Source organism: Limanda limanda, chromosome 2 (genome assembly GCF_963576545.1).
Source record: "Limanda limanda chromosome 2, fLimLim1.1, whole genome shotgun sequence".
Classification (NCBI taxonomy): Eukaryota; Metazoa; Chordata; class Actinopteri; order Pleuronectiformes; family Pleuronectidae; genus Limanda; species Limanda limanda.
In genome coordinates this window covers 13348820-13419051 of record NC_083637.1, presented here as the reverse complement: position 1 = coordinate 13419051, position 70232 = coordinate 13348820, and the positions used below count along the sequence as shown (strand labels likewise).

Genomic DNA, 70232 nt, shown 5'->3' with positions numbered 1-70232 from the left:
TTCACAAACATAGAACTTGGAATTACATTCATATTGATTAGTTGTGCAAAAACAGAAACATAAGACATGAAATGATTGAGTTGTATATTAAGAAACAGGTGACAGTGCGAATGCAAATGTTGTGGTGCATAAGTTTTGGTCGATAATTGCGGCAAAGAGTCGATGGTGCAGTGAATGAAACTATTGGTCAAGAGGCTGAGTCATGATGAAAAACACTGTGTGGCAGACTTCAGCGATGAGGCTGAGAATTGGGTATTATAGGCTCAGCACTCATCCCTTTCTTAATCTGTCTTGATCCAGGGATGCTGATGTGTGGGCTCGCTGAATGCATATTACAGCAGCGTGTCGTCAGCATCCGCCCACAGGTCTCCAACGCCAGCCTCCAGCAAAACTCATAATTACACCCTGACTAAACACACATCTCTACTTCGTGTGCAGATCCTCAGTTCACAAATATCCCTGCATTCTTTCTATTTTTATATGGAATGAGGATTGATATGAAATGAAAGATGTTTCGACAGGATATCGTGCTGATTATAAAATGGGAAAAGTGATAAGTATGAAACCAGTGAACAGAGTGACACATGAGAACGTGGAGAAGTTACTTAGGAAATACTGAAATGTAAAAATGTGCCAACAGGTTCATTTGTATGTCTGTATAAATCAATAAAATCATATTGAAACACGCATGGCATTGAAATCACAATGTATCAAAATCATATGAAAATGCAAAGACCAAACATACAAGGCATGAATATGATATGTTTATACATCTCAGGATGAATTTTAACCACTGTCCCCTCGTGAAGGCGTTGTGGGGGGAACAGCAGTGGACTTGGGGGTCTGCTTTGTTGTGGTCGTGGTTGGGTTTGTCTTCGGTGTTGGGGGTGGGGGTGGGGGAGGAGGTGGGATGATGACGGGTGGCGGCTTTGGCCTCAGACCAGGAAACAGATGCCAAAAAGGGAAGGAAGGCCAGGGAGGAAGTGGAATGGGCCGAAAGGGATTGCCCCTCTGCAGCAAGACAAAAAAAATATGTAAAAAATACTTTTAGAAATCATTTATAACCGAGATCGTCTTGTTGTAATCACATGAATCATTAATAGATGATAAGATGAAATCAATTCTTACCTCATCACTGTCAGACTCACTGCTAGAGTCATCCGAATTCATGCTGCTCTCATCACTGTCAGACTCACTGCTGCTACAATTCTGCAACAACAACAAACAAATCAAATTCAAACGTTTTTTTTTTAAAGATCATTCTTAAATCTCCAAGGATGAAAAGAGTATTGATTGTTTTGTACTTACAGCAGCAGGGGAATTGATCAAGACGAAAATCATCAGTAGAAACAACAACATCTCGCCCTTCGAACCTCGATTAAAATCCCATGAAAAGTTAGAGCCGCCTTAGCACCGCTGTCCAGCAACAGCTTATTAATGAATTGGGTATCGAGCCTGCACCCTCTACCTTCTCTCTGATCCCTTTGGAAAACCCCATTAGCTTCTAAACAGCCTTTTTAAACAGCCTCCATGCGCCCACGCTGGTCTTGCGCTGCAGAGGTGTGGAACTTCGCCTCAGATGTGGTCGCTCTCATGGCAGCCTCCGCAGACAAAAGCAAATAGGCGTGAACAGCGTTTCATTACCTAAGTTGACTGTGTTTGTGTAACACTGAAGTCCGCATCCAGTTTTTAATCCTAACGGACTTAGAGTATGTTCGGACACATGCTGGGCTTAATGAAACACGCAGCCCGCTCATACTTCACTCCCTTTGAGTTTTAAGTATTCCAACCCTGAGCAGGATTTCGACATGATACAACACAACGATATTTAAAAGACAATTTCAAATATTTCCTGTTAAATTCAGGGTACACCGATGTTTTCTTTTTAGCTCTGGATAGTTGCGAAACAGTCGCCCCGGGGCTGTATTTCCATCTGCAAAACAATACTTGCTCAATCCTTTCGAAATACTGTAATCATCTTGTTTGCTCAAGGTGGACCTCATTTATGTCCTCGCCGGCATCAGTCATTACATTTTTATGACATGATGCAAGTATCCTGAGATCTCTTTCCTCTGTGGATGTAGAGATTTAAAAAGCTCTTCCTTCCCACTGATGGGTGTGGAGTGAGACGACCACTGGTGGGAAAGCAGAGGAGGGAGAGTTCAGTGTTTTCACAGCGCAAAGTCAATGTTATCTTATTGTATTTTGATACTGAATGCTCTCAAACCTTATGAAGCAAATTAGCACAAAGACTAGAAATAGAGAGCAGCCACCCCCCTTTCTGTCCAAAGTTCTTATTCAGTTCAGTAGTAGTTATGTTCAATTTCTTTGTTCAACGCAAAAAAGTCTAAAAGTGTAAAAACAAAAGTTTGTAACTTTCTTGCAACCTTGTCATGACAAAAATGCCCCAAATTACTGCACCTCGCAAAGAAATAGACGAGGCTAGCTGTTTTCCAAACTTCTCAATTATCTCTCGGCAAGAAAGTTAAATGTTTCCTAACTAAAAACATTTTTGTTCCTTGAACCTGACCAGAAATACGTCAAGTGGTTCCTCACTTCTTATATTATACCAAAGAAGTTGTGTGCAAGATGAAGCATGACAAGGTGAAGCAAAGTGTCCCATAAACAACAACATTTATAACAGCATTTGGTTTTCTGTTGGAACAGAACTGCAACCTAACCACAGGATCCAACAACTACACTCAGGCTCTAAATACTATACATAAAACATGAAAGCTGTGCCCTCAGGGACTAAGAAAGGAATCAGATAAAAAATGTGATCCGCACAGCTCTGACAAGCAGCTCTTAAAAAGACCTTCTTGGCAACAGGTTTTATGATTTGTCTTAGCCTGACATGCTCTCAATAATGCAGGAGGCCCACCATGTTCGACTTATGAACCATAAAACACAGCAAGCTTGGCAGAAACTCACAAAACTTGATTTTAACTGTGGAAAGCCACAAAAATGGAGGAGTGATTTGTATTAAATCATTTTTATGACTTATGCACTTTTCCATTTTGAGTGATTTTGCTTTTATGTGATTCACAATTCAAGAACATTGTTTGTCGTTCCAAAACATGAGGTACATGAGAGGAAATAAAACTAAGCACTGAGGTTCAAATTCAACACCTAAATTGCACACAAAAATAACTCGACATTTATAAACAATGCACAATTTATCCAAGAAATCAAAGAGAAATGTCTGGAGGACGACGAATTCAACAGAACCACGTGTTCCTTTGTGCATTTCAGTGGTGTTCTCCTCTCTGAGTGTCCAGAGAGATTCTCACAGGGACAGAAACACACCAGATGTTTTCCTGTGATGTGGCACCTTTGTAATTTCTATCTTTTCCCACAGTGGGGTTGCCATGGCAATTGTTGTCTGGGCCTGAACCCTGTGTTGTGCCAACTGATTGAACAGTTCCTGTGTCATAGAAGAATACATCTATCTATTGTCTTTTTCTCTCAACAGCAATGAAAGAAAGTACACTCTCAAAAAACAGTTTATTAGTATTGATCTGATATGGGATGTTGTTATAAAATGATTTGATTTCACAACAGAGAATACGTCTTCTGAGACTAGATATGATCCAAGCATATCTGAGACCCTCAGCAAGTCAAGACCATGACGAAAGGAATTCCATTTGAAATGTTCTTTATTGCTTTAATTCACATCAAACCAATCGGTTATTCAATCACAGGATGAACACATTATTGAGCTGGAATGAGAGCTCTGAGGGCCTGCAATAACTGGAGCAGCTGAGTCAGCTGAAGGAGAGTTTGGGTGTTGGTGTTGGTGGTGGTAGTTCGCCGATTCTGTTGGGAAAATGAAAAAAGAAGAAAAAAGTAAGCTATTTATGCAGTTTATTCTCATATGTTTTTGCATGTATTTCTCTGTTGTGAATAAAGTTGTTGCAAAGTTATATGTATGATTCTAAATGAACAAATTGCTTACCTCTTCACTTGAGCGCTTTTCAATCACATGGGCAGGTTTAGCCTTGAAAATCAAGAGAACATTTTGGTGAGTTAACGCCGCGATCATAGAGTTAAGCTCCCAAAGGACAAAGAGCGTTTCTTACCATAGAGCTGGAGATCAGCATCATGATGACTGCAAGAGCCACAATCTTCATTCCAAATGTCTGCATCTAAAAAAATATAAATATATTTGGCACGTGAAATGCAAAGATCCTATGTATCACCAATCATTGAAATGATCCTTACCTTTCTGAATGTTGGGTTCTCACAGTTATTGAAAACAAGCAGTTCTGCGATGTTTGCTGACGGTGCAGAAGCAATATTTCATAGTGGCCTATATAGTGTCCGTCAGCCAATCACAGATAATGTGACAACAGGCCATTTGTTTTGCAATTTGATGAAGCAGCCAAACCAAAAAGTTTCCTCACATTTCCCTGAAACACGTGGTGTCATCATTTCAAAATGACTTAAAGATTTAACCTGTGTTAGTCTGCTCTTCTGGTTACATGCAACAACTAATGAATCATTCAAACAGCTGCAACCAAAGGAAGTCCAGTGTTTCCAGTTCTCAAGTGATTGAATGATGCACAAACAGATATGATATCCATCATAGGTATAATAGTGACCCTAACTCTGGGCTATGAAACAGACCCTACAAATACTACTACTATTACTACCACAACAACTATTCTCATTCTAATAGCTTCCTTCTATTGCCATTAGAGATCTTGGCTACCTGTTTCTTCTGGGTGTTTTCTCAAGACCGAGCCATGGTCTAAAGCAGGGGTGTCCAAACTATGGCCCGCGGGCCATCTGCGGCCCGCCATCCATTTTAAATTGGCCCGCCTCAAAAAAAGGAACAATTTAAAATTAAAAAAAATAAAAAATAAAAACATAAAAAATGTTTTAACAAAAAATGTAGTACCATTTAAATAGCACTTACTTATGGCACTTTGTAGTTTTGCTCTATTTTTGAAGAAATTGTACTTTCTTGATTCTTGTTGTTCTGGGTTTGTACCCTCGGGTAGCCTTGAATGCACTTGTTGTAAGTCGCTCTGGATAAAAGCGTCAGCTAAATGAAATGTAATGTAATGGATTATGGCCCACTATATTGTACTTCTCAGTTTAGACACTAGGTGGCGCCCAACTCAGCCCTGACCTGCCAGCTGTCCCTCAGAACGCCCTCAGGATCAGAAGTTTGGACACCCCTGGTCTAAAGGCTTGATGACGCTTCTAACACGTGACAGACGCAAAAATGAGCAAACCAAAAGAAAACAAATAACAAAGCTTTGGCGTAACATGTCGAAGACACCGACGGAAATGTCAAGAGAGTTTGTGCTAATAAGAAAAGACAACGATCTCCGCTGCTCCACCTCTTGCCTGAATCATGCAGAGAACTTGTTGCTTTTGTGTGCAGAGAACCTCCTGCTGTGTTCTGCATATGTGAAAGCCAAACTCTTGATTAACTCTGTAGCAAATTTTCCCCGGTCATGTCTGGAAACGGCTTATGATATACGTCCAGTTGTCATCATTTGCGTGGGCTGAATCTTTGACTGGTTTGTAGACGGGTGTGTGTCTGTGGCAAGGTGTTGACAGTTCCGCTATTGTTTTGTTTTGTTATTGCTTGTATTGTTTGACCTTTACTGATATATACAACACCTCTAATACCTATGTCTCTGAAATGTAGGCTTAATTTTAGATTTATTCTCATAACATTTAAAAGAATAGTTCACCCAAAAAATTGTATTAACTCATCATTTATTCGAATTCACTCATTATCTATTCAACATCTGCTAAACAGCGTTGCAGCCAAATTAAATTGAAGTAGATGTGAATGATGACAGATTCATTAAATGTAAATAAGAAATTGTTATTCTCTTCTTGTTTACGTTTGAAGAAGCGGTCACCAGTTACTTCAATGGTATTTAATTTGGCTGCAACACTGTTTACCCCTGAAATTCCTAAAGGGTTTGGTGGAGTCGAACCACCTCAATCTACATAGTAATGAGTAGATAATAAGGGAATATTCCTTTTTGGGTGAACTATCGCTTTGAGGAACGTTCAGTAAACTGCTGTTCCCTTAAAAGTCAACAAGGATTCTCATATTAACAGGACATCCTGTTGGTGCCCCACCAACAGTCCAAATTTTTCCACTTTAAATAAAAATAAATTATATTCAGTTACTTTTGGTTACTTACCGTGACTTGGAATATCGTGTTAAATCCCTGAAGGAGTTTTGCAAACTGGTGTACCCAGATGTCATAAGAGGCTTTTTGTATCAAAGAGTTTTACCTCTTCCCAGTTGCTCTTGCAACAGCATGAGTGGCTTGAAAACCAAGCAATTCCTTCCTCATATCAAACTCAGCAGTAATCCCACAAACTAAAACTGAGCTGTGCAGAACTTGTCCGTTGTTTCGTTGCAACAGAGAAAGACGGGGGTTTTCAACCTATGTTGGTGTTTTTTTGGTATAATCATGTTTGTGACATATCAATAATCTACTCTGCGACTGTTGAGACAAACTGACACATTGAAACTATTTTACTCTTTCTGGTGCTAACAGGTCTGCAGCAACAACAGGGCACCATGTTAATGACTCTTGAGACTGGTCTATTCGATCGCTGGGTCTGTCTCTGCTTTGCTTCAACAACAGAGTAATCATTTGTCCATTTCTCTTGTAAAGCATGACACAACAGGTCATCTTCTCTTGACAGCTGGTCAACAATGACACTTAAGAGTAACTGTGAGGTTTAAAGGTTAAAATCACAAATCATCTGTGACAAGCATCAAGCAACTGTTACAACAAGAAAAGGAGATTTGCTGTATTGCCTTCCAAAAGAAATGTACCAATTACTATTTTGTTGAAGTAAAATTCTGCAGATGGAAACATGCTGCTGAATTGGATGAAATGCAAACTGTGAGTATAAGAATCAGAGAAAATGAAATAGTCCTGAACTTTTATCTCAAAGAACTGTTGCAAAGAATGAAGTGCACAGCAAACAATTGTTTACCTGTGAAACAACAGACTCAACAAAACAACAACAACAACCAGCTGTAGTTGTGAGGGATCACTGTTTCAAATGAGGGAAGAATTTCTGTCTTCAAGTCAATGCTGCAGCAAGAGCAACTGGAAAAGGGCTTACATTGAACAAAATGACCTCTGAATATTAGTTTTCAAAACTCCTGCAGGCATGGACAAGATGTTTGGAACATTAAAATTGAATATTTGAATAGGAGCATATTTGCTTGTTGTTTGATGTTGAACCACAATGTGACCTAATTAAGATCCAAAACAGGGACAAGATCGAACCCAAGTCCAACCTCCCTCTCCTTTAAAAGGCTCCCAAAGCTCAGTTCTGACACCGACCCCAACCTGAAGAACTCCTCGTCATTTCCAACCATCGCATCAGAGAGGTTAGTGTGATGTGTGTTCAGGAGTTTTGTATTGTGTTACTTTTACCACTTGAGAATGTTACTAGTGATGAATCATAAATGTACGACGGGAAAAATGATCAAACACAACGTTTGAATCTAATAATTTGATCTCTTATGACTTTTTTAAAATTTCACTTCCATTTTTTTTTCAGCCATTTGTGTGCTTGTTTTTTATTTTATTACCTGTTTGTACCTATTTATACTTTTCTTCACGTCCACCCCTCATTGTAGCCTGCACTTGTTAATGAGTTCCCACAGACACAAATCGTACTTTGAAAGTCAAGAGTTGTCACAATGGTCCAAAGCAGTTGCCAGTTTCTAATCTGATTTGAAATACTTTGAGTACTATTTTTAGGAACAATTCTTCTTCTAGATGTCCAATGTTTGCTGTTTTTGATTTAGTCTGAAAACTCATGTGTTGATTTACAGACTTAATTTTTTCCTCAGCTCCTTCCTCCGACTGCAGCCTTCAGCAAAAGGTGGAGAAATAAAAATAAAAAGACTTTCAAGTGAAATAGCTGCCTGCAACAATATTCTAACTATGACTTCACCATTTTCGTGCTGTAACTTATAATTAAGTGTTAAGTTACCACATTTTTTAATGTTCAAAATGTTCAGAAGTTTCCTTAATGTTTCCAAAACTGGATTTTCAGAAAAACAAAACACATTAAGTCATAAATCGTTTCCATGTATGAACTTTATTCAGCAGATTCTACACAGAAAACAGTGATATTTGGATCCAGTTGTTTTCTTGAGCTCAGTGTGGAAACACATCAGACATCATTGGACTCTCTTCACTGATCGATCTCTGCTGATCAGATCTATGTGGTGGGAGCAGCACCTGTAGTTTTAGCTGTAGTGGTTGTTGGAGTTGTAGTAGTGGTGGTGGCTGCAGTCGTAGTTGCAGCTGTAGTTTGCTGCTGGAGGATGGCGAGGAGGATCTGGGCCCACTGGGCTGAAGTTATAGTGGAGCCGCCTCCATTCGTATTCCGCTTGAGGAAAACGAGAAACATTCATGATCAGTAATGAAGCAGGGGATTTTCCAAAGACTTTTACATGAACGGTCCATAGGACGGAGTGGACACTCACCTCGTTGGACTCTGAGGAAGAGGACGAATCAGAGCGGGCAACTCGCACGTGGTTCTGTAAAAATTCAACAGTTAATCGTTGGATAGTAGCATAAAAATAGGAATAATTGATATTTAAATATAAGATTGTTCTCGAACCGGTCTTGCCAGAGTGAGACTCAGGAGGCAGCTGAGAACAAGCACGACCTTCAGCATGGTTCCAGTGATCATATCTGTAGAAAAGCAAGAAATGCACTCAGACTTTCATTAGCATTCCAACGAGTTAACACAGAGAATAAAGGAAAATCGTATTATCAACTTAATTAATACTAAATTTCTTACTGTCAAGTCTTCTGAACTTCAGTGGACTGTTGCTCAGTTGGTTGAGGAGGTTGTGGTAGTGATGTTGGACTGTGGAGCTTCTCTTATATACGAACACAGGAGCGGATGTTTTGTCATTTTCACAAACAGAAACATTGTTGGGAAATTGCAATTATTTAGAAATCTTCATCCACCACATTTCAAGGTGAGGCCAGTCTGGAACCACACCTGCACCATGACACGTGCAGCATAAATAGCTCACATCACTAATACATATTAATGTGAGTTGCATGGATCAAATTAAATGATGATATATCACTTACAGTACATCTTTGATTATGGACCCCTTTCTCCCACTAACCCAGAGGTTGGTAGTTTGATCCCCAGCTCCTCCATTCAGAATGCCAAAGTGTCCTTCAGCAAGCACTGAACCTTAACTTGCCACTCATGGCTTTGTTATGTCAGTGATGTGTGTGGAGAAAGGGCTGCATGTAGATGTATGGCATTAATGTGTGTGTGAATGGGTGAATACCAAAACTGTACTTTAAAGCACTATATATATATATATATATATATTAACTTTAATTGTTCATTTTATTACTATTTCTGAAACTGGATTTTAAGAAATACAAAACATTTAGTCAAAATTCTTTCCATGTATCAACTTTATTCAGCAGATTTCACACAGAAAACAATGATTTTGATCCATTTGTTAAGTTGAACAAGTTGAAACATATCAGATATCACTGGACTTCCTTCACTACTTTTTAACAGTAGTTGTAGTGGTTGTTGGAGTCGTAGTAGTGGCTGCAGTTGTAGGGAAGAGGGCTTGGATGAGCTGGAGCCACTGAGCTGCAGTCAGGGTGGGCAGACCTCCGCCCACATTGGCCTTGAGGAAAATGAAAAACATTCATTGTCATTTTTGACGCAGAGGATTTTACAAAGACTTTTAAATTAACAGTTGCGAGGAGAGAGAGGACACTCACCTCGCTGGAGTTTGAATCAGAATCAGAATCAGAGCGGGCAACTCGTCGGTGGGCCTTGTGCAACTGAAAAAATCCAAAAGTTAAAAGTTGGATAGTTCCTGCATCATACCATTAAAACTGGGAGTAATTCATATTGAAAGTAAGACAGCTTCTCATACCGGTTTAAGCCAGAGTGAGACTCAGGAGGCATCCGAGCACAAGCACGACCTTCAGCATGGTTCCAGTGATCATATCTGTGCAAAAACAAGAGATACACTCAGTCTGCCACAGTTTAAACATTTTAATAATAATATTATTACCGTCAAGTCTTCTGAACTTCAGTGGACTGTTGCTTAGTTGGTTGAGGAGATTGTGGTAGTGAGTGGGACTGTGGAGCTTCTCTTATATACAGATGCAGGAGCTGATGTTTTGTCATTTACACAAACATAAACATTGTTGGGAAATTGTCGTTATTATGAAATCTTTTGCCGGTTGACATATCAAGGTGTATTGACAGTTCTGAGCATGTGACCACACCTGCACCTTGTTAGATAACGTACATGGGTGAACAGATGCAGCACGTGGAATCACCTGGTCTCATGGTAACAAATGGAGGGGATCAGTCAGGGGACAGACAAAACCCAGTCAACTGGCTTTTCTGTCTGCTCACTCTTGTTCTCGGGCCAGTCGGCGGATTAAGTAACTCATATATGCACATAATTCACATAATGATCCGAGGCAATGTACATTTTTTATTTCTTTGTAATTAATTCCTGCTGCTGCTGCTGGTCACATCATCGTCATTTCTTTCTGTTGCTAAGTAAAGGAATCAAAGTAAATTAGGGGATTAAAAAAACAACAAGTGAAGTACGCTACTATTTTGCAAATCCTCGAAGAGGACTATAAGTTTCTCAACATTGGACGTCTGATCTGCATTAATGCCTCGTACTTGCACAATGCAGTTGAGTGGACACGTAGATGCTATACTGGAGGTGACTCATGCTTGATGAAATGTCTCGTCTGTTTCAGGGAAAAATACATTTACGTTGATGATGTTCGATCTAAATAATCTTTTTTTTGCAGGTTCATCAGACGCCATGAAGCTCTTCATTATCACAGTTTTACTTGTGTTTGCAGTAGTGACTGCTCGTGTGAGTAGATGGATATATCATTCATCATTTGTTTGTTTGTAAACTAGATTACACATTGATAATTTAATTGATTTCCACAGACCTTGGTCCAGGGACGAACTTCAAAGTTAGTGGGGAATCAAGGATTTATTTTTGTCACTGTTTTCCCAGGGACTAATTCATGGATCTTGATGGTACAAATATATATTTAGGAGTGTGCAATCTGTGAGTGTGTAATATATGGTGCACCTTGTTTGGATTTAAATCAACTGTTGGGCCTTGGCAGTGATGTGCACTCTTCTTAGTGTCATTCTAGTTTGTCACTCTGTATTAAAACAACAACATTTTGTTTAGCAGCAATGCCTGCTTAGCAGCTTGTAAATTCAAATGAACAATTGATTCTGTACAGTTACTCATAATGTTTGTGTGTGTGTGTGTGTGTGTGTGTGTGTGTGTGTGTGTGTGTGTGTGCACAGCCACGTGCACAAGCGGGGCCACGTGCAGAAATGCGACCACGTGCAGAAATGAGGCCACGTGCAGAAATGGATTATGGAAGCATCCCTGAATATGGACCCCAGAAAAAAGTATGTGTTTCAAGTCTTACAGTCGTTAGTTGTTTGGGAGATTCTTTAGAGATGCAAGTGTCTAGATAAGGTGAAGACAATGAAGCAGAATGTAAACATGCCTTGCTCCACTGCCAGTAAATGAAAGGCAACAGGCCCAGTTTACTTAGTTAAAGTTAGCAGCATTGAAAACCCCTTTACAAGTGACAGGAAACTGAAATATGTTCAGGTGAGGACAGGTCTTGATATGGGGGGGGGGGGGACTGATGAGAAACAGTGAAACATTATTTGAGTATTTTAGCTCTATGCTACTTCTGTTAACGACTTTGACTGATTAGTTGTATGAGTGAGTGGCATCTTACTACTGATTTATTAAATCTGACTAAATTTTCATACTTACAGAGTTGTATCACAACTAGAACACCTAGTAGGTTATTTCCCATAAAATGCTGCTTTAAATGTTGTGCAATATATCGAGATTATCAAGACCTGCTGCCAGACAGTGTTGTACCAGCACATGACTACAGATTAGTAATTTACTGTACTCATCCCATTCTCTGTGCTTTAGCTTAAGAGTCCAGTGTTCATTAACAAACCACAAGGGAAAGATTTGTCCTGGGCCAGACCGCGTTAAGAAGGGAACTGGTAAGTCAACAATTAAACACGATGACGTGAATATGTTTAATAGGACTCAATAAGAGGAGATAAGTCTATATGGGGGCATATCTTTTGGAGGGAACGCTTTGAATTGGGATACAATTAAAATCAGCTCACATCTGTAGATGGCTATTCACCTGTTCTTTTATTTCTTAAAATTATATTTATTTATATTATAGCATGTAACACCATATACATATATATATATATGAATACATTCTCTAAAAATAATCATTAAAATGTCACATTCAGGCTCCCCATCCACACTCTCCTGCATCACTAACTGAGCCGTCTGACACTTCAAAGATGTCAATTATCGTGTTCAAGATGAACGTCAGTGAGCTTGTTTGAGAAGATGATTCATAAAAAGTTATATTGGATGACTAACATGTGTTTTCCTGCCTCCCTCTTTACCCAGGAAGAAACTAAAAGATCCAAGTTTGATTCTCCAATTTCAGGACGTATTGGACATCGTGGTTCAAACTTTTCATCTAAACTTCATTTAAATCATTCATGGAATTCCTAATTTGTGCTTTGGAAGCCAAATATGTGTGTACCACAATAAAACTCTTAAGCATTTATCTGTGATTAATGTCTTTATTTATATATATGTTACGAAAGAGGAGCAAATTCCTGAAACAAAATTGATGTTTCAGTTTATGATACAAACACAAATAAATTGCATTTGGAAGACAGAGACAATATTTCCTGAATCACGTGTTGTTATTTCCGCGGTGACTTTGTCTAAGGCTCAAACAGGAAGGGGAAGTTGGAGTGACCCTGGGGAAACAACCAGAGAAGCAATTGCTTTATATATCACATCATTAAAAGTCAGATTCTGTGCAGTAAAGTCAGATTCTGTGCAGTAAATGATGTTTTCCTGTGATGTGGCACCTTTGTAATTTCTATCTTTTCCCACAGTGGGGTTGCCATGGCAATTGTTGTCTGGGCCTGAACCCTGTGTTGTGCCAACTAATTGAACAGTTCCTGTGTCATAGAAGAATACATCTATCTATTGTCTTTTTCTCTCAACAGCAATGAAAGAAAGTACACTCTCAAAAAACAGTTTATTAGTATTGATCTGATATGGGATGTTGTTATAAAATGATTTGATTTCACAACAGAGAATATGTCTTCTGAGACTAGATATGATCCAAGCATATCTGAGACCCTCAGCAAGTCAAGACCATGACGAAAGGAATTACATTTGAAATGTTCTTTATTGCTTAATTCACATCAAACCAATCGGTTATTCAATCACAGGATGAACACATCATTGAGCTGGAATGAGAGCTCTGAGGGCCTGCAATAACTGGAGCAGCTGAGTCAGCTGAAGGAGAGTTTGGGTGTTGGTGTTGGTGGTGGTAGTTTGCCGATTCTGTTGGGAAAATGAAAAAAGAAGAAAAAAGTAAGCTATTTATGCAGTTTATTCTCATATGTTTTTGCATGTATTTCTCTGTTGTGAATAAAGTTGTTGCAAAGTTATATGTATGATTCTAAATGAACGAATGACTTACCTCTTCACTTGAGCGCTTTTCAATCACATGGGCAGGTTTAGCCTTGAAAATCAAGAGAACAACATTTTGGTGAGTTAACGCCGCGATCAAAGAGTTAAGCTCTCAAAGGACAAAGAGCGTTTCTTACCATAGAGCTGGAGACCAGCATCATGATGACTGCAAGAGCCACAATCTTCATTCCCAATGTCTGCATCTAAAAAAATATAAATATATTTGGCACGTGAAATGCAAAGATCCTATGTATCACCAATCATTGAAATGATCCTTACCTTTCTGAATGTTGGGTTCTCACAGTTATTGAAAACAAGCAGTTCTGCGATGTTTGCTGACGGTGCAGAAGCAATATTTCATATTGGCCTATATAGTGTCCGTCAGCCAATCACAGATAATGTGACAACAGGCCATTTGTTTTGCAATTTGATGAAGCAGACAAACCAAAAAGTGTCCTCACATTTCCCTGAAACACGTGGTGTCGTCATTTCAAAATGACTTACAGATTTAACCTGTGTTAGTCTGCTCTTCTGGTAACATGCAACAACTAATGAATCATTCAAACACCTGCAACCAAAAGAAGTCCAGTGTTTCCAGTTCTCAAGTGATTGAATGATGCACAAACAGATATGATATCCATCATAGGTATAATATTGACCCTAACTCTGGGCTATGAAACATACCCTACAAATACTTCTACTATTACTACCACAACTACTATTCTCATTCTAATAGCTTCCTTCTATTGCTATTAGAGATCTGGGCTACCTGTTTCTTCTGAGTGTTTTCTCAAGACCGAGCCATGGTCTAAAGCAGGGATGTCCAAACTACGGCCCGCGGGCCATCTGCGGCCCGCCATCCATTTTAAATTGGCCCGCCTCAAAAAAGGTACAATTTAAAATTAAAAAAAAAAAAAAAAAAACTAAAAAATGTTTTAACAAAAAATGTAGTACCATTTAAATGGCACTTACTCATGGCACTTTGTAGTTTTGCTCTATTTTTGAAGAAATTGTACTTTCTTGATTCTTGTTGTTCTGGGTTTGTACCCTCGGGTAGCCTTGAATGCACTTATTGTAAGTCGCTCTGGATAAAAGCGTCAGCTAAATGAAATGTAATGTAATGGATTATGGCCCACTATATTGTACATCTCAGTTTAGACACTAGGTGGCGCCCAACTCACCCCTGACCTGCCAGCTGTCTCTCAGAACGCCCTCAGGATCAGAAGTTTGGACACCCCTGGTCTAAAGGGTTGATGACGCTTCTAACATGTGACAGACGCAAAAATGAGCAAACCAAAAGAAAACAAATAACAAAGCTTTGGCGAACATGTCGAAGACACCGACGGAAATGTCAAGAGAGTTTGTGCTAATAAGAAAAGACAACGATCTCCGCTGCTACATCTCTTGCCTGAATCATGCAGAGAACTTGTTGCTTTTGTGTGCAGAGAACCTCCTGCTGTGTTCTGCATATGTGAAAGCCAAACTCTTGATTAACTCTGTAGCAAATTTTCCCCGGTCATGTCTGGAAACGGCTTATGACATACGTCCAGTTGTCATCATTTGCGTGGTCTGAATCTCTGACTGGTTTGTAAACGGGTGTGTGTCTGATGTCGAGGTGTTGACAGTTCCGCTATTGTTTTGTTTTGTTATTGCTTGTATTGTTTGACCTTTACTGATATATACAACACCTCTAATACCTATGTCTCTGAAATGTAGGCTTAATTTTAGATTTATTCTCATAACATTTAAAAGAATAGTTCACCCAAAAAATTGTATTAACTCATCATCTATTCGAATTTACTCATTATCTATTCAACATCTGCTAAACAGCGTTGCAGCCAAATTAAATTGAAGTAGATGTGAATGATGACAGATTCATTAAACGTAAATAAAAAGTTGTTATTCTCTTCTTATTTACGTTTGAAGAAGCAGTCACCAGTTACTTCAATGGTATTTAATTTGGCTGCAACACTGTTTACCCCTGAAACTCCTAAAGGGTTTGGTGGAGTCGAACCACCTCAATCTACATAGTAATGAGTAGATAATAAGGGAATATTCCTTTTTGGGTGAACTATCGCTTTGAGGAACGTTCAGTAAACTGCTGTTCCCTTAAAAGTCAACAAGGATTCTCGTATTAACAGGACATCCTGTTGGTGCCCCACCAACAGTCCAAAATTTTCCACTTTAAATAACAATAAATTATATTCTGTTACATTTGGTTACTTACCGTGACTTGGAATATCGTGTTAAATCCCTGAAGGAGTTTTGCAAACTGGTGTACTCAGATGTCATAAGAGGCTTTTTGTATCAAAGAGTTTTACCTCTTCCCAGTTGCTCTTGCAACAGCATGAGTGGCTTGAAAACTAAGCAATTCCTTCCTCATATCAAACTCAGCAGTAATCCCACAAACTAAAACTGAGCTGTGCAGAACTTGTCCGTTGTTTCGTGCAACAGAGAAACACGGGGATTTTCAACCTATGTTGGTGTTTTTTCGGTATAATCATGTTTGTGACATATCAATAATCTACTCTGCGACTGTTTGTTGAGACAAACTGACACATTGAAACAATTTGACTGTGTCTGGTGCTAACAGCTCTGCAGCAACAACAGGGCACCATGTTAATGACTCTTGAGACTGGTCTATTCGATCGCTGGGTTTGTCTCTGCTTTGCTTCAACAACAGAGTAATCATTTGTCCATTTCTCTTGTAAAGCATGACACAACAGGTCCTCTTCTCTTGACAGCTGGTCAACAATTACACTTAAGAGTAACTGTGAGGTTTAAAGGTTAAAATCACAAATCATCTGTGACAAGCATCAAGCAACTATTACAAAAAGAAAAAGAGATTTGCTGTTTTGCCTTCCAAAAGAAATGGACCAATGACTATTTTGTTGAAGTAAAATCCAGGCAGTGTGACTTGTTTAAGGGTTAGAATCACAGGAATGAAACTGGCCAATATCACAGTGTCATTGCAGATGGAAACATGCTGCTGAATTGGATGAAATGCAAACTGTGAGTATAAGAAGCAGAGAAAATGAAATAGTCCTGAACTTTTATCTAAAAGACCCATTGCAAAGAATGAAGTGCACAGCAAACAATTGTTTACCTGTGGAACAACAGACCCAACAAAACAACAACAACAACCAGCTGTAGTTGTGAGGGATCACTGTTTCACATGAGGGAAGAAATTCTGTCTTCAAGTCAATGCTGCAGCAAGAGCAACTGGAAAAAGGCTTACATTGAATAAAATGACTTCTGAATATTAGTTTTCAAAACTCCTGCAGGCATGAGGCAAGATGTTTGAAACATTAAAATTGAACATTAGAATAGTAACATATTTGCATGTTGTTTAATGTTGAACCACAACGTGACCTAATTAAGATCCAAATCAGGGACAAGTGAAATAGCTGCTTGCAACAATATTCAAACTATGACTTTACTGTTTTAGTACTGTATCTTAACATTAAGTGTTAAGTTACCCATTTTTGTTAATGTTCAAAATGTTCAGAGGTTTACTTAATGTTTCTAAAACTGTTATTTCAGAAAAATAAAATACATTAAGTCATAAATCGTTTTCATGTATGAACTTTATCCAGCAGATTCTACACAGAAAACAGTTATATTTTGATCCTGTAGTTTTCTGCTGGAGGATGGCGAGGAGGATCTGGGCCCACTGGGCTGAAGTTATAGTGGAGCCGCATCCTTTCGTATTCCGCTTCAGGAAAATGAGAAACATTCATGGTCAGTTATGAAGCAGGGGATTTTCCAAAGACTTTTACATGAACGGTGCAGAGGACGGAGAGGACACTCACCTTGTTGGACTCTGAAAAAGAGGACGAATCAGAGCGGGAACTCGCATGTGGTTCTGTAAAAATTCAACAGTTAAACGTTGGATCGTAGTATAAAAATAGGAATAATTGGTATTTAATATAAGATCGTTCTCTCACCGGTCTAGCCAGAGTGAGACTCAGGAGGCAGCTGAGAACAAGCACGACCTTCAGCATGGTTCCAGTGATCATATCTGTGGAAGAACAAGAAATGCACTCAGACTTTCCTCAGCATTCCACCGAGCTAACGCAGAGAATAAAGTAAAATCATATTATCAACTTAATAAATAAGAAAGTTAATACCGTCAAGTCTTCTGAACTTCAGTGGACTGTTGCTCAGTTGGTTGAGGAGGTTGTGGTAGTGGTATTGGACTGTGAACTCTTGCAGGCATGAGGCAAGATGTTAAACATGAACAGTAAACATTAGAATTGGAACATATTGGCATGTAGTTTAATGTTTAACCAAATTGTGACCTAATTAAGATCCAAAACAGGGACAAGATCAAACCCAAGTCCAACCTCCCTCTCCCTTAAAATGCTCCCAAAGCTCAGTTCTGACACCGACTCCAACCTGAAGAAGTCCTCATCACTTCCAGCCATCGCATCAGAGAGGCTAGTGTGATGTGTGTTCAGGAGTTTTGTATTGTGTTACTTTTCCCACTTGAGACTGTTACTAGTGATGAATGCTAAATGTCCGACGGGAAAAATGCTCAAACACAACGTTTGAATCAAATCATTTATGACTTTTTTAGATTTCACTTCCATTTTTATTGAGCCATTTGTGTGATTGTTTTTGTATTTATAACTTATTTGTACCTATTTATACTTTTCTTCACGTCCACCCCTCATAGTACTTGAAAAATAGTACTTTGAAAGTCATGAGTTGTCACAATGGTCCAATGCAGGTGCCAGTTTCTAAATCTGGTTTGAAATACTTGCATATACATGAGTACTTTTTAAAGAAGAATTCTGCTTCTAGGTGTCCAATGTTTTCTGTTTTGGATTTAGTCTGAAAACTCATGTGTTGATTTGCCAACTTAATTTTTCTTCAGCTCCTTCCTGCGACTGAGGCCTTCAGCTAAAGTTGGTGAAAACTCGTCACAGACATACTTATGGGTGGAGATAAAATTAAAAAGACTCTCAAGTGAAATAGCTGCCTGCAACAATAATCAAACTATGACTTCACCATTTTCGTGCTGTTACTTAAAATTAAGTTGTAAGTTACCACTTTTTTTAATGTTCAGAGGTTTCCTTAATGTTTCCAAAACTGGATTTTCAGAAAAACAAAACACATTAAGTCATTAGCTTTTCCATGTATGAACTTTATTCAGCAGATTCTACACAGAAAACAGTGATATTTGGATCCAGTGGTTTTCTTGAGCTCAGTGTGGAAACACATCAGACATCATTGGACTCTCTTCACTGATCGATCTCTGCTGATCAGATCTATGTGGTGGGAGCAGCACCTGTAGTTTTAGCTGTAGTAGTTGTTGGAGTTGTTGTAGTGGTGGTTGCTGCAGTCGTAGTTGCAGCTGTAGTTTGCTGCTGGAGGATGGCGAGGAGGATCTGGACCCACTGGGCTGAAGTTATGGAGCCACCTCCATTCGTATTCCGCTTCAGGAAAATTAGAAACATTCATGATCAGTAATGAAGCAGGGGATTTTCTAAAGATTTTCACATGAACGGTCCAGAGGACGGAGAGGACACTCACCTCGTTGGACTCTGAGGAAGAGGACGAATCAGAGCGGGCAACTCTCACATGGTTCTGTAAAAATTCAACAGTTAAACGTTGGATTGTAGCATAAAAATAGGAATAATTGGTATTAAATATAAGATTAATCTCTCACCGGTCTAGCCAGAGTGAGACTCAGGAGGCAGCTGAGAACAAGCAAGACCTTCATCATGGTTCCAGTGATCATTTCTGTGGAAGAACAAGAAATGCACTCAGACTTTCATCAGCATTCCACAGAGTCAACACAGAGAATAAAGTAAAATCATATTATCAACTTAATGAATAATAAAGTTAATACCGTCAAGTCGTCTGAACTTCAGTGGACTGTTGCTCAGTTGGTTGAGGAGGTTGTGGTAGTGATGTTGGACTGTGGAGCTTCTCTTATATACAAACACAGGAGCGGATGTTTTGTCATTTTCACAAACAGAAACATTGTTGGGAAATTGCAATTATTTAGAAATCTTCATCCACCACATTTCAAGGTGAGGCCAGTCTGGAACCACACCTGCACTATGACACATGCAACACTAGTTAAGTAGCTCACATTAGAAATGAACATTAATGTAAATTGCATGGATCAAATTAAATGATGATATATCACTTACAGAACATCTTTGATTATCGACCCATTTTTTAATTCGTATGTTCTTTCATCAATCCCATTTTTAGGTAGTTCCACACTCATATAATTCCCATAGATACAAATCTGAAGTTGTCAAAAGTATATTGATTTTGTCTTTGTCTAAAAAATATAATGAAATAAATTATTTCTGGGATAATCTTTAAAACTGGTCCTATTGCTTGTTCTAGACTTTGAGCTGATCTCAGTACAAGTTCGACAACAGAGCTCCTGACTATAGTGTTCATTTTAAAACTAATAATTTATCAACAACTGGAAGCTCATGCTGACATTTTGCTCCTCAGCTCCTTCTTATATCCCCCGTCAGCTTCACAGTCACAGTAATGGGTCAAAATCTTTAAAGTGAAAAACAAAACACATAGAAGTCGATCACTCAACCACACATTTCATCATTGATCATTTATCACAGTTGGACAATGTTTATAGTAAATGTTAAAAAAAATTTTTTATAGTAAATGTTTTTACGGTAAAGCTGCAGGTTTCCCTAATTCAGTCAGGTGCTTGTCTCATTTCTCCAGTGGGGGCAGCTGGGGGACGAGTGGTGGAGGGAAAGGTGGGACTGGGAGTGGCACTGGAATGGGGAAAGGAAAAGGCTGGAACTGAGCCTGCATGTAGTTCTGGTTCATCTGAAAAACAAAGTGATAAAAGCAAAAGCTGAAGACATATGGAGGAGTATTAAGTCACATTCCCGCGGTTGTCCAGACTCTGGGTTACTGCACACGTCCCGATACTGACCTCATCGGAGACCTTCGGACAAACGATTACACAACAGAAACTCTTTGAACTAAGCTCAGTTGAATTGACAGAAAAACCCCAACACCACCGCCGCGATTACAAAGCATGTGACTTTTAGGCGGATCTGATGATTCATGTTGTTAGATACTCAGGGCGACGGAGGAGCTCAACACGATGAAGCACAGAATTAACAGTTTCCTTGATGAGCACATCTTTGAATCCTTTGTTGAGCAACAGAAAATGACAAGATCAGCTTTTAATTGCACAGTGAGGATTATTTCAGAAAATAAACATAATCCTGAGAGGAAAGAAATCCTTACCTCGAACCAGAGAATTTAAAGACGGACTAAAACTTTTATTATTAGCCACATGATGTGTCTTATGCTGAAGTTTATTTTAGTGATTCTTCATCTCTCCTAGTCCACTTTTGAAAGATATTCGCCCCCGTCACGCATGTTATCAGCTGTAAGAATTGACTGTGATTCTGTAGTTCTGTTATTGGCGAGAAATGTGATCTGCGGTGTGTCCATGACCACAGACCACACACAGAAATGTTGGGAAACAATAAAAGTACTGAGCCTGGATATGTGGTGTGATACAATCAATACAAGTAATAATAACTTAGAGAACCGTTTAAAGTTTCCTCCTTTTCAGAATTTACAATATGTGCACATTTAATGTTAAATTCAATATGATGCAACTTTTCAAACGTATTCACTTCAAAATAGCTCCTCACAATAAAACCATTTATCACTACAGCTACACAATGGAACTTAATTAACACCTTTTTTCAGGTTCAGAGAGACAAGAGGTTTCAATAATGTTTCTCAAAATGGATTTTAATAACATTGACTCAACGTCTTTTCCATTGATGAACTTTATTCTGCAGATTCAACAAAGTGGTTTTGATCCATTTGTTAACTTTAACTAACAGGCCACTTAAACTGCCACTTTGTACAGCTGTGGCTCAGGAGGAAGATTGTACAGAATCTTCCACTAACCAGGATGTTAGTAGTTGGGCGGCTTTGGCTGAGGGGTAGAGTGGTCGTCCTCCAACCTGAAGGTCGGCAGTTCAAACCCCAGTCTGACCAATCTGCATGCCAAAGTGTCCTAGGGCAAGATGCTGAACCCATAGATTCTATGGATAGAATAACAAAGTGCTGCGAATAGGTGCACTGTATGAATGTGTGTGTGAATGTAAAACTGTACTGTAAAGCGCTTTGAGGTGTCATCAAGACTAGAAAATTGCTATATAAATATAAAACCATTTACCATTTAGTTTGATCCCCGGCTCCTTCATGTATGTATATATATATATTAACTTTAATTGTTCATTTCATTACTATTTCTAAAACTGTATCTTAAGAAACACAAAACATTTAGTCAAAATTCTTTCCATGAATCAACTTTATTCAGCAGATTTCACACAGAAAACAATGATTTTGATCCATTTGTTAAGTTGAACAAGTTGAAACACATCAGATATCACTGGACTTCCTTCACTACTTTTTAACAGTAGTTGTTGTGGTTGTTGGAGTCGTAGTAGTGGCTGCAGTTGTAGGTAAGAGGGCTTGGATGAGCTGGAGCCACTGAGCTGCAGTCAGGGTGGGCAGACCTCCGCCCACATTGGCCTTGAGGAAAATGAAAAACATTCAGCGTCAGTTTTGAAGCAGAGGATTTTCCAAAGACTTTTAAATGAACAGTCCTGAGGACAGAGAGGACACTCACCTCGCCAGAGTTTGAATCAGAATCAGAATCAGAGCGGGCAACTCGTCGGTGGGCCTTGTGCAACTGAAAAAATCCAAAAGTTAAAAGTTGAATATTTTCTTCATCATACCATTAAAACTGGGAGTAATTTATATTGAAAGTAAGACTGCTGCTCTTACCGGTTCAGCCAGAGTGAGACTCAGGAGGCATCCGAGCACAAGCACGACCTTCAGCATGGTTCCAGTGATCATATCTGTGCAAAAACAAAAAATACACTCAGTCTTCCACAGTTTAAACATTTTAATAATAATGCAATAATAATATTATTACCGTCAAGTCTTCTGAACTTCAGTGGACAGTTGCTCAGTTGGTTGAGGAGGTTGTGGTAGTGAGTGGGACTGTGGATCTTCTCTTATATACAGGTGCAGGAGCTGATGTTTTGTCATTTACACAAACATAAACATTGTTGGGAAATTGTCATTATTATGAAATCTTTTGCCGGTTGACTTATCAAGGTGTGTTGATTCAGTTCTGAGCCTGTGACCACACCTGCACCTTGTTATATAACATAACTCCTTTCAGAAATAAATACACTGTTGTGTTTTGAATAAACCAAATCAGAACGTTTTAAAGTCCTGAGAGACGATCAGTCTCTTTATTGGTGAGTCTTTGGTGTTGGTACGAGGGTCAACAGATGCAACACGTGGAATCACCTGGTCTTATGATTACAAATGGAGAGGATCAAACAGGGGACAGACAACACCCAGTCACCCAGGGCTGAGACTGGATTTATGGTGTGGTACACTCAGAAATCAATTCAAGTAATAATTTCTTTGAGAACCTTTAACGTCAACTCATTTTCAGCATTTACAATCTGTGGACATTTAATATCAAATTCAATATGATGCAATGACGCAACTTTTCGAACGTATTCACTTAAAAATAGCTCCTCACAATAAAACCAGTCATCACTACAGCTACACAATAGAACTTAAATAACACCTTTTTCAGGTTCAGAGGGACAAGAGGTTTCACTAATGATTCTTAAACTGGATTTTAACCCTAGAACACTTACGTTGGGTGTTTTTTACCTGAGCGAGTGTGGTCATGGGATTTTCATTGTGTTGCTGCTCTCTGAGTGGCGTGGGTCCTTGGGTAGCTTCAGTCTGCCCACTGACGTCATAGAAGGATGGCTAGTTACCCTGCTCCCATCCCTGTTTTTTTCAATAGGCACGTGTTCGGGTGATTTTCACCCGACGTCAGTGATAGAGAGTTAAATATATGTTGAATATGATATAAGTTGTAAATGATGCAGGGAGACGGTGCCTTCACAGGACATGTCCTTGGAACAGCTGGACCGAAGAACAAGTTCCCAGCTCTATTATTTTAATTTTTAATAATTTTTCTTTAACGACTCCCTAATTTTCCACAAATTTTTAGAGCCTTTTTATAAGGTCCACCCCAGTTATACCTTATTTTTCGTTTTATGAGATGTTGTATCAGGGAAAATATAGGAAGAGTACTTAAAATTGCCATGTATTGTTGTCCAATAATATATTTTGATGAGAGGAATTTTTTTATCGGGTATATTATATGGTGTAAAATGTACCCGACATCAGTTATGGTGTTACTAATTATACGTCAGTGTTCTAACATTGAGTAAACGTCTTTTCCATTGATGAACTTTATTCTGCAGATTCAACAAAGTGGTTTTGATCCATTTTTTAACTTGAACTAGAAGGCCACTTAAACTGCCTCTTTGGACAGCTGTGGCTCAGGAGGAAGATTGTACAGAATCTTCCACTAACCAGGAAGTTGGTAGTTGGGCGGCTTTGGCTGAGGGGTAGAGTGGTCGTCCTCCAACCTGAAGGTCGGCAGTTCGAACCCCAATCTGCATGCCAAAGTGTCCTAGGGCAAGATGCTGAACCCATAGATTCTATGGATAGAATAACAAAGTGCAGAGAATAGGTGCACTGTATGAATGTGTGTGTGAATGGGTGAATGTAAAACTGTACTGTTAAGCGCTTTGAGGTGTCATCAAGACTAGAAAATTGCTATATAAATACAAAACCATTTACCATTTAGTTTGATCCCCGGCTCCTTCATTATATATATATATATATATATATATATATATATATATATATATATATATATATATATATATATATATATATATATATATATTAACTTTAATTGTTCATTTCATTACTATTTATGAAACTGTATCTTAAGAAACACAAAACATTTAGTCAAAATGGTTTCCATGTATCAACTTTATTCAGCAGATTTCACACAGAAAACAATGATTTTGATCCATTTGTTAAGTTGAACAAGTGGAATCACATCAGATATCACTGGACTTCCTTCACTACTTTTTAACAGTAGTTGTTGTGGTTGTTGGAGTCGTAGTAGTGGCTGCAGTTGTAGGTAAGAGGGCTTGGATGAGCTGGAGCCACTGAGCTGCAGTCAGGCTGGGCAGACCTCCGACCACATTGGCCTTGAGGAAAATGAAAAACATTCATTGTCATATTTGAAGCAGAGGATTTTACAAAGACTTTTAAATTAACAGTCGCGAGGTCAGAGAGGACCCTCACCTCGCCGGAGTTTGAATCAGAATCAGAATCAGAGCGGGCAACTCGTCGGTGGGCCTTGTGCAACTGAAAAAATCCAAAAGTTAAAAGTTGAATATTTTCTTCATCATACCATTAAAACTGGGAGTAATTTATATTGAAAGTAAGACTGCTGCTCTTACCGGTTCAGCCAGAGTGAGACTCAGGAGGCATCCGAGCACAAGCACGACCTTTAGCATGGTTCCAGTGATCATATCTGTGCAAAAACAAGAAATACACTCAGTCTTCCACAGTTTAAACATTTTAATAATAATTCAATACTAATATTATTACCGTCAAGTCTTCTGAACTTCAGTGGACAGTTGCTCAGTTGGTTGAGGAGGTTGTGGTAGTGATGTTGGACTGTGGAGCTTCTCTTATATACAGGTGCAGGAGCTGATGTTTTGTCATTTACACAAACAGAAACATTGTTGGGAAATTGTCGTTATTATGAAATCTTTTGCCGGTTGACATATCAAGGTGTATTGATTCAGTTCTGAGCCTGTGACCACACCTGCTCCATGTTATATAACGTACATGGGTCAACAGGTGCAAACATGGAATCACCTGGTCTCATGGAAACAAATGGAGGGGATCAGACAGGGGACAGACAAAACCCAGTCAACTGGTTTTTCTGTCTGCTCAGTCTTATCCTCGGGCCAGTCGATGGATTAAGTACCTCATTTATGCACGTAATTCACATAATGATCCGAGCTCGCAATGTTATGTAAATTTCTTTGTTATTAATCCCTGCTGCTGCTGCTGCTGGTCACATCATCATCATTTATTTCTGTTGCTAAGTAAAGGAATCAAAGTAAATTAGGGGATTATTAAAAAAACCATGTGTGAAGTACGCTACTGTTTTGCAAATCCTCGAAGAGGACTAAGACGATTAGAAAAGTTTCTCAACATTGGACATCTGATCTGCATTAATGCCTCGTACTTGCACAATGCAGTTGAGTTGACACGCAGATGCTATACTGGAGGTGACTCATGCTTTATGAAGTGTCCCGTCTGTTTCCCGTCTGTTTCAGGGAAAAAAAACGACTGGAGTGTCCTTTGTAGTGAATGAAAATGGTCAACTAAGTACTCGGGCCACCATGTTGATCTGGCCTTTGATTTTCAGTCTTTTATTGATGATGTTTGATCTAAATAATCTTTTTTTTTGCAGGTTCATCAGACGCCATGAAGCTCTTCATTATCACAGTTTTACTTATGTTTGCAGCAGTGACTGCTCGTGTGAGTAGATGGATATCTCCTTCATCATATTGTTTGTTTGTAAACTAGATTACACATTGATAATTTAATGGATTTCCACAGACCTTGGTCCAGGGATGAACTTCAATGTTAGTTTGGAATTTTTCACTGTTTTCCCAGGGACTAATTCATGGATCTTGATGGTACAAATATATATTTAGGAGTGCGCAATTTGTTAGTGTGTAATACATGGGGCACCTTGTTTTGATTTAAATCAACTGTTGGGCCTTGGCAGTGATGTGCACTCTTCTTAGTGTCATTCTAGTTTGTCCCTCTGTATTAAAACAACAACATTTTGTTTAGCAGCAATGCCTGCTTAGCAGCTTGTAAATTCAAATGAACACTTGATTCTGTACAGTAACTTATTATGTGTGTGTGTGTGTGTGTGTGTGTGTGTGTGTGTGTGTGTGTGTGTGTGTGTGTGTGTGTGTGTATGTGTGTGTGTGTGTGTGTGTGTGCGTGTGTGTGTGTGTGTGTGTGTGTGTGTGTGTGTGTTTGTGTGTGTGTGTGTGTGTGTGTGTGTGTGTGTGTGTGTGTGTGCACAGCCACGTGGACACTGATGAGAAACAGTGAAACATTATTTGAAAAACAACATAAGTTTGGGAAGGAGTATTTTAGCTCTATGTTAATTCTGTTAACGACTTTGACTGATTAGTTGTATGAGTGAGTGGCATCTTACTACTGATTAATTAAATCTGACTCAATATTCATACTTACAGAGTTGTATCACAACTAGAACACCTAGTAGGTTATTTCCCATAAAATGCTGCTTTAAATGTTGTGCAATATATCGAGATTATCAAGACCTGCTGCCAGACAGTGTTGTACCAGCACATGACTACAGATTAGTAATTTACTGTACTCATCACATTCTCTGTGCTTTAGCTTAAGAGTCCAGTGTTCATTAACAAACCACAAGGGAAAGATTTGTCTTGGGCCAGACCGCGTTAAGAAGGGAACTGGTAAGTCAACAATTAAACACGATGACGTGAATATGTTTAATAGGAATCAATAAGAGGAGATAAGTCTATATGGGGGCATCTCTTTTGGAGGGAATGCTTTGAATTGGGATACAATTAAAATCAGCTCACGTCTGTAGATTTGCTTTCTGTTTGTTGTTTTATTTCTTAAAATTATATTTATTTATTCTATAGCATGTAACACCATAAATATATATATATATGAATACATTCTCTAAAAATAATCATTAAAATGTCAAATTCACGCTCCTCACCCACACTCTCCTGCATCACTTACTGAGCCGTCTGACTCTTCAAAGATGTAAATTATCGTGTTCAAGATGAACGTCATTGAGCTGGTTTGAGAAGATGATTCATTAAAAGTTATATTTGATGACTTACATTTATTATCCTGCCTCCGTCTTTACCCAGGAAGAAACTAAAAGATCCAAGTTTGATTCTCCAATTTCAGGACGCATTGGACATCGTGGTTCAAACCTTCCATCTCAAATTCATTTAAATCATTCACGGAATTCCCAATTTGTGCTGTAGAAGCCAAATATCTGTGTACCACAATAAAACTCTTAAACAAGTAACTGTGATAAATGTCTTTATTTATATATATATGTTACTAAAGAGGAGCAAATTCCTGAAACAAAATTGTTTCAGTTTATGATACAAACACAAATAAATTGCATTTAGAAGACAGAGACAACACATGGAATTTGTTTGTTTTTTTCCTGAATCACGTGTTGATATTTCCGCGGTGACTTCGTCTAAGGCTCAAACAGGAAAGGGAAGTTGGAGTGACCCTGGGGAAACAACCAGAGAAGCAATAGCTTTATATATCACATCATTAAAAGTCAGATTCTGTGCAGTAAATTATGGTGTTATGTGTGTGTAAAATATTGTAACTGTAAAAACAACAGACCTCATCAATGCCCGGACCAGTAGCGTCTCCACGAGGATTAGGAGGATTTGGAGGATTTGAAGTCGTCTCTTTCTGTGTCCCTTGTGGCCATGTCTGATATAAATATCAAAGTTATGAAAAACACATTGATTAGAACTGATGACTTGTCACTTTCTTTTTGTTTATTGCTAAAATTGTTCATTTCTCAGAGTTTCTGTCGTGCACTCACTCTTTCTGTCTGCACCTTTGGCAGGGACGCTTGCTGAAGTAAGAGGAAGGGAAATAAAATTTAAAAAAAATAAGTACTATGTATGTGCATGTATTTAGCAACAATAAGACATTAATAGAATAAACAAATTAAATGCTATCAGTCGCACTGGGAAATGACACGTGCATGGTTGTGTTTTTAACAGCATCAGTTAACATGCTGAGACTGGCGTGACCTGATTTGTGCCCCAGCTCAGACAGACAGACAGTGTGTGGTCGGTGTAGCAGACAGTTGTCATTGCGCCACAGTTACCACATCCATACAGTCATGACTCAACACCTGCAGCCGTGTTATTATGTCAGTCAAGTCTTCGTCATCGTCCACATACAAGGTCAAAAACTTAATTCAAAGTAAAACAGATCAGACAAAACTTTGGTTATTTGATCCATTTTACTTTTTCTCTGTGAATAGGTATGTTGTAGGACACAAATTGAAAACTCTCATCTAGCCCTCTTGATTTCCTCTCCACTGTGTATATTTTAAAGTGTCTGACCTGCAGAGGGAGCTGTGGCCTCTGTGTGCTTCTCTCCAGGTTCTGCTGAGGGGTGTTCGGCTGCAGCACCACGTTGTTCCTTTGCGGGGGGTATCCGTACGAAGGCATAAAGTACCGGAAGCCCTGAGGATGATGGATTCATCCCATTGATTCAAATCTGAAGCGAGCATCTAAATGGCAAGATTGACAGTTGCAAACAAGACACCATTGTCTGATTCGTACCTGCTGTCTGGGAAGCTGAGGGAATCCATACGCAGGGTACTGGAACTGTGGAAACATCTAAGGGAGATTTAAAAGAATATTTCACATCTTCACACGACTGTGAGGAGGTGTGTAACTATGACAGGGGCCTTGTCGTACCTGCATGGGGTTCTGGGCCTGCTGAGGGACATTAGGAGCGTTGGGGTCCTGTGGTGGCCCGACCTGCTCCTGCTGCCCGTTTGCGACAAGCATGGGAACCAGCTGGTTGCCCTGGTTGGGGAACATCAGCTGAGGCCCCTGGGGACCAAAAGGGCTGCCAAGCTGTGGGTTGAAGTTCACCATCTGAGGAGTGAGCTGCTGCTGCTGCAGCATATACTGGGGAAATAACGAAGACGCCTGGAGGAGAAGAGGATCTTTTTCAATATATATATTATTTTCCAAATCAAATAACACTTTTAATTATTTGGCCAAAGGGGGAAACGTATTCTATAACGAAGGGTAACAAATTGTCAAATGGTTATAAAGTTGCAGCAGCGTATATTTTTGAGAGTCTTCACCTGTGCTTGTCCAAGAGCTGCAAGAGTGAGTGCGTTCAGGATCTGAACACACACAAACATATTGAATTAGATTCATATTATTTCTGACCGTTCCTTAAACAGCCATAAATATTCAAAACAAATATTTCACCTCATTGCTGTTGCTTGCAAGGATTCCAATCTGCAACTGTTAAAGAGAACACGAAGAAATGAAACTTCATCAGGTCATTTCAGAAGCTGCAACTGAGCGATGCATGGCAGAGCAACACGAGTAACTCACTGGCAGAGCACAGCTCGTCTCCAGCAGACCAACCAACAGAAGGGCAATGTGTAGCTTCATGATGTCCGGCGGTGTCTGAAAATATGAGGCATGAGTTTCAAAAACATTGTACCAAGACAGAAGACTGTCAGGGAATCAAGCTCCACAAACTGGTCTCACCGTTTCTCTGGGTGTGCTTTGCCTTTCTGTGCTGCTGCTTCCTCACCTCGTCCATATCCCTTTTAAATTCTCCCCATGTGAGCCGTCAGCGACCCCCCCCCTACCTGTCCAGACACTGTGTGGTCAGTGTGACAGGCGTTTCTCATGGCATCAGGCTCAGACACTTACAACACCGGACAGCTAAGTGTGTTATTAGCTGTAAGTCATGTCTGTAAACGCCATGACACGGTCTGTGTCAAGTCATTAACAAGTCTCTGAAGATCCACAATTTACAAGTGCACTGCACCACACTCTTCACATCAAGTGTTGAGGAAAAACAGCAGCTCTCCTTGAATAGATCGAACCTGAATGTATGTGGCTATATTGATTTATTCAAGGGTGGTGCTTCAGTTTGTATTAACAGATGTAGAACAGGCGTTTCGGCAAATGGGATTCGTAAGCTCAGAGATGAGACTGAGACATCTGTTCAGACCGATGTTGACGTATCACTTGCAAATCATGGGTGTTAATGGATGACTGTTGGGATTCATGTTGTTCATGAGACCAAAACATGAATTTCACTCAGTAGAGCAAACCCTCCGTCAACACTCCCCTCGCTAGATCTGTATTTTTATATGGATCTGCACTAGATTTGCCTACACACGTATAAATCACTCACCAATCATAATACAGTCCACTATATAGAGAGTTTGCTAATTTGTAATGTTGTGCATATGTTTACTGACATTTATTATACCCCATATAGTGCACCCATTGTATCCCATAATGCATCGGGAAAAGTAGTGTGCGACCGATGGTCACCAACCGAGCAATATACACTTCTTTTCTTTTGCAGACAAGCTCACTATATAGTCCTGGATGAAGAAGTCACCATAAAGTGAAGTATAGTGAGTAAGTGATTTTGGACACAGCCCATGATTTAATCTGAGAAGTCAAGGAATGTCGAAAAATAACAACCCCACAATGTTGAAGAAAGTAAAAAAAGCTCTGCACCAAAATGTAATGGGTTCTTTCTTATCCTGTCAACATGTCAAGGAAATTGGCTGAAAATGATTTTGTGTAATCCTTCTGACAAACAAACAAATGAATGCAGACTGTTTGGGGTTTTAGCTGAAAGGACCTAAAGGCACGAAAACATTGGTGTGGAACATGAATTTAATGTGAAAAAGAAACAGACTTACGGTCTCAGGTGGCAGGTTATCAGTGCACATACAGGAGGTAAAAGAATACATCACATTGAAACACAAAGCATGTGTCAACAGACAAACTAAGACAAAGGGAAACACAGAGACTTATATACACAATGGAGGCTGGGATGACACAGGTGAACACATGAGGAACAGGTGCAGACACTCACATGGGCAGGACACTGGACACAGGAAGGCAGGAAGTAAATATAGAGATACACAAGGAGCGAAAATTAAAAAATAAAACAGGAAATGCAGGACACCAAACAAATCCAAACACAAGGGGAAAATAGCCGTAGTATAAGAAGTCCATACAGCAGAAAATGCTTGGGTCCAAAACGAACACAATAGTTCACAGAATTTCCGACATCAGAATCATGACAGACGTAAACATACCCTCCTTGGCGATGTAATGAATTTGGATTCCTCACAGAAAGACTGATCTTAAGCTCCATATAAAGTCATAGGTTTTATTGACTGTTTTGAGTGCATTTGAATGCCTTTGAGTTTTCTGCAATCAGTTGTACATTTGTTTTATTTACATTTGTAATAGAAATGTGACCAAGGGGCCTTTTTGACAGCAGAAATTTTGACTTAGAGAGACAGATCTACTGTTCACAAAGGTGATGACCGCTAGCTTCTGTATCCCTGTTTGGATTTTACCACTGTTGTACTGTTTTCTCTCTCTTCTTAAGACATATCTTCATAAAATAGCTTTCATCGTATGAGGTCGTTGACTTTTTATTTTCTGTATCTTTACTATTATTATTTTTACTCAGATTTTTAAAGCACTTTGTTACTTGTATTGAAAAGTGCTATACAAATAAAGTTATTATTACTTTTATTTTGTGTCCAGGGTTTGTTTGATTTCTATTTCCTAACTCTCTAAAGCTGCCTTGGGTACGTTGAAAGGTGCTAAACAAATCAAATATGACTAATGTTATTATGATTCTTATTATTGGGAGGTATTCAAACCTATAAAAACACTTCTGTTCAAGTGAAACACACAGTCTGTTGTGAACCAAGGATACAAACACTGAGGCATTTAATGGAGTTCAGACATCAACAATTTTGTACATCTGTTCTTTTCCTTCACTGACAGATAATGTCTCAGATTGAAAATGGCCTTTGTCTAACACATTGTCTAGACTTTAGTTCTTTAGTCTACAAGACTGTCTCATAAAAAAGTATTTCTGATGTAACCTAGAAGCCTAGAAACCCTTTTCTCTGTTAAACCCTGCCAAGCTTTTATGCAGACCATTTATGTATAACTGTAGATTTATTATGTATTTATTGAGATATATACATTTTTACATCATGCATATTGTGTACCCACCCATACCTATTATTATTATTATGTGTAGTGGTGGTTTATTGTACAGTTTGTTTTATCATCATTGTCCTTTAGATGGCAGCAGAGATGCACTGTAAATTGCAGATTATTGTTGACTAATGAACTTTTCCTTGTGGTATAATGTGCTGGTGTAAATTCAGAAGCATAACAAACAGGCTTTGATTTGAAGTAGATTTATTGTGCAGTCAGAGATTAATATGAGTGTTTCTGAATAAAACACAATACACACAGGTTCATTATAGTAAAAATCATACAAGTCAAGCTTTTGTTTAACACTACATTCCAGTGCTATCTCAAACATCCTGGTGTTGATCGTGGTGATCACACAGAGCTGCGGCTGCTTCGTCAGTCGGAGCTGGAATCTGTGAAAATAAAGAGCACAAGGTTGGTGAATCGTACAGCGCTGAAAATGAACCTACTTCTTTAGTGAATGATACAATCTTATACCTGAGTATCCATAGTGGTCTTCATGTTGTTGTCCTGTTTCATCATCTGACGCTGAAAATTCAAAGAACAACAATTAGCCTGAGCTGTTTTCTTCAACACAGAGAAGATTAAAACACTGATTATTTATTTATTACCCTGAATCTTCTCAGAGGATCAGGCTGAAGAGGAAACTGCTGTGGCACAGCTCCTCCTGTATTAACCTACAGAAAGACAGCATGGCAGCAATATGTAGTGATGCCTGGTTTGTTATATTTCTACTTATCATCATATAACCTGCTTTCAAAGACAGAGGAGAGTGTTTACCATGAAAGGCTGCTGGGCAGGATTCATCTGGGCCATTTGAGGAACTCCCATGAAAGGCTGCTGAGCAGGATTCATCTGGGCCATTGGAGGTACTCCCATGAAAGGCTGCTGAGCAGGATTCATCTGGGCCATTTGAGGGACTCCCATGAAAGGAAACTGATAGAAGGTTTAAAAAAAAGGACACATGAAACAGTTTATCTGGTTTCTATCTATCTAACAACGTAACACGAGGTTTGATGATGTGTTACTGATGCCACTGACCGCATTGGCTGCAGGGACGGGATACATGTTGGGAACCGGGGCCGGTAAAGCAAAGGCAGGAACTCCAGGAACAAACTTTCACCGGGAAAGAAGAAATGTGAATCTCAGGTTTATTCTAATATTTCTCCAAAATTAATTGAGTATGAAGATCTGATATTTTGTACAATTCACATATTCATATCAGACTACATCTCACTTAAAAACAATCTGAATTCAAACAGTTAAGGATGGCAAATTAAGAAATACACACACACACACACAAACACACGCACACACACACACACACACAGGGAGAACATGCAAATTCCACACATGAAACTGGAATTCAAACGAGCCTTCTTGCTGTGAGGCTACCCACTGAACCTCTGTGACACATTTAACAAAGATCTCTTCAACATTCTCTTCCTACATACAAAAAGGTTTGTTGCTGAAAGTTTTTGTCTAATTCAAAGTGCCTTGAGGCAATGTTTATATTGATTTGGTGCTATATCGACAAATAATTTAATTGGAAACCTGATTGACTGACCTGTGCAAACTGCGGCTGCCTGATGAAGCCCACCCCTCCACCTGCCAGCATGGCCGGGTTCAGGCCTCCAGCCATCATCCCAGGGTTCAATCCATTTACCACTCCTCCATTCAAACCAGGTATCAACCCTGCATTTATGGCTGCAATCAGCTTCTGGGTCTGCAGAGAAAAAGAGAGGGTGTGTTACTAATGACTGATCACTCTTAACTATTAATTATTGGATTGTTGTGCTAATCACGCCTTAATTATTAAAATCAATTACCTTTCCAGCACTGACCTGTAGTAAGCAAGGAGACAAATCGTTAGATAGATAGATAGATAGATAGATAGATAGATAGATAGATAGATAGATAGATAGATAGATAGATAGATAGATAGATAGATAGATAGATAGATAGATAGATAGATAGATAGATAGATAGATAGATAGATAGATAGATAGATAGATAGATAGATAGATAGATAGATAGATAGATAGATAGATAGATAGATAGATAGATAGATAGATAGATAGATAGATAGATAGATGGATAGATGGATAGATGGATAGATAGATAGATAGATAGATAGATAGATAGATAGATAGATAGATAGATAGATAGATAGATAGATAGATAGATAGATAGATAGATAGATAGATAGATAGATAGATAGATAGATAGATAGATAGATAGATAGATAGATAGATAGATAGATAGATAGATAGATAGATAGATACAAAGATAGATACAAAGATAGATACAAAGATAGATACAAAGATAGATAGATAGTAATGTGTAAGCTGGCTCACTGTGTTGGTTTCATGTGCATGCAGTTGTTCAAGTTCCATCAATCTATTTTCTACACCACTTATCCTGTAACAATGGTGTGTGTGTGTGTGTGTGTGTGTGTGTGTGTGTGTGTGTGTGTGTGTGTGTGTGTGTGTGTGTTAGATAGATAGATAGATAGATAGATAGATAGATAGATAGATAGATAGATAGATAGATAGATAGATAGATAGATAGATAGATAGATAGATAGATAGATAGATAGATAGATAGATAGATAGATAGATAGATAGATAGATAGATAGATAGATAGATAGATAGATAGATAGATAGATAGATAGATAGATAGATAGATAGATAGATAGATAGATAGATAGATAGATAGATAGATAGATAGATAGATAGATAGATAGATAGATAGATAGATAGATAGATAGATAGATAGATAGATAGATAGATAGATAGATAGATAGATAGATAGATAGATAGATAGATAGATAGATAGATAGATAGATAGATAGATAGATAGATAGATAGATAGATAGATAGATAGATAGATAGATAGATACTCACATAGCAGATGGTGGCTACAAGTGCGGTTGTGAGGACTAGAAGCTTCATCTCAACCTTTGAAAAAGATCAGAACAGATACAGCGTATTTAAAACTTCTGTAGATGTTTAGTAACACGTGTATATGAAGTTAGATAGAACATGTCTTTTCCATCATTTATATAATGTTAATCTCAGACCTCATACCTTTTGTTTTGGTTCTTCCTTTAAAAGTTATGTGCCGAGAAGGACTACACTGCAGTTGCCCTGTGATCTTTTTATCAGTCCCAGGGATTATTATGAGCCAATTAGAGCGAAGAGAAACGGACTTGTTGACAAACCTGTCACCTGTGTGTCATGGCTGAGCTCCTGATATGACATCTTCTTTCTCTACAATGTGAGATTTAAAGAAATGAAGCACAGTGATCCACCTATGTTCAAACGACTCTTTGACCCCGTTCCGACATTGTCCTCGATGCAGCCGAGTGACCACAAACAATAACAGGGTGACTCAGTGTCTTGTGGAGGGTTTGAGGAGGTTTTCTGGAAGCTGCTAAACTTAAAGCTGGTGAAGGTCGCGGCTTGTGGCCACGAGGCAAACAACTGACATCATTGTGGAGCGTCTTGGTTCACGCGTGTACCCTTAACTTTAACATTTTATTTAATCTGTTGTTTGATCTTCAGTTAATCAGGTCATCTCGTGGAGATTTAGATCTATTTTTCAAGAGACAAAAACAGGACCGCAAACAGGAACGATATAGCAAGGAATTAATACAAAATAAATACAAGAATCTTGGAATGAATCTTTGATGATTTAAAAAGAGGAATGACTTATGGGATGGATTGATGCTCATTTCATTATCATCAATTCATGGTTCGTAATAGCTGAAACCAGATCTGCCAGTGTTTGTGCACACGTGAGGGAAATGCTTGAACATTTATTGGATCATGTTCTGTAGTTACTATTTAAATGAGATTTGAATGAGAAGAGAAATGTGAGGTAGATTGGAAGTTTAATTTTAAAATGTATTACTTATACTTATTTTGACATTTTGACATTTTAACCTTTTAACATTTTAACATTTAACATTTAACATTTAACATTTAACATTTTAACTTTTAACATTTTAACATTTTAACATTTTAACATTTTATCATTTTTACATTTTAACAGTTTAATTGTTTAACTGTTTAACTGTTTCACTGTTTAACTGTTTCACTGATTTAATCAGTTTAATCATTCTACCCCACAAGCAGCATATGGTTGTTGACTGGAGAAAAACAGCTCTTTAAGAATGAAAGTGCACATTTCATGTTTCCTGCTCTTCTGGGAGGAGCAGATGTAATTTAAGATTTGTCTCAAACTGAAATTTACTCGTCTCAGCTCGAAAAATAACTATTTATATCATCCACCCATCTAACCCCTGATGACCCCCAGACCTCTCTGAAATTATAAAACCCTTGTGTGTGTGTGTGTGTGTGTGTGTGTGTGTGTGTGTGTGTGTGTGTGTGTGTGTGTGTGTCTAAAATCTGATGTAAAAAAATAAATCTACATGTAGTTATTAGGAGAGGTCATTTGTCCTGACATAAACTGCAAATAGGAAGAAAATGAGTCTTAATTGAAACAGAATGACAGGGTGTAATTAGCCTTAAACCTCAGGCCAGACTTCCACGGAGGCTGTTTACCTGCTGTGGTCTGTCGAGTCAGCAGCTGCTGCTCCGGCAAAAAAAAAAAGTCATGCCCAGCCAGCCGCAGCAGGACCAATGTAACGGCTCCACACAACTGATGTGCTGATGATATATGACACACACACACACACACACACACACACACACACACACACACACACACACACACACACACACACACACACACACCATTGTTACAGGATAAGTGGTGTAGAAAATAGATTGATGGAACTTGAACAACTGCATGCACATGAAACCAACACAGTGAGCCAGCTTACACATTACTATCTATCTATCTTTGTATCTATCTTTGTATCTATCTTTGTATCTATCTATCTATCTATCTATCTATCTATCTATCTATCTATCTATCTATCTATCTATCTATCTATCTATCTATCTATCTATCTATCTATCTATCTATCTATCTATCTATCTATCTATCTATCTATCTATCTATCTATCTATCTATCTATCTATCTATCTATCTATCTATCTATCTATCTATCTATCTATCTATCTATCTATCTATCTATCTATCTATCTATCTATCTATCTATCTATCTATCTATCTATCTATCTATCTATCTATCTATCTATCTATCTATCTATCTATCTATCTATCTATCTATCTATCTATCTATCTATCTATCTATCTATCTATCTATCTATCTATCTATCTATCTATCTATCTATCTATCTATAGGCTGTATAAAATAAGAAGTGTGCAGTAGGAATTCTGCCATGATGTAAGTGAAGGGATGTTTTTCATATTCAGACCTTAATCACCATGTTGTATCCAATGGGCTGTAAATATAAATTTACACTTTAAACCACACTGGCACACAAAAATAGCATCAGCATCAGAGGAGCCACACCCATAAGGTTTTATGGTTGTTTTGCTGGAGAACACTTGTGACATATCTTGAGCTGCAGGGTGTCAAATATGGGCTGTAACTTTATTTAGAATAAAAACACAACATAGAGTCAACGGTTAATATGGATGATTTATTTATTGTTCATTTGTCAGTGTGACAGTGATTTATAAAGTTAACATTCAGGCTTGAAGAGATAATGAGACAGGGCGTAGACATGAGAATGAATCATTAGATGGATGTGATGTCTGGGTGGTCTCATTTCACTTGTTTCTCCTCCATCCCAGAGCACTCCTCCTCCTCCTCCTCTTCCTCCTCTTCTGCTGTTGCCTTCACCTTCATCGGCGGGGGCTGTGTTCCCCTCAGACGAGCTGCCAGTGAGCGCTGGAACCTCAGTCCGCCGGATGCGTTCCCACCAGCTGGAACCTGCCGCTGCTGGTTGTTCAGGCCGGCCAGCGAGATCAGCTGCACTTGGCCGGGGGTCAACACGGCGCCCTGTGGGTTTCCCCCGGCGTTTCTCTGTGACAGCAGGGTGAACAGTGTGAGTGGGCCGCCCCTCACAGCCTGGGTCAGCACCTGCCCCTGTGGGTTCACATTCACTCCCCCGGTCTGCCCTACAGGAAGTGCTCCACCTTGTTGAAGAGCTCCAGTGGGAATGAGCTGCTGCAGAGGAGCCTGACCTGCTTGGTTCCCGACTGGCTGGATGAAAAACGTCCCGCCAAGTTGGAGTAAACGCAACAGGAGCGGGTCACCGTTCAGCAGGACCCCATTTTGGACCCCGGGGTTGGCATTGTTACCTGCGGCCGCTGCTCCTCCATTATTATTCACCCCCCCGTTAGCCTCAGCACTCCCAGAGGACACCCCCCCATCCACCACAACAGCCCAGGTCTGCAAGAGCACCCACAGTAAACAGAACATGATTTATCTCAGTGGCAGCAGACAGTCGACAGGTGAAACGTTGCCTCTCTGCTGACTTATATAGAGAGCATCCGATTCTGTGAGGAGACATCCAATCAGAGTCCTGCACTTTCTCTCATAACAACAAGTCACTGTAATCCTCATGACCGTGCTCAGGGCTATTTTTTGCTTTGTTTCCCTACAGAGGGGCCATTTTTCAGGATTATGTGGCAAACCCAAACCAGGTATCAGTGACCATCCTTCTCTGAATCATGAGGTCGTATTGTCTTGTCATGGTGGCGTCAGGAAAACAAATGATATTAGAGCGTAAACCGATGTGTCCCCGGGGTCGGCTGCGTTCCACCAATATGATGAATACGGATAACTTTATTTCAGGACTGTAAATAATCGTGAACAAAAAACATCAGGGGAATACTGTGAAGACCTCTGCTGTCCATAAAGCTTTAATCAGAGATACAGTGAAAAAGACAAACACTTACAGATTTTGCGACTAAATTAAGCAACACGGTTATTGATTTACATTTACTAGCACAACACCAAGGTATGGGATTCTACTTAACTTTGAATTAAAGAGTAATTCTGCACTTAGTCATTCGAACGGACAAACCAAAGTTCTTTTGTACTTTAAACTGTACGAGACCTTTTCTACCAGTCAGCTGTTGTAAACTTCTCCCCATGTTCAGGATGCATTAGAAAATAGTTTCTTTATTTAAAAAAAAAAAAGGTTACACAGGACTCTTATACTCTAAAAGGCAGCTTTGTCCAAACCCCAGAACAACTACACAACCTTAACCTGACACAAAATAACAGCACTGAGCAGAACACACACCAACATTTGTCTTCTATATAGCAGGAGGTAAAATGAGTTAATGAAGAAAAGGAGCTGAGTGGTTCACAGAGGCGTCTCTCTCTCTCTCTCTCTCTCTCTCTCTCTCTCTCTCTCTCAGGCTGCTCCGTCAGAGGAGCCTCCCCACGCTCGTGCAGCAGGTGACGTTCAAGACGAAGCTCAGAAAAGCAGGTTGGCATCCATGTCCTCTGTGGAGAGAATACATGGAGTTTAAAGGTACATTAAAACTGAATAAGGCATGAATGGAAAAGAGGTTTTAGGGTTGATGCCAAATGCTGCTTGTTCTTAAAAATCTTGATATATGTGCTCGATAAGGCCATAAATGATTTTCTGTGAGGATTAGTACATAAAAGAAGCCTTATAATATCTTTGAGGTGTCTGTGTGAACCAGTTTTAGACTGATGCTGCTGCTCTCACCGCTCCTGATGCCAAAGCAGGAGGTCCACTCCTTGAAGGAGACCTGCTTGTCCTTGTCAGCGTCACACTCCTGGAAGAAGCGGGAGGTGCAGTGCTCCATGGGCACCAGAGGGACCCTGAGCGGGGCCAGCTCCGAGTGGGACAACACTCTGCACAGAGCAAATCATTATCAGACTTTGATCTTTGATATAAGGCCTTTATGATTTTAACCCAGGGGTTTGTTTAATATTTGACAATAGGTACAATAAGATCTTTTTACAGGTTAAACTTTCTTGGAAATATACTTTATTTGCACAAGGTATGATTTTATTACATTTTTTCACTATATTATTGGGCATATAAAATTCCTTGAAATTATATACCCAAGTATACATATTTTATATGGGTCAATGTGACCTGTGAACGTAATAAGTCAAATCCACCAGCTAAATCCAACATAAGTTTCTTGACTGTTTTGGTGTCTGTTTTGGTGTGTTTTGGATAAAACTTTTCAAAACTCAACACGTCAAGGTTATAAACTTGCAATAAGCGATGTGGTTCTAATCTTTTCATAATTAATAGTAATGTAAGCAATGAGGAGGAATAAGAAGGAGAACCTGTCAGACGGGTGCTGGTCCAGTTGAGCAAACTGCCAGTGCACTGGGTAAATGTACATGTTGTAGTTCTTCTCAAAGTCCTGAGCCAGGAGCTCCACAGAGTGATCGCCAGCATGAAGACGCCTCTCGCTCTCAAAGATTTTCTTCACCTACAGAAAACAGGACAACACAGATTGATTTACCTGAAGTGTTGATTCACTCACTCACACTTCATCTGATACAAAATCTGACAAATTGAAGTTGGATTATAAAGTACAGTTTAAACTAGCGTACTCACAAACATCCTTATCTATATTTCTGTTTGCTACAACATTGCTACATTTTAATTTATTTCCAAGTTCTGATTTTTTTCACTGTTGGGGATATTTATGTTTTGTTGCTTTTTCTTTTGACTGTATGTTTTCTTATAATTGTATGATTTAATTCTGTTGATGTTATCTGATGTGAGGTGACCTTGAGTGTCATAAAATGTGCCATTAACTGAATCTTATTATTTGTATTGTTATTATTATTATTACTATTATTATTATGATATAGAACTGTATCTTAATCCACAACTGCTCAAAAATGTAATGGGTTCTTCCCAGACTCGGGCCCCTTTCCTCCACCACGTTGGGTGGGAATCGATTTGGTATTATTGGTGCAATCCACAAACCAATATACATACATTGGTGAAAAGATAACCTCCTTGGCAGTATACATAATGTTAAGGAGCCTGAGAATCACAGTTGCATGAATTCATTTTCATCACTGAGTCTTACTCTGAAACGCTGTTTTGGCGTGAGGAAGCCAGGGGACACGGAGTCGTGGTCATAGAGCTGCAGCAGCACATTTTTCAGCCAGTCTCTCATCCGTAGAGGAAACTGCACCAGCTCAGTGTCCACACATTGAGGAATCACTGACAGGAAGAGGCATAAAGAGCAGCGTCAAATGATTTATCCTCACACTGTCATGAAATGATCAAACCATCGAGTCTGGGCAGTGGTTATTTCTCACATTTGCATGGTCCGGTGTAGTCCATGTGAAGCTTGTTCCCTCTCTTGGTGCCCTCTAGGTTACATTTGGAAGCAAAGAGCTCACACGACGAAGCGTATGTCTTGTTGTCTGTCCCACAAACCTACGTGGAACATGACCACCACAATCAGATGAAAACAGGGGGAAAAGATTCCAGCTTATACCCAGCAACAGGCTATATATACTCACATGATCAAACTCATTCACACTGGGAGGACACTGTGACGCCTCCTGACACACACAGCCTGGTTTATTGTCGGCATCGAGTTTGCACGTCTTCCCGCGCTTGCATCGGAAATTGCCACATGGATCTAGAGGGAAAGACAAAGGGTGTTACAACAATAAACTTGTACCTTATCTGTATTTAAATCATAAAAGGTCCTTTTTCCTGAATGGCTTATGTGTATTATTTTATAGTGTGAGGACTTTGAGCGTTAACCACCACCCCCCCCCCCCCCCCCCCCCTGCATTCCACAGCTGTTTGGGTTTGTTTTAGGATTCAATTCGAATTGATCTCGCTTATTCACTCCTTAAGCCTGCAGAGCTGTGTTATGGTAGTGAACGTGAAGCTTGGAGCTATTCATGCGGAAGTTTGAGCAAAAATGTTTAGCACTCAGCAGTTTCCTCTGTGAGAGAGTTGGGTTAGTGCATTAGTCAGTATGGCGAACGGTGAATTAGAAACCGACCTGCAGGGGCTTCTGGGTGATGTGCGCCTCCGGTGAGAGAGGGCCTGGAGCTGGGGTAGAGATCCTCCGTGGCTCTGATCTGCACTGGATTCATTCCTACCAACGGACCCTGGAGAAGCAAGTGAAACTTCATTAGCTTTGGAACAGACGACTAATGTTTCAATCACTTATTTATATCAAATTGTAGCTTCACAGGAAAAAGTAAATGACCCATTCCTTCACTTTTTGGGGGTACACACGTTTAGCAAACAATTATAAGATGAGACAAAGTAAGATAAGAAAAGATAGTCAAAACAAGGTCGACAAGAGAAAAATTAAAAAAATGTAATATCATCATAGAGGCAATGAAAATCAAATGAAAGGAAAAGAAAAGAAAATACCTTGGACTAATGCAAAACAACTCTTTCTTTCATTTGCCATGTTTCTGACCACATGTGAAATTAAACTCCATATTTAATTTACTTTTAGCTCTTTTTTTGGTCTCCACCACCTCCTGTCTCCTATCAGCTGGTTAGATATCATGCAGTGTCTTGTGGAGCCTCTCTTCTATAAACAGCTGCCTACAGTGAAGTTCCTGACCACAACAGGAAGTGCGTGTACAGATTATGTATCATTTACCCATTTCCCCGCCCTCCTCCTCTTCGCCTTGTGCACTGTGTTGTCAGGGCTGCTGCTCACGGACTCCTGAGGTTCTTGTTGGCTCAGTTCTTGTCCCGCCTGTGTTTCCTCTCGTTGAGGAGAGTGCTTCCTCGCCCTCTTGTTCTTCTTCTGCTTCCTTGTCTTTCCCTTGCCGTGACCCGTGCTGTCATTCTTGATCCTCTCTTCCTCCTTTCCGGCTGCTCGACTCGACCCCGACTCGAGCTCCCTGCTGCTCTTCGCCTCTTGCGGCTTCACGTCTTGATCCATTTCTTTAGATTTAGCTTCTTTGTCGTCTCGCAGCTTGTCCACGTCGGACGCCTCCTCGTTGTGCGCTGCCTCAGTGTTTTGTACGTCTTGGTCATAGTCCTCGCCAATGGTGGGCAGCTCTTTCTCACTGACCTCTTTCTGAGTGACATCTGGAACACCTGTTTTTGATGGAGCCTGGATGTCATCAGTGTGGGGTTCCATCTTAGCTGATATTATCTGCAGAGGCTGTAAGACGCCACTATCGGCAGCATAGTCGAGATCGACCGGGTTGTCCAGCTCCGTGCTGCCGTCTGCTTCCTCCAACAACTGCTCTACTCTGTCGGCCATTTTGTCTACAGACGCCTCCTTCTCGCCCTTGTGAGGCATCCTCTTCGCCTCCTCCACCACTTCCTCATCCACCTTCTCTTCCTTCACCTTCCCGTCATCTTCCCCTACTTCCAAGTTGTCTTCCAACTTCTCCTCTTCCTTATCCTCACTGGCCTCCACAGCCTCACCAGACTCCACCTTGCCTTTGTCCGACTCCACTTCCTCTTCCTTCAGCTCTCTTTCCTCCACTTCTTCTTCTGCGGTATCTTTCTTCAGGAGGTCCACCAGCTCCTCCTCACTCAACAGGACCGCAGTGCTTTTATCTCGCCTCTCAGTCGCCTCAATCTCTCCATCCTCCTTGTTAGCGTTAGCGTTGCCCTCGGAGCTCAACTCCTCTTCCTCCCGATCCTGGCTCTTGGCCTCCAATGTCACTAAAGTGGGTAAGACCTGTGGCTGGTTGGCCTCCTCTGTGATAGCATCCTTAATCAGAAAGCAGAAGAAAATAAATTAAAAAAGGAAATCATTGAAATTCGCATAAAACTTTGCATCAGATGTCACGTTTTACCTTTTCTTTGGCTGTGTGTGACATCTTGTGCAATCCACGATGTTTTCCATGATGTTTACTTTCAACCTGGACATAACAAGTACAATCAGTGATGGTCAAATAATTCAATATCTAATAATTAATTAAGAAAAATTAATAATAACTTGGTTACTCACAGACAGGGCAAGTGTGGCTGCCAGTAAACAAACGAAAAGTAAGCAGGCCCTCATACCTGAAACATTGAAATGAACAGTTTAAACACTAGACAAAAATATAAAATAGATTATTTGTAAATTACATTAAGGTGAAGCACTTTTTAAACCAATACATAAAAAGCTCATCATATCCAACACATTATATCGTGACTTCTAACTGGTCACAACAAAGACGTGAACTTGGCACATCTTTCAAAGTCAAATCACATGAATGCATCAGTATGCTGCCAACACGCTCATGACGAGCAGGGCCACGGCTATTTGTCTCCACTGTTGTCACGGCAACAGGCCTCTGAGATGCGTCTCTCTCTCAAAAGTCACATTCAGAGCTTGAGTAAACATCAGAAGCTACCAGACTGGAAAAAAGTTGTCTAAGTCCACAAACTTTTTGTCTGTGTGAGCGGAAACAAAACAGACATCGCTGGGCCTGTCTGTGGGAACAATAGCTCTCTGGATCAACCAAATAACTGGCTGCAGGTGTGTGTGGGGGGTGAAAATTCATTGAAACTAATGCTGTTCAATATTATTTAGTCTTATAATAATAAGTAATGCTGCAAAGGACATATGCAGACAATTATTTTTTTATTTCCTCTACAATATAAGTAAGATTGTATATGATTACAAATCACAAAACTCAAAATTATTTTTCTGAAATTCCAAACATACCTCAAAGGGAAAATACAGGTAAATAAACAACATTTCGGTTTGTCTGTACTACATGAAATATTAGTTTCGCTACATTAAAGCAGACAGAATAAAAATACTCACTATTCATACATCATAAAAATAATCAAGGCATTAAAGCAAAAGCAGTCGTTCACAAAGAAGCTACAATGTTGCCAAGCCAGGCATCACTGCATTTAACAAAGAACAAATTCAACTGAAAACCAGTTTGTTAACATGATATCACAGACACACACATATATTAAACTATGTGGGTTCGTTATGACATTCTTAAACATGTGTAAAAGTGTCAGGAATAAGGATTTTACCTGAGGCTGGCAGTTGCAAGAGAAAGTAGAATCCAGCACAAACACCAGAATGTGCCTGTGTTGAACCTGTGAAGATGGCCCCTGTTTTTTCTGGGTCTCGGGCGCTAACATCAACTTTGGGAGGGTCTTTGGCCCACAGAGGGGAGGGGGGGCGGGGATCCCACACTTTGGTTGATGTTCTGCCAGCAGAAAAAAAGAAAAAAAACTTATGGTATTTATTCATGGGAAAAAGGAAAGGGGGGAACCGGAATCTGACAGATTTAACAAATTCAATATCATTTCTGATGATAAACTTGTAGCATAAAAAACATGGTGAATTCATACATGTCGTGTTTTCCTCTTTTTCACGTTGTTTTATTGAACTTTTTTATAAGTGTACTATGTACGTTTATTATGAATGTTTGTTTAAAAAGCTGAAAACACTTGGGTGTCACATGAAAGATGGTTTCGTGACACATGAAATACATAAAATAAACCACTAGATGTCACTGTGTTACAAGTCTGTGTTTCTGAAGCTACAACACACACACTGAGTAGCAACATATGTCAGCAGCATTTAGACCAGATTCAAGTAGTCACGTACATGGCACCTTTTATTTGCCATATTCATTCAAATTCAGATTTCATTGGTTGCCCCCATGTTTTCTCTGTCTTTGCCTCAATAGAGACATAAATGTCCAAACACCAGCTGCTCAACCTGCTGTCCTCTGGAGGGCAGCACAGGTCTATTCAGAGGACAGACAGGCAGACAGTTCAGAACAGTTTTGTTCCTTCGTTTTCATAGTATTTGTTACATCACAAATTCATACACATATGTACTATATTCTATTCTATTTTATTCACATCATCTTCAATTCCATTTTCTGATGAAAATCATGTGATGTGGTCAAAAGCTCCAGGAGGCGCTGAGATTGTTTTGTCAAATGTTTCCACAGTTGAACATAACCTCTGAACCTCATTTACAGAATATTTATATTGTTGGTTTCTGGTCAATATTTTTACGCCCCTGTCTGTTGGTTTGTTTGTTTGTTTCTCTGCAGGATTATGAAAAAACTACAGAACAGATTTCCACAAAACCTGGCGGAAGAAACATGGGCCAAGAAATAACTCAATTTGGTGAGGATACTGACAAATCAAACAACGGATGATTGGACGTTTTTTGACACAGATTTCCCAGAGATTAATTAATGGATCTTGATTTAAAAACTCTGGCATAGTTAAGAAACTGATATCTATGAGTGTGTGTAATTTGATTTAATTTAAGGAGACTGCTGAGCCTTGGCGGATGTTGGGCTGAACTGAACGCCACTCCAGTTATTAAAGAAACTGTTCAGGTTCACTCACACATGTTAAAGAACTTCTAATCCATTCTAATTTCTCATTTCTAATCCATATTTGGCCCATATGGCTCAGACAATTGAAAAATCTGAGGCAGATTTGAAATACCTCTAATCTATCTATTGTCCTGCTGTAAATATCTATTGCCAGTTAACAAAATCAATACCGTAGATGTAACAGATGCCAAACTGAAAGAGTTAATACATTATAAAAACGTAAATAACCTAAAGAGTGAATGTGAGGACATTGCTGACTGCCGGTCTGTTTGCTTCATCAAGCATAAATCATCGTCTCCTCACTCCTCCCATTGGTGAAGCAGGATCTTACAACTGCTGGTAGTTGTGGTTTTGGCAAACAGCTCCAGACGGGTGAACATCCAGTCTAATTACAAGTTTCTTTTGCATGGCTGGAATCCGAAGTGAGGTTAAACTAGGAATTCTCTAATCTTATTTTGGGCCTGACCATGTAAGGACATCCAGGAAGCAGTTACCAGCCTCAGGAGGGAACATGTAGAATTCTTTATATAGGCTTTAAAGCTATTTCCAAGAACAAGTCCTATTTCCAATAACATCGTGTAACAGTGAGGAAGTTAGGTTGCAAACTTGTTTTCAGTTTAAAGTATTGTTCGTGTGTTAAGACTTGATGAGAATGTTTGATACATGAAGTCATCACAAGCCTGTTAAAGATGGCAAAAGGTCAATTTTCTCCATCTATCTGAAGTATCTTGCATCTACCCTTGAGCAAGGCTCTACGTGCCACATACACCTTGTCTCAATAAATAAAAATAGAACTGTTGGGTGACTAGATATTAAATTAAAAACATCCATTTCCACACCGGAAACAGGCAGGTCCCTGTCTCGCCGTCCTTCCCCCTCTGAGTGGGTGAGTTTGTTTTTTCTACAGCCCACAAACCCTATGGTTTCCCATGCTGAACTATATTTCACTAAGGGCTTGAGAGGGCGTGGAGAAAATGTAGTGACTGAATGAAACAGCTCTGTGTGTGTGTGTGTGTGTGTGTTTGCGTGCATTGTGTCATCATGTGTATGTTTTGAGCTCGCTCTCCGGAAACAAACACACCTTTTTGCGTGTCGACGGGAGAAAGAGAGAGAGAGAGAGGGAGAGAGAGAGAGAGAGAGAGAGAGAGACATCCGGAAGGATGTGATGCAACTTAATTGAAGATGCTTGCTTATATACAGAGGAGGTTGAAGTTTCCTGCAGCAGATCCACACATCCAGCTCCTACTGCCTCAACCACCAGCTTCCACACGTGGGACTGAACAGACAGTGGCTTCTCCTCCTGTTTGCTGCTAACGACGAACTTCATCCCTTCACCGCTCTCAATCCAACAGACAGAGAAAGGTAATGTGTTGATTGATTATGACATTTTGATTGTTTTTAACTCTCTGCTTTAGTTCATGACTCATATTTGTTTATGCATGAACTGAATTCTAGCTCTTATATAAACATATCTCTAATCTTGTTTTTCCTTTTCCAGCTTTGAATGTTGCTTTTGTTTTACCATGTTGCTAAGTTTATGTTTTTCTTATCATGTTTGCAGAAACATGAAGATCACCATCATAACATTTTGCCTCATTGGAGCAGTTTTTGCCAACCCAGTAAGTATGAATCTCTCTTTATAAACTTTGGAAAATGACTCTTTTAATATACTCACTATTAATACAGTGGCTCAGTGCTAACATACTCAACACTCAAAACAATACTAGAACAAGTCTGCAGAATAGCATAACAAAATGTAAAATATCATCCTAGTCCTGCACTGTGTCTTGTTTTTAGATTTTTAAGCTTAGTAAAATAATTGATGTGAATTGTAGGTATTTTACAACAGGCCTAATATATATTGTAAAATACCTACAAATCCACACAGATGGATCATTGTGCATCTTACAGATCCACCATCTGTGGAATCATTTCCTAACCTCTTACCTGTGTGTGTTCCATCCAACAGATTACTTTCAATGCCCTCCTGGACACAAGTGAGCTTGATTCGAACTCGGTGAGTGACATCAGATATGAACTCCTCCTGGTGGAGCTGTGCTTTACAAAAACCTCCAGACAGTTTACCCATAAATCATTTGACTGCAGTCGTTTCTGTGACAGTCAGCAGAAAAACAAACAATAGGTGCGGTTATTCTGCGATTCCTCAAACCTCAAGACAATTCCCATGTCTGCACCATTTATGCAGCAACTGCTTTTGGGTCTTAAATGATGGATGAGTCTTGAATGAATGTCATGATTGTTGATGCCGCAGTTAAAGGGTATAATTAAACATACTGGGGTGTGTGCTAACGTTTTTTTCTTCTCTTGTTTTTCCTCAGACTGAAAGTGCGTCTGTTTCACAATCGTCTGAAAATAACACCTCAGAGCAGGTACTGTCTACGTGTATTCCAGTCATGAGTAAATGATTATTTTCGGATGCAGACTTTCAGCATCGTGTGTGACTGTTGAGCTCCACCTTAATGGATTTGTACTCCTCTTTGTTTTGCAGAGCTCTGAAGAAAGTAACTCAAATCAAGTGAGTCCCTCAGATATTTATATTTCCTGTAAAAACTCCAAAGGAAAAAATCTGATTATTCTGATTTAATCAATCAATGAAAACACGTCTGACATTATTTGTGTTTGTTTGCAGAGTTCAGAGTCAGAATCTTTAGAATCCACATCAGAGGACAAGGTGGGTTATATAAACACTTCATCTGCATATAATTAAAGCATAAATTAAGCCTGTTATTGTTGGTTTCATGATCTCAAATCAATCATATGACAAACCCTATAACAAAGAAATGAGAAATATGGAGAGAAGTTTGAAAAGTAAAGTTTCTTTCCTTAAAAAACAGACATCGGAGGAGAGTGACAGTCAGTCAGATGAATCAGATCAGGTAATGTGAAAGAAAATGAAATATTCTACCAAACCTACTTTATTTGCAAAATTGTACCATATAGTGCAATAATATTTCGGGGCTCCACTCATTATTGTCTGTTTTTACACAGAGTGAATCGATGACTGAAACCAGAGATAACAGCATGAGCAGTGAGGAGAACGTCCGAAGGGTGAGTTACACGCTATTATAGCTGTCGCTCTAAGATAAGATACGAAAAAAGATAAGATAAGATGTTTCAAATACTTATTTATGTAATCATATCAAATTGCAGCTTCACAGAAAAATTCATCATCACATTTCTTCAATTTAAACCTGCAAAAACGTTTTTTTGAAGACTTGAGGGCATCGGAAACACCACAACAGGCTCCATTTTAGTTGCTGTAGCGGACTTTTTAGCAAACAATTAGATAAGATGATATGATAAGTTAAAATGAGGTAGAAAAGATAGCATGTGAAAGTATATAATCAATAAATCAATCAAATTAAATTGAATATAGGAAATTTGTACATAATCAGACAGAATATCATGTCTCGAAAAAGACTGAACTGATTTTTATAGTTGAGTAACACTCTGTCCGTCATTTCTTTTTGCATCAGAGTTGGGTCCAAGTCTTTCATGTCATGCAAGACCTGAGCGGCGAGGACAACAGCAGTACCGAGGTCAAAGGTCAAGGGGAGCAGCTGAGCACCCTGGAGCCTACCAAACAGGAGGCCGGCTCCACTGATCTAAACCAGGCCCAGGTGGATAATCCCAGCAGCAGCAGTGAAAGCTCAGACACCAGTGAGGCCACCACTGCTCCCACCACCAGCGAGAGCAGCAGCAGTGAAAGCAACGAGACCAGCGAGAGCACCGAGAGCACCGAGGACAGCGACAGTGCCGAGGTCCAGCAGGTGAAAACCAGTGACTGTGTGAATGGAACCCAGAGCTGTGAAAGCGAAGAGTACTTCTTCCACGATATAGGAGACGACGCCCACTACGGTGGGGACAACCTGATGGTGCCGGACGACGACGAGCGGGAGCTGACTCTGCGCAGATGATCACCTGCACTCGTGCAGCTTTACTTTTCCCACTATGAACTACACAACCATTATAAATGACCTGAATCAAGACTCTCGTGTTTCCTCTTGCCCATCGCTTCTGAATGTTGATTTCCTGCATTGTACTGTCACCTGCAGCTGATTTATTGTGTGTGTGTGTGTGACTGTTGTTATGATGTAGCCAAGTATTTACTTTGTTTTGATAATAATAAACAAATAATATAACCCTGGTGTCGGGGCTTGCATGTCTTAATATATTTAGACATGGCAAGTAGAGGTGAATAACACAATTACTAAGTAACATTACATTTACCCGCTTGAGTATTTTCAATCTGTGCATCTTCATAATTTCACTGTACCTCTTTTGATTTTAACTCACTCTTAGTAACTACTTCATAAATATTAATACAAAACGTGTAATCCGACTCACACAGACAAACAGTAGCAGGGTTCGACTCCACAGGGTTTCAACAAAAACTTACCTGGATGGAATAACAACAAAAAGACGAACCTGGATCTGTCCAAAAAATCAAAAGACTATTCTCCCTACCCTCTCTAGTGCCCCTGAGCAAGGCACCTTACTCCCCCAACATCTGCTCCCCGGGCGCCGTACATGGCTGCTCACTGCTCTGTGAGTCCTGCACCAGATGGGATAAAAGCAGAGGACAAATTTCCCTCAATTGCATGAGTGTGTCTGTGCATCTGGTGCATGTGTGTGGGATAATTAAAAATAAAAAGGTATCGTATGTAAATGTACCTCTGTGTTATTACCAGAACTGCAACTGTAATAATAATAATCCAACAATGTAATATTCTACATACGAAGACAAACAAGTGAATTAACCATACTGCATTACATTGGAGTAAAGGTGGATGCAGTACTTTTACTATTACTTTCAAAGTAAGATACTTACTTTTACTATACTTACTCTTCCGTGTGGTTAGCGATGCTCGCGAGTGAGATTGTTTTAAAAGATCCTAATCCCAACATTACATTTTTTTAGCCAACAATCAGCCAGCAAATAGAACCAGCTACAATATATTTCAATCACAAAGGCTTAAATGTTGGACGTCTTGAGTTCATATTTAGTTTTAAACCAATGCGGAAACATTACCTAAGAATACGTGTCATCTGTCTGCGTATATAAAGAGGAAATTCCCCTCTGCGTCACATGGCCGGTTAGCTCAGTTGGTTAGAGCGTGGTGCTAATAACGCCAAGGTCGCGGGTTCGATCCCCGTACTGGCCACACACGTTTTTCTTTTTCTCCGACATGTCACAGTGGCTCCGGAAATGTTTATCTGTCCAATATGACACGAACTTTCATGTTTGAAACACTTCTTGAAGCCTACCCGCTTCATAATAAAGAGACTGTTGCACTTCCGTTGACTGAATACGTTCATTTGTTTTTTTTAAAGGTTTTTATTGTGAAATACTCGCAGGAGCAGAAGCTGCACGGCGTCATAGTAATGGTATTTATTGAGTACACAGTACACTACAACATGATCGTGATATACCGTCATGATAAAGATACATGTACATCAATATAATTTGTTTATATTGGACTATTTCTTCTTCTCTTTATAACTGTTGCCTGATTTTTGTGAATGTGCCCAAACAACATATATTTGTTCCATTCTTTGTGATGACAATAAAAGTATTCGTAGTTCTATTTCACTGACAGCCATTTCTTATTGTTTAACAGTGATGGAAGAGAGGAAACATATTGAGCCTAATGAAGCAAAATAACATGAACTTTGGTCATGTTTTATGGAGCAAGGTCCTGACTGTCAAAGCTTAATTTGTTTTCGCTGCCCGGATAAAAATGTAACACCAGGTGGCGACAAAGTCCACTTCATGCTGCTGTGTTTGGTTAAAGCCCCTGAAATCCTCCAAGGGAGTTTTTACCGGTAAAGAAAGAACCTCGGCTCAATTTTAAATGAAAGTAACCGGCAGATCTGACAGAAACGCAACACAGAGCACTTTGTGCAGATCACATTTCTGATTCCAGGTTGACAACAAGTACATTTATTTTAAAGTTTAATTCTGTGGTAAGATCTTCTCGTGCTTGTGCCACTTGGAACTTCAGTCTTCTCTTTAAACACTTAAACATGTTTTCAATCTTAATTTCAAGCAAACTAGCATAGTAACAATTTTTGTATTTTACCTTTCAGACGGAGGCTCATAAATACCAAAAGTATAATTTACTGCGGCAGAAAATTCACACTGTGATAAGTCCAACCTTTTATTTTCTTTCTCAAATCTGGACTGAAATGGATCAGAAGTTATACTAAAAAAAATGTCTTCAATTTTTAACAAAAGAAATATTAACAATTCGTTCTTACAAAACGTTTAATAATACATATTTACATGTTTGAAAGTTAAGGAAGAACAGAACGTGTCTAAAGACATCCAGCATGAGAGACATGCATCTTCATTAACAAATGATAAACTGAACTGAAGACATGATCCTGGACATTGTGTTACAGTCACAAATAAACAATATTCAACAAAGCATGTTTTACAAAACTAGAAGCCATAATTAACCAGCAAAAGTTATGGTTTGAACCTTGAACCTGTGAGTGACCGTGTCCTCTTTGTGGAAACACTGTTATCTGGGAAAGTGAGACTTCAGGTGCTCCTTCAGAGCTGGTATAGTGGAGAGCTCTTTGCGACACACGTGACATCGGAGAGGAAGTTTCAACAACTCACTGCTGCCTTCTTTCACTGTGACTCTTCCATTGGTTTCAAGCATCTCAACAACATCTGCAGATAAAGAAAAGTGCAGGTTTGCAGCAAAGTGTCCGACTGAGTGAGGAAGTGAGGAAAGTTCCAAACTGAGTGAAGTTACTCTCACCTTGAGACTCGATGAAGTAGTCCGTGGTGAAAGAGTTCCAGTGTTTTTTGTTCTTTAAACAAGGAGAGTCGAAGTCCTGGCTGATAACATGGAGATGAACATGACTGCAAAAGATGAAGAAATCACAAAATGTGTCAATTTAATTTAAAAGGTAAATTGCCTAAAGAAAAATAACATCACATATTAGACAGATATATATGTAAATACAAGGTGGATAATGATAAGTACTCATTGTTCCCTGGAATCAAAGCTCCTAAACTGTTTGACCTTGGATTATATTGTTACACATACAAATTAAAAAATCTTTCTTAACAGAGTAATTTAAAATCGTTTTGCTGAGAAAAAGACCTGACTTAATTTCATGGTATTTAAAAAAACACCCTAGAGGAATACCTCAAGCAAACATTGAAAAAGAACAATTCAAACTGTACTTTAATTGTATGAAATGGGATAAAGCATCAGTTATTACAGACCTCATACTCGGGATGACATGGTACCCTGTGCGGAAACTTAGTGAGCTGGAATCAGGGCACTGCTGAACCATCTGCTCAGCCACCTGCTGCATGTGCTTCACCAGGTCACAGTGCTCGTCACGCAGCGCCTTCAGGCTGGGGATGGCCTGCCATGGGAGGACCAGCCAGTGGTAGCGAGCTTTGGGGTATTTATCTCTGATTACGACTACTTTATCATCTTTGTACACCTAGAAGAAAAAGAGGGAGGGGCTTGGTGAGTAAACTCAATCCATATGTGTAAGCATCAGCTGTAAATCCGTTTTTTTTTATAATCGCTACCTGCATCTTTGGGTCTTGCATCGACGTCTTCAGACCTTGGCTCCAATGACCAACACTTTCCTACGATAGATTTCAGGCAACATGTTTATTTAGTATTACATACATTCACCAGCTCAGCAACATTAACACACGCACTTGTTTTGCTCTTACACTGGTTTTTGTAGCTTCTCCATGACTGACCGACACAGAGACCTTCTCTGTCTCTTTGGCTGCCTTCATCTTCTGAGCCTCTCTGTGGCCTTCTCTGTCCTCTGGAGCCGACTCCCGAGGTCTTTTGGTGCTCCTGTGGTTACCAGTGATATCCTCCTTGAACTGTACAGTGTATGGATAGAGCTGATTGACAATGTGAAGCCGCTGCCCAGGCTTCATTTTGACCTCCTTTTCTGCACCCACCACTACAGAGTCTACAGAGGTGGGATTCCCACCCAGCTGTGGAATAAAAGATAGAGATGAGTGTCACACAACCTGTGGAGGAACATTCAGTGATCACTGACATGAAAATGTATAATTACTCAGTTATGTGTCCAACATGTTAAGCAAAATAACAGCAATGACTAAAGTTAGTTAATAAAATTCGGAATAGGACTTGATTCGTATTGTTTTCTTGATTTTACAGGAAACAAAATAAATGTTTTCTAATGTGTCTTACCTGCTTAACTTTGACGTAACCTTTGTTGCATTCTGCTTTCAATTCAACTAGTCGGGGAGAGATAAGATTTGAACAGGTTGCGATATGCTTTTAGTCCTTTTAAATTGTATGTACATAAAAGAAATTTAAAAAATAAATATGAGAACCAATTTTAAAGAAAAAAACATTCTATTCCATCTTTAAACAATACCAGAGGGGCATTTGTCTGTAGATTTGAGCCTTTTCTTAAAAAGAAGCAGCACTCAATATGAAAATTAATATAGAATCTTTCACGTCTTTTTTCGCTCAAAATGACTCAAAAGTCGCACCACCACGAGGTTACGAGGGTTACACTGATGTTTATTAATGAATATAATGATTGATGCATCATAATGTAAGTGGCATTATAGAGCTGCACTTTATTGTCATTTGTGATTAATCATTTGTTCAAAACAAACTGTAAAACTTGTGCATCCAGGAAAACCCATTTTGACTTTTGTTAGAAAGATAACTTTGAATGACAAATCATTCTGCTGTAGAATTATTTTGTCAATTGACGAAACAATGACACGTACAGATTGGGATAGTTTGGTTTGTAACAGGGTTTCTTATTGTATGTCATTGTAACATCCTCTGTATTATGGAAGCACCAGTACAAGAAGAAGGGCTGTAGTTTTAAGTTATTTCGTTATTTACCTGTCAGGTTCAAACATCCTCACACAATGTTTAATTCAACTTGACTTCATGGTGTTTTCTGTTTGGTGTATTTGACCTGGACACGTGTAGCTCCATGCTAACCCAGCCAGTGTTACCTTGCTGTCGGGAGCACTTCTGGTCTTTAATGGTGGTTTGTGGCCCTCGACCCAGGACCACAGCCTGCAGGTGGGGCAGCTGGATGGGCTTGTGACTCCTCTCTTCGCTAACGAGCCAACAAACCGGCATTTTAACATCACACGCAACTCCTCTCTTTTATCCACTTATTGTTCAAAACCTGTGTCCGGCGGCGCCACAGGCTTGTTATGGTGATTCCCCCGGTCGCGGGAAATTGACGTCACACTGGAAGAATCTGGAAGCGTCGCATCTGGAGCCGAAGTCTGCTTCTGGAACTTGTGAGGATTCTCGCCACTGACTCGCTCTCAGGTCTGAAAATAACAAACCACCATCACTCGTGTTTGTCATCCTCCTGTCTCGTTCGAGTTGGTTTTGTGTGTTTTGGTGCCAGAATAACCGGCTAGCTAGCGTGTTAGCATGAGCCGGGCTACCGGTGCTAAAGTACGGGGGGCCTGATGGACGTGGAAACCAGTTCTTGTTTTCCGCCTGAGCTCAGAAACAGGCAGCTGCTGATTCATCAATGCTTTCATAAGAAGTATGTGGTCCGTTTTAAAACCAGTTAGCTAAACCAGCAGCTAGCCCCCTGCTTGCTATCCCCCACAGGGTCTGACATCCTGTTATTACACTTTGTATGTGAAGTGTTTGGCCTTTTCACCTTTAAACAGATGTTTAATGTCGGCCTTTCTCTAAACCTTAAAGCTTTGGTTCCTCTCGATGTCTTGACTTATAAAACAAGTGTTTCCATCCTCATTCTTATGCTTAGAGGAACCCCCCCCCCCCCCTTCTAAAAAGCAGCTGGACTTGTAGTTTTCACAAAGACCAGTTCTCCCACTCCTCTAAAGGCCAGTGGTGTTTTTCCTCTTGTTTACACACACATAGTGGAACGTGTAGGGCTGAGGGCCTGCTCCTTTACTTTCTACTGGTTTCAGTTTCAATTCCCTGGAACCAGCGTGTTAATATGTGTTGTTAATTATGTCATTTTATTGCCATCACGTGTTCAGGACTGACCATTTAAATACTGTTTGTGTTTTAACTTTCTTTCAGTATTTGAAGGTTCCACCGTTAAAAAGCAAACATGGTGAAGGAAACCGGTTTCTATGACACGTTGGGCGTGAAACCTAACGCTACTCCCGATGAACTGAAAAGAGCCTATCGCAAACTGGCCTTAAAGTATCACCCTGACAAAAATCCTACAGAAGGAGAGAAGGTAAGCATCTTTCGTTACCGTTAACATAAGCATTTGTATTTTGCTGTTGTGTAATAGTTGCATCAGAGCAAATAGAAACGGCTGTTGTGCAACTTCGAAGTTAACAAGTTATCGGAAGAAGAGAAAAAATATCTCTTGATTTTGACAATTTACAGATAAGCAACCTTTTCTCTATTCCTCGATTTTTTTCTATATAAAATACCAGATGAAGATGTGTATGTTTTTAAATAAGGTTTCTCTTGTACTCCCAAGAAGTGATGGACCAAATGTATCTCTGACACAAAGTTTACCTTGAAATCTAGTTTAAAGTCCATCTGGATTTTATATATTAATTGGGGAATTATGTCGGTTAATGCATCATATAAAACAGGGTACCACTCATTCTTGATAAATATATTGATAAGTACTTTATGGACATTTTCTTGTTGCCTTTGTACGGGGCATGTAAAAGTAATATTTAAAGAACTCACTCATTCTCATTTTTCTGGACACAATAATAACAAGTTCAATCCTGTTGTATAAGCTGTGTGTTGCCAGTAATCTGAAATTTCCATTTCCTTGTCTCTTTTTCTGTCCCAGTTCAAGCAGATCTCACAGGCGTACGAGGTGTTATCAGATGCCAATAAGAGGGAGGTGTATGACCGGGGAGGTGAAAAGGCGATAAAGGAAGGAGGAACCGGTGGGGGGTGTAGTGGTGGTGGGGGGGGCTTTGCATCGCCTATGGACATCTTTGACCTGTTCTTTGGGGGAGGCAGTCGGATGCACCGAGAGCGAAAAGGTACGTAGGTATATCCAAATAATCACTGATCTCTGCAGTTGTACTTTGCCACCATAACAGTGTTTTTCTAACAATTTTTTATTTTATTTATAATTTTGGATTACTAGCCGAAGTTTAGGCTTATTTATTTACAAAATTGAAACCATAATATGTAAAGAAACTGATATTAAAGAATCATTTAACATTTATTTAATATATTATTCTGTTATTTGTCTCATGATATAATGTTTGTGCTCCAACCCAGGGAAGAATATTGTTCATCAGATTTCAGTGACACTGGAAGATCTTCATAATGGAGCGACAAGAAAACTTAACCTGCAGAAGAATACTATCTGTGAGAGATGTGAAGGTATGTCTTGGTACACAAGTCACTTATAAACTCTCATCAACCGACTCGTTTGGTATTCCAGAGGCACACGCAGACCCAGACAGGGCATAAAAAGGCTCTTTGTCCAAAAACAAAAAACATCCGTCTTCCTGACCTTTCTTTCCAGGTCAACACAGTTTAGAGCTTGGAATAAGCTAAGTCCAACACAAATGACCCTGTTTTCTTCTTTGTTTTCTTGTCAGGTCGAGGGAGTCGGAAAGGAGCGGCACAGATGTGCATGACCTGCCACGGCACAGGCATGCAGGTCCGCATGCACCAGCTAATACCTGGGATGGTGCAGCAAGTGTCCACCGTGTGCCACAGCTGCCAGGGCCAAGGACAGAGAATCAGCCACAAGGATCGCTGCAAAACGTGTGCAGGCCGGAAGATCATGCGTGCGAAGAAGATCCTGGAGCTCCACATCGATAAAGGTGTGAGTTCAGCGACGATAATCTAATTGTATTGTATTTCATATATTTATGGCTGATTTGAGATCAAACTAAAACAACACCTGATCATTTCACTCCAACAGGAATGAGAGATGGTCAGAAGATTGTTTTCCACGGAGAGGGGGATCAGGAGCCAGGACTTGAGCCTGGTGATATCGTCATTGTCCTGGACCAGCGGGAACATCCACGTTTCACCAGGTCCAACATGCTCTCTTGTTAAATGTCTGTCACTGATGTTTTCTGTGGTAGCAGATTGAATGATGGGGATTTTATGGCGAGCGTTACAGATACGGGACCAACGTTACAAATACGAAAGAGGAGGCACAAGTTCTGCTATGCAGTTGAGAGAGTGGTTTTAGAAACTATGACTCGAGGCAACATTTGACTTTGCTGCCTGTTTTAATTTGAATTGGAAACTTTACAATCTACATTAAGCACAGCATTACCCTTTTATGAATTATCCAGTTCACCCCGTGAACCTCATTGTTTTTTGTTCTTGCTGTCGTCATCAGGAAGGGAGAGGACCTGACCATGTCCATGGAGTTACAGCTGGTGGAAGCTTTGTGTGGTTTCCAGACACCAGTTCAGACACTGGACAACCGAACTCTCCTCATCACGTCACATCCAGGTGAATCAAATCACTCAGTGACTCATCAGAGCGGATGTCTGACAGTTATTATCATTCCCCTGAATTTGATTCAACACAATGTTTAATTTTGTTAAAATGAGGCTTGTACTTCACTCTCTGTGTTGGCCACCAGGAAATTAAGTAATTTGACTCATGTTTTAATTTGATTTGTTTTCACAGGAGAATTGATCAAGCCTGGAGACACAAAGTGCGTCCCGAATGAAGGAATGCCCACATACCGCCGGCTGTTTGAGAAGGGACGCCTCATTATTCACTTTACAGTAAGATATTTTTTCAGTATCCACGTTAAGAAATAAAGTTATATGTTTATTGTACAAATGTTTCATTTTTGTAAAAGGAAATCATTTTTAAATCGAGTCACGGTGCTGAACTGTTATCGTGGTTGTTTCCATGAGGTGGTGTTCCCAAAAGCCAACTTCCTCCCCGAGAACAAGCTGAAGGAGCTGGAGGGCTACCTCCCTGAGAAAGTGGACGCCGAGCAGCAGGACCGTATGGACGACGACCTCTACATCTACGCCGACCTGGAGGACTGTGACTTGGAGAACAGAAAACGGCAACACCATCAGTACTACTACATGGATGAAGACGAATACTCCAACACGGGCTCAGGTGTTCAGTGTCAGACGTCTTAAACCCGCCGCCGGCTTGTTCTCATTCCAGACACCCAAACCCTCATCTCTGAAGAAAAGCACCTTTTCTGACATTTTCTTTTAAGCTGAATCACGAACACCCTCCTGATTTATTTTCATATGTAGATTTATTGAGTGGAGTGTCAAAGTTCTAGAACTGAACCTGGATGCAGGTGAGTTTGATTCCTCGTCATCTCTGGGACCTTTGTTCAAATTCATATTTTTCCCAATCACACTGTGACCGAGGGCTGGTTTCATAGACGCAGAAGAAGAACCAGGACTGACTGCTTCTTTTACAGTTCCACTCAAACTGATGGCCAATATTCATCTGAAAATAACCTCCACCTTTTATAGTGTTACTAAATCAGTTGTTGTGAATTGCTTGTTGATGACTCGTTCAGTCGGTTGTGTGTGTGTTGACCCAATCTTCAGATGGTGGTGGTGTAGAGGGATTATGCATCGCTACTTTACCCTTTTTAAAGGGCTATTTTCTAAACAATTTTGACAATGTGACAGGTTTGAAATGATTCAGGCAAGAGAGTATTTAGGTTCAAGCCACTTATATGTAGATTATTCCAACTAATATTTAAGTTTAGTTAAATATTTGTACTTTTGAGATGCAGTTAGTTGTCGAATTGTTGTGATGCCACCGTTGTTTTTGTTTTGGCAACATGTACTGAGAGGGGAACATCTCCTACACTCACACACACAGCAGGGTAGGTATTCGGAACAACAATAGAAGTCACTTCATTTTGAAAGAAGGATTCCGGAAACTGCTCATCTAGATAATTTCACTCACATTTTCATTTGGTATTTTAACGTATTCTATTGTACAGATAAAATCAAATGTTCAGGCCCCTAATTCCAAAATCCATATGGAATTTCTCAAGTGCCAAGTTGCACTGAAGCTTAAACTAAAAACGTATGCAAGATGTTTTAGTTGTTTTTTAAGAAGTCGAATGTTGAGGATTTTTTTTCCAGATATGTGATTTCAAAAACTTTACAAGATGTAGATTTAAGTAAATTTTATAATCTTGCTTTCAGACCAAAATCTGGAAATAGGATAACACATTCTATTCAAGTATCTTCTTGAAGGGTTTTTGCTGGTGTCGGCCCACAAGCTATTAAGTGTCTATTTTTTTTTTCACCTTGATTCTAATTTTAATAGTAAACGCCATATTGGACTTGAAGTCGGCCCAGCTGACACCTCTGTGTAGTGTCTGCCTGTTTAAAGCCTTATCAGAACTTAACTTGAAGCGACATGATGATGCAGTTTTTTCATGTGTTTTTTAATTTTGCCTTGGATATTGTAAAACACAACTCTGCTCCCAGAGGCGAGATTCCTCACAGTTGTTTGATTGTTATTCTTCAAAGCAGTTGCAAACTTCTGGTTCGTCACACTGTCGGGGCTATTTAACTCTTTTTAAGTGTTGTCAAGGTCTTAATTTGACTGTTTGCATGTTGGGACCAATGATCCACTTGTTTGTGTTTATGTTTTCTAATTAAATGCAGTTTGATGGTCGTTCTAAATTGTGGTGTTTAGATGTGTCAGAGGGATTTTTTCCCCCCAGAAAATCTACTGATGATAGGAAAATGTGTTTTATTTTAAACCATAAAATTACTGTTTTATAACATTAAAAACTGGAAAAGTATTATTATCATGTAGAGCTTCCAGCTGTGCAACGGGAAGCTTGACATCAGTTGAAGACTAAGTTATTATTTTATCAATACATTAGTAAAAATGCTAATGATTGACATCTGGATTATTAATCAGCCGCCTCTGCCTCTTAATGTTAATCTTTACTGTTTTTATTTTTCTGTAACAATAAATTCAATCTCATTTGATTTGGCACACTACTTATTGTAATTGATAATTTGGCATTATTAATAGTGATGCTCACAATATCAATCAACCACGAAAGCCTTCGTCTAAACTGTCAAATAGAGCCTGGATATTAATGATAACAACGAAACGAGAAACAGTAGCGAACATTGTAAAATTAATCATTTTCAATCCACTGTTACAATATTTATTTATAATAATAATGACGATGTAAAGAGAAGCATTGTTTTGTTGATTTTAAAAGATTAAATGAATTATACACTTCTAATAATTTCTTACAGTGGAAGTGAAGTGTTGTGTGCAATAATGACAAATTAAGTTTTTTATTGACAATCAATTTTCAGTTTGCTGGCAGTGTGATATACACAACAGAGATAATATAGAAAATAAAGTGCAACTACTCAACATTATTGTACAACAATGGCATTAATTACAGTGACAGGTCGAGGCAGCTGCTCCGTTTCCTGCAGGTGTGCATGTCCCACCAGTTATTAACTGTGATGTGATCACGTGAAAACATTTATTACACACACAGGATACAGAATGTGACACTGGAGCTCAGCTGAGGTTCACCACTAGTCGTCATGCATATTTTGAAGTACTAAACGTACTGTAGCGCCACATTCAGACAGTGTAACTGAGGTAGCATGCAAACAAATTATTACATCTGAATCATCAGTGAATCAAAAAATACAAAAGTATAGTTATTACAGAACACTTGACAAATCATTTACCTGAAATTGTTTGTTTATGCCCAAACACGAGGCGGCTTATTGTTATAAATATTTCCATGACAGTTCACCATCATGCATTTTCATGTCCAATAAAGACAGAAGAGATGAAAATGGGGCTTTTGAACTGCGCTGGTGAAGTTGGATCCACAAGGAAGACTGTAAACAGCATGGAGTATCAAAACATGAGAAACGGTGCTTAAAATTATTCATTTTATAAATTATGGCAAATATATTCATTGAGATTCAATCAATTAAAGTTCAATAGATGAGTTTTACAGCTGGATATTATTGATATTATATATTTGTTTCTTATTGTCGGTAAATACAAGGTTAAGACTAAATGAAACAATAACTTGGTTCCACTCTTTTTATGACAATAAGAAAATATTGCATATCAATGATCTTTTGTTTGATTCAACAACATCTTTTTTGACTTAGCCTTTTGTCACATTTAATACGAAACCACTTTCACAAAGATGTGGCTAAAACGTACTTGCGCTTCACATTTTGAAACCAAATAAACTGTATATTATTAAACAATATCAAAAACTCAAACTCCCAAATGTCAAAATGAAACTCTTGACTGTGGAAACAGCAGCTGACGAAACAAACTCACCTGAAGTCTTAGCAGCTGCTCTGGATTTTTGGTCGTGTCACTATGAGCTGTTCTACTATTCCATGACAACTTAGTGAAATCCGTCTACTAATGAGGATCATGTGATATGATAGAAAGCCCTGGAACAGCTACTAAATGCAACATGTTGTGAGATTGTTTTCCCCGTCCATTCACTGCTTTATAAATTACTGATGGATTGGACAGTTCTTACAGTCCAATTTAACAGGAATGAATGAATTGGTTGAGAACCTTATGGCTCTGAGGGTCGTCCATGTGACGATGGCATCCACAGCCTCAGGAGGCCGTCCTCACTGTACGTGGCGATCAGATTCTCGTGCGGATGGTGAGTAATGCCGATGACGTCTTTCTCATGAACCTGCGGGTGCAGAGGAGCACATATCACCACACATTCTCCGTTCCCTGTGAGCCCCCTGCAGGACGGCTACACAGCAACACTCGGATAAATAACACTTGCTTTGTATAGAGTAAATCAAAGAGTGTGGGAGAGCTGCCTCCTCGCACACATTTGGATAATAAGCTTACGGTCAGCGTTTTCTCCATCCTCCCGGTCGTATAGTTGAAGCAGTACAGGACCAGATCGTCTCCCACACAGTAGATCCACTCCCCGCGGGGCGACAGGGTGCAGCACACAAAGTCCGTGGCTTCCTTCCTGTCTAAGCTAAACGTCTTCACCGTCTGAGGAGACAGAGCAGGAGACAGTTCTATAGAGATCTATGGGCACCGTGTGGGTGCTAGCACAACTAAAAATACCGTTTTGTGGATATGTATATATATATATATATATATATATATATATATATATATATATATATATATATGTATGTATGTACGTAAGGTTGTGTGTGGGTAGAAAAAAACAACATAATAAAATCTTAACTTTAAGATTTTATGCTTTTTCGTTATATACGATAATAAACTTAATATATATGGGTTTTGGTTAACCTTGAACTGTGGGATATTTTTGGGACAAATTATTGGCAAATTATAAAAGAATAAAAGTAAGTGATAGCTGCAGCCTAGTTCCTTTCTCAATGAATATGCGACTAATTCTTGAATTGTGAATAGAGTTTCTCTCGATATAACAGCAGCTTTTAGATTTGATTATTCTGGAACACTCACAGGTCAGAGATCTCTCACCTGACCGTCCATGCTCAACACGACCACTTTGCTTGAGTGGCTGCAAACCACAAAGTGCTCTGGGTTCTGGGGAAGAGGAATCACGTTGTTGACGGGGACCTCCGACGTCTGGGACAGAGATTTGACAGTGTGGATGCATTCGCTCGTCTTCGTGTTCCAAATCTAAAATACAGACAGGGAGTAAACCCGCAGTGAGATATGTGAGCATATTACAGCTCTTTCTCAGACCTGAGTTATGGTTCAGTCAATGATTTAATCTGGCTCCATAGTCACAGCTCATTTTACCTTAACGGTGCCGTCAGATGAGGCGCTGACGATGTGGAATCCATCTTGAGTGAAAGATGCATCGTTCACAAACGACGAATGGCCATTTAACTCCTTCAGTGTCTTCCCTGACCTCAGTTCATGGATTCTGAAAATGAGAATGCTGGATAATTTGGCATCACAAAAGCCATCACAAATAAAAGAGCAGCTCGGACTCATTAAGAGTAATTTCTATTCCACTCATGAGGGGATTTATTTTTTTAAGAGCCGATAAAACGTGGTGCTGAGCTGCAGATGTTATTTTTAGCCCCAGTGGAGGGACTGGGTGCAGATTAGCTAAACCATGACCAAAAGCCTAATGCTCACTGATTCACTCCGTCTCTGGGAGGGTGATTTTTGCGTATGTAAACAATTCTGAATCCCAGCGAGTGGAGGAATGCGACGCTGCAGCTCTGTGCCTGAGCACATGGTTCGTCCACTACACCCACACAGCACATGTGCTCTACTCCTTGGCTGTGAGGAGGAGACAGAGACAGAGAGAGAACCGAAAGACATTCTTCCCCCTTTTGGGAAACTGCGTATTTATCTGCATCCACTGCAGAGGTGTGGCGTCTCAAGGGAATTATGGAGTTATTTAAATGTTTAAAAAACAAGTCAGTCAAATTGCAATTAACAAATGTTTGAGTGGACAATCAATAACTAGAAAAAACTGAAAGAAACAAATAGCATAATTCTTAACTTATAGTTTTTAACCTCTTATAGTCTCACCCAGTAAAAAATGTTTTGAATAACTAAACCAACCCCACAAATAAACAGATATAAGCAACTATACATTTATAATCAAATTACATTGTGTATGATGTATTTGCTATTTCTATTTGCCAGATCCGTTATCATTTGTGTGACTTATGTGTCAACCGTTGAATATTTTGTGAATCTTCTCCGAGTTATTATTGTAGTTGGTATCAACTATTCTAATCCCTTTGTTTGGCCCATACATTTCCATAAACATGTATCCATCTTTAAATACAAAACATGTATAAGACATTCATTTATCTCTGTTAAACGTTCATGCAATGATCTCAACTCAGTATGCTCAGTTTGTTTAAAGCTTCTCTCAAGGTAAAATATATCTTAAATGAGAAATGTTACCACCTTGAGTGTGAGTGTAGCATGAGATAACCATGCCAGGACTTCCTTTACTAAACTACTAGTCATGTCTCTACCTTGACTTGTTTTTTTTTTCAGTTTAAGGTTCTCAGGACCATGACTCTTGCCCCCACCTGATGGTCTGATCAAAGGAGGCACTGAGGATCTGGCTGCTGCCCCTGGAGAAGCACAGACTGGTCACACCTTTGCTGTGAGCGTGCTCGAACCTACGGAGACACAACCCGCTCTGGATCTTCCACACCTACGACCAAGACGCCCAAAACACACAGATGCTCATCAAGACTTCTGGTTAAGTCTCTGCACCATTAAATTATTATTATTTACTATATAAACATGGTCCAACCTTTATTTTGCCATTCTGAGATCCGGTTGCCAGAAGATCGGTGTCCTGGCTGAAGCACAGACACAGCACAGCATCATCCATCATCATGAAGCTGTCTTGTGCCTGGTACTTTAAATCCTTCACCCACGCACACACACACACACACACACACACACACACACACACACACACACACACACACACACACACACACACACACACACACACACACACACACACACACACACACACACACCAAACAGCAAAGCAATTGGAAAATAAGTTCAAATAACATTAACAGAGTAAGGATATGGACTTAAAACCATACTTTACGAAATACCTTGTGATATGAATGAAACTTACCTTACTAATTTTTCCAGTGTAGAAGTTCCACACCTCAATGAACCCGTCCACCGATCCGGTTATCAGGTACTTTCCATCAGGAGAGAAACGGGCACACTCCACATGTGACCGTCGTCCAAACTACACACAAGGAAATCACAGAGGTGATTCGTCAGCACCTTCCTCCCAGAAAACATATTTCCCTGATCAGTTTTCAGTAAATCATCCAGAAACACAAAGGAATAAAAACACACATTATAAAGAAGAGAGCTCAGGGAGAGATGAAGTTGTGCTGCTGCTGCTGTGAGGTCAGACCTCTCACACTCGTAACCTTGGGCAGAGAAACGCAAAGACGAGCAACTCGGGCGGCTCCACCTGGAGGCAAGTGATGAAAGCACAGCCGGAGCCTGAGATAAGTGCCTTCAGGTGTTTGTGTGTGTGTGTGTGTGTGTGTGTGTGTGTGTGTGTGTGTGTGTGTGTGTGTGTGTGTGTGTGTGTGTGTGTGTGTGTGTGTGTGTGTGTGTGTGTGTGTGTGTGTGTGTGTGTGTGTGTGTGTGTGTGTGTGTGTGTGCGTGTGCACCCCATGTATTGTGAGGTTAACGAACAAAGAAGTTGAAAATAACTGCAAACAAATCATCAATCAATCATTTACTTAAAATGCACCTTTTTCTTCTGAGTTACAGAAGAACATGTGATTCTCTGTCCCTCCAGCTCAGAGCTGTTTACCTTGATGTGCCGGTACAGCTGTGTTGGGAAGCTCTCTTTCACCACATGTCTCTCCTTGTGGCCAGACGGGTCGATGGGGCTTTCTGGGGACAGATGAACCGGAAGCTGCTGTAGTCTCAGCGACTGTGGACCAGAATGATAACGAGTCAAGAGAAAAGACAGAGACACGTTGTGGCTATTTTACTCAGGAGATGAGAAAATAGGGAACCAATGGTGCTGTGGTCCTGCAACATCTCACCACGAGGAAAGTGATAGAATCTTTCACTTTTCTTCTTCTTTGAATGATTTTTTTTGAAGAGGTTTCAATGTTTGATAAGCTTTTCAAGTTATTTTGTTGATGTGCTGAACGAGTGTTGAAAATTTACAGTTTTAATTACGATTAAACTTGATTGTAAGAGTGTAGTTTAGAGTTTAGAAGACATCGACCTTAATAGTAAATGTTGTATGAAAAGAAAAGGTTTTGTTTCTTTACACCCCTCAAGTCGAGGTGGGTTTCACTGGCAGATAGGAATTTGTTATCACCCTGGCCCCTGATCCCCCCCAGAAAGGTTGATACATGACAGCAGTGAAACAGAGAAAGAATAAAAGTCTTGGTGAAGTTGCTTCACTTGTCATATAAGTGGAAAAAGGACTGTGTCATGTTATTCAAGCAGAAGAAAATGGTGAAGAGGATGAAGGAAGAATTCTCAGCGGACCCAGTACTTGCAGTATAACAAAGTTCATTACAAGAAGTTTATAGGTCAGGACGAGCTCTAGAAACCCGGAGACTTCACAAGCCAAATAGTGAAAATCTGCCTTGCCGCTGCCCAACAAGGATTTTTATAGGGGAGATGTTCACCCAAAAACTAGAGATAAAATGACATCACAAATAGGGCCTCGAGAGCATGTTTCGTACCTAAAGTTGAAGACACCTGCTAAAGAACATTCCTTCTTAACCCATCCATTAGCAGGTCAGAGATTATTCCTTAGGTCAAAGATCATTCCAAAAAGGGAGAGAACTAAGCAACACATATGGAATAGTATTAAAAAAGTCTGAGATAAGCTGAATATACTTCAACTAATAAGAAGAATATTGATCATTATACTCACAGCAACTTGTTCCAGGAGTCCCATGAGGCGAGAAGGAGGCACCACACTCACCTCCCTCGCCAGCTCCTCAGCTACCGCCCTGCGCCGCTTCTCCTTGCTGCTCCCCTTCGGGTACGCCTGCATTAAGAGGAAGAGGACACGACTTTGTAAAGCACCTGTTAATCTACGAGGTTGTATAAAAGTAGCTGAAAGACCTCCGTGGTCTCACCTCACGAGGGTCAAAGTAGGAGCAAGACAGCAGGTTCTCCAGGTGGACGTATCTCTCCGGCTGAGTCTGCTTCAACATGATCATGGGGTCGGTTTGTCTGAGGAGCGAGCGAGCTGCTCCCACCTCCCTCATCTCAATCAGCTCCATCACAACCTGATGGACGGATCACAAGCTGCCAATTCACACCAAAAAAACAAACAACTCCAGCCAAGAAAAGCATTAGCTGATAAAGACTGGAGGCTCACCTGCTCGTAGAGGTCGATCAGCGTGTTGTCTGGCAGCTTCAGGGACTCGATGGCCAACAGGACCGAGTCCCAGTGGCCGCGGTTGATATCTGCGATGAAACTGTCGATGCTCTCCACCGTGTTGAGGGAGACGGTGGTTTCCTCCTGTAAGGTGGTCAGGCTCCGGTAGAGGTTGTTCTCCTTGAGGTACTGCAATATCAGGCGGATCACACTGCAGAGACCAGAGGGAACTCAAATGTTTATATGAGGGGTGAATAGTAGTTGTTCAAGTGGCTGCATCCCGATTTACTGATTATATATTTGAGCAGGATCGTAAAGTTTCTTAAGAGGGTCGATCACATCCACTTGATAATGATTCTGAGAAAACACATGGACACCTTTCATGATGTTCCACACAGATCTTCTGGCACATTCGTCAAAATAAATGCCCATACTATTAAACAAAGAATAACAGATAATAAAGAAATCTCAAAGCAGGTGTACTACTATTTATTATACTACTGTGCAATTGTCATCATTTAAGGACACATAACATTTTAATACTCATATTGATATTGTAAACCATTTGACAGTCTGCTGCTGACACAGTCTCCCTTATCGATGTTATTGTAATAACATATGGATCCTGTGTCATGGGGACTTTCATCTCCCACTTTCCAATCATTTGCTGGGTGTTTCCACAATTCCCATTATGTGACTCTAAGGATCTCTGGCATTGCTTTATGACTATAGATGAAAATTCACCCACCGGTGCTCTAAGCCTGTTTTTTAAGTGCAGAATTTACTCGAATATTTAACCTCCAAATGTAAGAAACCAACCTCAACATCACTCTTGCGTGTGCGTGTGGGGGTGTGTGTGCGCGTGTTTCTGTGTGTGTAGTGACTGGACACGCCTCTCTCTCAGTATAAGCAGTGATAACATCAGGTTAAATGGCTCAATGCAACATTAGAGCTGCACTGACCAAGCGTCATTGAAAAATACGGATATGTTTAAATTACACATCTAAGCACAATAAACAAATACACACGATCACACATTTAAAATGAGCATCCACTTTGTATACTGACGCACACATCACATGGGAATTCAATGAGTGAAACATACAATCTTTCAACTTAATGCGTAATGCACAAATGGCTCTCGCACCCGCAGCCTCTTAATACTACTGAAAAACTCGGTAGTTTTCTATTTGGCACAGTCAAACATGTGCTTTTCTTGTTATTACTCTTCAGACCCTCACTGAAAACTTATTAATGAACAAATCAAATGGACACTCACTCGGAGGGCTCCATCTCCACGGCCATGGCGCTGGTGTTGTGTGTCTCCCGCTGGTGCCGCACCGGACTGACGGAGTGGCGGCTCGGTCCTCGCCAGAGACACGTGAAATGCGTGAAACGCGTGAAATGCGTGAGCTGAGGACCACCCCCCACACGTGCTCCTCTTGTGTCTTGCAGAGCAGAAGCAGTTTCTTCTCACACCGTGTGATCGCCTCGCAGGGTCCCTGACGCATGAGGATGTCAAGAAAGCAACATTTTGTGTGCGCGTTGTGTGTCTGCGCTCCGGTGATGCTGCTGCAGCATCAGCACCACCACACGCGTGCGCGCCTCCAGGATCCATTGTGCACGAGCCAAAGACATTAAATGTCCTCTGACTGGAAGTCACATCAGTCCAGCTCATCAGTATGCAGAGACAGAGCTGCGTGCGTCTGTGCCTTCAGAACACTG

General features: G+C 39.8%; 6 protein-coding genes, 2 long non-coding RNA genes and 1 other non-coding gene across 11 annotated transcripts; 3 read left to right on the top strand and 6 right to left on the bottom strand.

Moving 5' to 3' along the window:
* Positions 1 to 13375: 13375 nt before the first annotated feature.
* On the bottom strand, positions 13376 to 13905 carry LOC133021085 (uncharacterized). Its single transcript, XR_009682950.1, has 3 exons — positions 13756 to 13905; positions 13629 to 13670; positions 13376 to 13489 (listed from the first exon to the last, which is right to left on the bottom strand). It is a non-coding gene; the product is annotated as an uncharacterized LOC133021085 (long non-coding RNA).
* Positions 13906 to 17187: 3282 nt separating this feature from the next.
* LOC133021077 (uncharacterized) lies at positions 17188 to 17839 on the bottom strand. The gene is made up of 4 exons (XR_009682949.1): positions 17749 to 17839; positions 17566 to 17639; positions 17431 to 17483; positions 17188 to 17333 (listed from the first exon to the last, which is right to left on the bottom strand). It is a non-coding gene; the product is annotated as an uncharacterized LOC133021077 (long non-coding RNA).
* A 10024-nt stretch (positions 17840 to 27863) lies between these two features.
* odam (odontogenic, ameloblast associated) lies at positions 27864 to 29835 on the bottom strand. The gene is made up of 9 exons (XM_061084589.1): positions 29776 to 29835; positions 29647 to 29682; positions 29517 to 29558; positions 29119 to 29355; positions 28981 to 29037; positions 28759 to 28881; positions 28227 to 28259; positions 28019 to 28111; positions 27864 to 27899 (listed from the first exon to the last, which is right to left on the bottom strand). The coding sequence occupies exons 1-9, from the start codon at positions 29833 to 29835 to the stop codon at positions 27864 to 27866; spliced, it is 717 nt and encodes a 238-aa protein (XP_060940572.1).
* Positions 29836 to 39816: 9981 nt separating this feature from the next.
* On the bottom strand, positions 39817 to 44356 carry sparcl1 (SPARC-like 1). Its single transcript, XM_061093843.1, has 10 exons — positions 44303 to 44356; positions 44148 to 44213; positions 42989 to 44062; positions 42371 to 42479; positions 41874 to 41995; positions 41667 to 41787; positions 41432 to 41568; positions 40671 to 40819; positions 40075 to 40223; positions 39817 to 39845 (listed from the first exon to the last, which is right to left on the bottom strand). Exons 1-10 carry the CDS (start codon positions 44354 to 44356, stop codon positions 39817 to 39819), a joined length of 2010 nt encoding a protein of 669 aa, XP_060949826.1.
* Positions 44357 to 48232: 3876 nt separating this feature from the next.
* On the top strand, positions 48233 to 50605 carry scpp1 (secretory calcium-binding phosphoprotein 1). The gene is made up of 8 exons (XM_061084578.1): positions 48233 to 48286; positions 48637 to 48684; positions 49007 to 49057; positions 49177 to 49203; positions 49318 to 49359; positions 49523 to 49554; positions 49673 to 49736; positions 50165 to 50605. Exons 1-8 carry the CDS (start codon positions 48233 to 48235, stop codon positions 50603 to 50605), a joined length of 759 nt encoding a protein of 252 aa, XP_060940561.1.
* A 1174-nt stretch (positions 50606 to 51779) lies between these two features.
* On the top strand, positions 51780 to 51853 carry trnai-aau (transfer RNA isoleucine (anticodon AAU)). The gene has a single exon. It is a non-coding gene; the product is annotated as a tRNA-Ile (tRNA).
* Positions 51854 to 52942: 1089 nt separating this feature from the next.
* aptx (aprataxin) lies at positions 52943 to 55903 on the bottom strand. Of its 3 annotated transcripts, XM_061087928.1 has the most exons (7): positions 55693 to 55903; positions 54902 to 54948; positions 54403 to 54681; positions 54253 to 54312; positions 53935 to 54161; positions 53462 to 53565; positions 52943 to 53370 (listed from the first exon to the last, which is right to left on the bottom strand). In XM_061087928.1, the coding sequence occupies exons 1-7, from the start codon at positions 55820 to 55822 to the stop codon at positions 53216 to 53218; spliced, it is 1002 nt and encodes a 333-aa protein (XP_060943911.1). In that variant the 5' UTR covers positions 55823 to 55903; the 3' UTR covers positions 52943 to 53215. The 3 variants fall into 3 exon arrangements, with proteins under 3 accessions (XP_060943911.1, XP_060943919.1, XP_060943921.1); XM_061087936.1 differs by lacking the exon at positions 54902 to 54948; XM_061087938.1 differs by lacking the exon at positions 54902 to 54948 and having other exon boundaries at positions 54403 to 54564.
* Positions 55904 to 55916: 13 nt separating this feature from the next.
* On the top strand, positions 55917 to 61312 carry dnaja1 (DnaJ heat shock protein family (Hsp40) member A1). The gene is made up of 9 exons (XM_061087915.1): positions 55917 to 56020; positions 56756 to 56918; positions 57498 to 57696; positions 57941 to 58045; positions 58267 to 58494; positions 58596 to 58710; positions 59025 to 59140; positions 59321 to 59421; positions 59557 to 61312. Exons 2-9 carry the CDS (start codon positions 56787 to 56789, stop codon positions 59791 to 59793), a joined length of 1233 nt encoding a protein of 410 aa, XP_060943898.1. The 5' UTR covers positions 55917 to 56020; positions 56756 to 56786; the 3' UTR covers positions 59794 to 61312.
* Positions 61313 to 63233: 1921 nt separating this feature from the next.
* On the bottom strand, positions 63234 to 69812 carry LOC133018246 (WD40 repeat-containing protein SMU1-like). The gene is made up of 12 exons (XM_061084568.1): positions 69787 to 69812; positions 68508 to 68718; positions 68263 to 68415; positions 68055 to 68171; positions 66966 to 67088; positions 66261 to 66380; positions 65919 to 66035; positions 65689 to 65816; positions 64427 to 64553; positions 64142 to 64303; positions 63527 to 63679; positions 63234 to 63359 (listed from the first exon to the last, which is right to left on the bottom strand). Exons 1-12 carry the CDS (start codon positions 69810 to 69812, stop codon positions 63234 to 63236), a joined length of 1563 nt encoding a protein of 520 aa, XP_060940551.1.
* Between the last annotated feature and the right edge of the window lie 420 nt (positions 69813 to 70232).

Excerpts from the sequence above, each read along its gene's own strand:
- aptx (XM_061087928.1), bottom strand. The coding sequence starts at position 55,822 with ATGCCGGTTTGTTGGCTCGTTAGCGAAGAGAGGAGTCACAAGCCCATC. Across the intron at positions 54,313-54,402 it reads GAGAAGCTACAAAAACCAGT|GAAAGTGTTGGTCATTGGAG; the intron begins GTAAGAGCAAAA and ends AATCTATCGTAG. Across the intron at positions 53,371-53,461 it reads CTACTTCATCGAGTCTCAAG|ATGTTGTTGAGATGCTTGAA; the intron begins GTGAGAGTAACT and ends CTTTATCTGCAG.
- dnaja1 (XM_061087915.1), top strand. The coding sequence starts at position 56,787 with ATGGTGAAGGAAACCGGTTTCTATGACACGTTGGGCGTGAAACCTAAC. Across the intron at positions 58,495-58,595 it reads GGAGCTCCACATCGATAAAG|GAATGAGAGATGGTCAGAAG; the intron begins GTGTGAGTTCAG and ends TCACTCCAACAG. Across the intron at positions 58,711-59,024 it reads GAACATCCACGTTTCACCAG|GAAGGGAGAGGACCTGACCA; the intron begins GTCCAACATGCT and ends TGTCGTCATCAG.
- sparcl1 (XM_061093843.1), bottom strand. The coding sequence starts at position 44,356 with ATGAGGGCCTGCTTACTTTTCGTTTGTTTACTGGCAGCCACACTTGCC. Across the intron at positions 41,569-41,666 it reads CTACACCGGACCATGCAAAT|TGATTCCTCAATGTGTGGAC; the intron begins GTGAGAAATAAC and ends TCTTCCTGTCAG. Across the intron at positions 39,846-40,074 it reads CTGCTTTGGCATCAGGAGCG|AGGACATGGATGCCAACCTG; the intron begins GTGAGAGCAGCA and ends TTCTCTCCACAG.
- LOC133018246 (XM_061084568.1), bottom strand. The coding sequence starts at position 69,812 with ATGGCCGTGGAGATGGAGCCCTCCGA. Across the intron at positions 68,719-69,786 it reads GTGGAGATGGAGCCCTCCGA|TGTGATCCGCCTGATATTGC; the intron begins GTGAGTGTCCAT and ends TGGTCTCTGCAG. Across the intron at positions 65,817-65,918 it reads CTCAGAATGGCAAAATAAAG|GTGTGGAAGATCCAGAGCGG; the intron begins GTTGGACCATGT and ends TCTTGGTCGTAG.
- scpp1 (XM_061084578.1), top strand. The coding sequence starts at position 48,233 with ATGAAGATCACCATCATAACATTTTGCCTCATTGGAGCAGTTTTTGCC. Across the intron at positions 48,685-49,006 it reads GTGAGCTTGATTCGAACTCG|ACTGAAAGTGCGTCTGTTTC; the intron begins GTGAGTGACATC and ends GTTTTTCCTCAG. Across the intron at positions 49,360-49,522 it reads AATCCACATCAGAGGACAAG|ACATCGGAGGAGAGTGACAG; the intron begins GTGGGTTATATA and ends CTTAAAAAACAG.
- odam (XM_061084589.1), bottom strand. The coding sequence starts at position 29,835 with ATGAAGCTACACATTGCCCTTCTGTTGGTTGGTCTGCTGGAGACGAGC. Across the intron at positions 29,559-29,646 it reads TTGCAAGCAACAGCAATGAG|ATCCTGAACGCACTCACTCT; the intron begins GTGAAATATTTG and ends GTGTGTGTTCAG. Across the intron at positions 28,260-28,758 it reads GGCCACAGCTCCCTCTGCAG|CAAGCGTCCCTGCCAAAGGT; the intron begins GTCAGACACTTT and ends CTCTTACTTCAG.